This window comes from Tasmannia lanceolata, unplaced genomic scaffold, assembly GCF_043159265.1.
Source record: "Tasmannia lanceolata isolate RefF3 unplaced genomic scaffold, GAP_Taslan_0.1 ptg000026l, whole genome shotgun sequence".
Lineage (NCBI taxonomy): Eukaryota > Viridiplantae > Streptophyta > Magnoliopsida > Canellales > Winteraceae > Tasmannia > Tasmannia lanceolata.
The window spans coordinates 8349253-8406448 of NW_027518703.1; the positions used below are offsets into that span (position 1 = coordinate 8349253).

A 57196-nucleotide genomic window follows, 5' to 3' on the forward strand; every position below is an offset into this window, starting at 1 on the left:
GCTGATATGTTGACAAAACCTGTTAGCCGAGAGAAGTTCAATTGGTGTAGGACTTCTCTTGGGCTTGAACTTGCTTGATGAGTAGCTTGTCGCAGTGATCTCTTGGTTGATTCTGTCTTGATGATGGAACATGTCTTCAAGTGGGAAAATGTTGAAACGTTGAAGCCATGCCAAATAATACAACTTCTTTTATCAGGTTGCTTGTAGGTCAAGCAAGGTAATAACGAAAAGAAAGTTACTTTGTTTGGTTTCCCAAATATTGGAAACTCCTCCAAAACGTGGATATCTATTCCTTTTTGGGTTTTTGACAGTTGTGAGTTGTTGCTCGTATGTGAAACCCCAAAAACAAAGAAAAACAACTTTGTGGAGATTTTTAGGGTTTGTATTCTCTTGTACTTTGCTGCCATTATTAAATAAAGAAAGAAGAAGAGATTGTCGCCCGTGGACGTAGGCTTTGCCGAACCACGTAAATCCGGTGTGTTTGTTCTGGTTTCTCTTTGCTCCCCACTTCCTTTTTTCTCTATTTTTCTGCTTGCTTGCCAATTTTCTTTATTGTTTTTACACGGTTAGCCTCTCTACGCCGCAATTTTCTTAACAACTCCAACATGAGCATGGACCCAATGAAGTTTGAAATTCTTGCAATTTACATGAATCATATATTTGGTATATAAACCCATGGTGGCCATTCTACATATTCTTCCTCCATGATATTCGTATATGTCCCTTGTGTGCTTGTAGATGTGGAGAGGTATTGGTGAGCTTTCAAGGTCATATTTAGCACTCATCAACGAGCAATTAAGGGCGTCAAAGTTAATACATGAGATGTACAGTGTACCTCTGAAGTTTCAAAAAGTTGCATCTGATCTGACCCTGTGCCTGTGCTTCACTCATGCATTTAACTTTTAATTTTGGCAAATGACGAAAAAGAAGAAAAAAAAAATAAAGACAGAAATAAAAAATGCTAGCAAAGATTGCACGAGAAGATGACAATTCAAACAACTTTTTGAGCATATATTTATTGAAAATTCTAACTTCAAGATAAAACAATGACAACAGCTCAAACCCCATAAGCAATCAAACAACTGCTTACCCAGAAGGGTTGGCTAAGAAAGAAAACCAATTCCTTGCAAGTCAAGAGCTTGCCCTATGAACCTAAAAATTTGCACGTGGACATAAAATCTGTAGTCTTATCTGCTCCAATCAAATACCCTTCCATCTTTGTATTACTTACAAGCTGTATTTAACAAACAGCTAACTTATGTATATACAAATGCTTCCTCTCGCTAATTAATCAATATATGGGCTTTGTAGTGTGTGTTGTAGTTACCACAACTTCACCTGTGTGCCAAAACCAATGACAATGATCTTGCGTGTGCAGGATAAACATGAACCACAAATATGTACTTGCAGTGTATATAAATGCCAAAGGAGCATCGGCATCATCTTCTTTATTTAATTTATTGGCTTTAACACATTACTGGCAGATGGCCTCGACAGAGAGCTTCTTCATGGTATTAGGACATGGGTCTCCTCCAAAAACCTCAGCGGCTACGGTAACCGAGCACCATTCTTGCCCGATGCAATTCTGCAACAGATTCTCCTGTGTTAAATTCTCGAAGACATTAGAAGAAAAAGAAAAAAACTACATTTCACATCAGCATGCCAAAGTTGATGGCATGCTTACTGCTATATTTGGGTTGATCCATTATTATCCTCCAAGACATGTGATGGACTAATAATTGGAAGAATGTCACATACCTTTTCGAAAGCATCATATGATTTGTGGGCATGACAGCTTCCTTCCCAAAAGTTTCCGCATACTCCTTGTGGAGTCCCAAAACTAGCAAATTTTATGGATGAGATTTTCTGTCCAGGGGCACATGATAGATGGGCTTTGGGCCTTAGGGGTCTCTCGGGTCTCCCATAGGCTTTGATATGCCAATTCTTCAGTGTCGGTTGCCATTCAGAAACATCGGCACAGACGCTTCCTACTGTTCTTCTTACCAAAGAAATTCCAGTTGGATCACCACCCCATTCTTCAAACACAACCAACAAATTCCCTGTTGGTTTTAGCCAAGATCGAGGGACATGATACCTGCCATATGTATTTATCTATCAGTTCATTGATTTTCAAATATATTATAATCTTCACTCCCTAGGATTGTTACTAAAAGAAATCAGCCCTCTTACCATCTTTGGGAGGCCTCCCCACAATTACTTTGGCATTTTTTCTCACTGTATTCTCCACTATAACTACAATCGCCGCAACTACCACTTGCTTTGTAAGCAGGCCAGTAGCGTCCTATGCTCTGATCGTTTATCCATATTTGTCCCTTTCCCATGGTACCCATATCTAAAGCCAAGGCATCCTCCCCGGACGGTGCATTGAAGATAGTCTGAAACCATTACATGATGAAAAGGATGTCATGTACTGATTTAATAATAAGAGAGCTATTTAAGAATTCATACTAAAGGTCTATGATGTTTGAGGCCCACACCTTGTACCATGTTAGGAGCTGTTTTTGAGCCACTAATGGTCCTTCTACCCACTCAACTGATGAACTTCCACTGAGTGAATGAAGTTGTAAAGCTTCACCTTTCAAACCAATCTGCAGAGGAACATCTAATTTGCTATTTGCAGAGTTTTTGCAGAAATGAAAGGAAACAGAGTAGATAAGAAGAAGACAAACCTTGTATGACCATTTCTGCCATGACAAATCTCTTCTTCCCTCATTGAGACCATTCAACATAACTGGACCAAGAACTCCGGCATTCCAAGTCTCAAAATGCGTCCCCACGTTCTAGACCCATCAAATGAAAGGAGGAGAGTCAAATTGGCTACCAATACATTGTTTCGTAGAACATGAAACATAACCGATAAGGAAATTGAACTAACCGGGAGGCCAACAGCTATGCTTAGAAGTGAAATCTTGTTACTGCCCGCCATCAGTTTCACGTTGCCAGTAAATGTTAGTCTCGGGTTCTCTAAACTCCCATAAACAGACCCTGCCAAACAATAGACAAAGGTTTAGTAATTAATTCCTAATAAAAAAAGGCTAGTGGCAGGAGGCAGTCTCTGATGAATCATGGTTGGGTATTTCTATTAGCTAAGATACCTACCTGACAGTTCACCGTTGATAAAGACATGTAAAGCGTGGCCTGCTGATAACACGGAAAGGACAGGGTAGTTGCCATTCTTCAAAAATTCTTCATCTGGGCCTATTGTGACACTGAGAGAGACGGATAGAGAGCATGATATAAATAAGAGATAAACTTTGTTCATTAAGAACCCAGTGACCATGACAGGTTTGATACTCACGCGGTCATGTACCACAAATAGTCAGTCACATCTCTTGTAACATTTATCTGCTCCAACAACCCAACCGTTGTGATCGAATCATCTTCATAGGAAGCAGTCTCCTCGTTGTATGATACCCAAGAAAGCCCATCACTTTGTAGTGGCAGCATTGTCATCTGTGTGGTTTGGACGCCAACCTGAATAGAGATACGATGAGTGAGTTTATTTTAATGTGTTCAAGAACAAGTGAAGTTCAATTCAGCAAAGCCTTCCTCACCCTTGCAGTGTTGAAAACTGTGTTTTTGCAATCAGGAAGGATGCTGATAGACCATGGTGGTAGATCGTAGTGCATGCCATCAAATTCCACTTTTGCAAAAGAATTTGTATCATAGTTCGCAAGGAATGCCGCACAAGCTCCTGATTTTGACTTGTAGACATAGGACTGGGCAGCGAATGCAAAAAGTCTTAGTACTAAATTACTTAATGCTAACATGTTATCCAAAGACATGAAAATGTTCTCAGCGATCCAAACCTCTTGATTATTCCCAAGTGATGTCACTGTGGGATCTCCAGAAACTAAAGCCGGTTCACACATTTTGATGGCTTTGTGCAGATCTTTCAAATGGCCCCATTTAGGTTGCCTTACTAGTCCTAGAAAAGAAAAAGAAACCAGTCACCTAGACATGGCAGGTATTACTATACAAAAAAGAAGTGCGGTTTATTAACTATTATATACAAGTTTCCTACATGTATAATTTAAAAAAGAGCAGCTTTCATATTGAATACTAGTATCAGATGAATCTAGGATGAAAGGCAAGGCTGTCCTATGTCAGTTCCAGGTTTCCAGCACATTTATATGGAATGGGAAAATTGCTACATAAAAGATGTCAAGGGATAAACATTTGACACTAAATTTCGCATACCATATTCATCAAGTGGAGCATCATAGTCATAGCTTGTTGCAATGAAAGGACCACCAGCTGTTCGGCCAAAATTTGTTCCTCCATGGTACTTGAGTGCACAAGGAAGGATACAATTAGTTAGATACTTAGATGTCTGAATTAAGCTTCTAGGAAAATAACTTTCAATTGAATTTATGTACGATCAATATATAATATTTTGTGAATGTGAATTACTAGTCACCATGTAATAGTTAATGAATGCCCCGCCTTTCTGTATGAACCTTGCAACAGAAAATGCAAGGTCTTCAGCTGGTCGGTGAGGAACTGGACCACCAAATTCTGTATACCTGCAGGTACAATGAACATAGAAAAAAATGATAATTAGCTAGGAAAAACTCTAATGAGTTAATAAGTTTTGAACTATTAAGCGGTCGGAACGGAAAGTTAATTTACCAGCCAGTCCACGCTTCTGTCCACATCTTGGGTTTGTAGGGCTGGTTGGGAGTGAACCACTCACAGTAGAAACCATTGCAGGTGTTTATCTGTCGCAAGATCAACAAAATCAGGAAAAACAATATTTAGCAGTTGTCGATTGGCACAGTTACCATATCTTACAAACAGGATATGCATATGACTCTTGATCAATAATTTCAATAATTTAACTCTCTGGGATCAGAATCAATTTCCGCAGATTTTCGACAATGGAATGTTGTTAGACATGATTATGAGAAACACAACAATGATATGGCTAGACATCATTTCTATCAGGACAAAGTTAAAAAAGGCACCCCCATATTAACTACAGACAAAACATAACAGATAGAAAGGGATGGCTCAAGAAAGCCAAAAAAAAAATGAACCATGTGAGATGAGATATAACAACATTGGGCTCCATGATCACCCAAAGACATTCTCATACACATTGAGTGGGACCCAAATTAGTAAAATCACAAAGAAAGGAAACATCACTAAGAACTACCGAGACAGATGCAATGAAATTGCAATAAAGGGTAAAAGGCAAAGGCACATACAATGGGATCAGGGGCATCATCTTGTTTGCACATGACCCATGGGACTCCAGTGCCGAGGCCAACGGCCAAATTCGCTGCCCATTCTGTGTAAGCCTTTCCAGGAGCGCCGATCTCCCACTCCACGGGCCCATACTCATTCTCAATCTGTGACCATACAAAGAGAGAGGGGGGCCCATCAAATTTTGGATAGGTGCAACTCATTGGTTCATCAGTAAAATTGAGATAAAGAGCCTAAATTAGCATGAATTGTCGATTCATGCCTACTTCGGGATAAAACAACAAGAACCCATTTCTGAAGGATTGAAAGAGGTTGGATAATCAATCTATTAATCAATTCACCTGTGACAGAATGATTGGACCGCCTTGCGATTCAAACAAACTTTCTGCCTTCATCATCTCCACAATCTTGGTGGTAAATCCCGCCATAGCCGCCTTAATGATCATTCAAGCACAAGCAATCAATTACTTGAGCTAACAAGACAAAACTTCAAAACATTACCCAAAAAACTAATATTCAAGTATTGGATACAAACCTTGAAAGGCCCATTATCAGTTCTGAAACTTATACCAGGAATGTATTTCAACCAAACAGGGAAACCTCTGGGAAAGAAAAGATAGCTTAAATTTAGAACTCTTGCGCTTGAAATTCATCAGAAATAACAAAAATAAGAAATGGAAAAAGTAAATATTTTTATTTATTTTTTGTTCTTTTTCTCTTACTTACCCAAAATTCCATTCAGCACAAACATATGGGCCAATCCGGAGGTTAACATAGAGGCCTGCTTGTTGCACCAGCTTGATGAACCGAACCAAATCATACCTATTTTCAAAATAATACTACAAAAAAGAAGAACAAAAAACCCAAATATATCAGCCAATAAATGAAAAAAATAAAAGTCCTAATTTTTATAAGTTCAACATTTAATACCTTCCCAGGAGAAGGTTCATGTCCATTCCAAAAAACATATGTCTGAATTACATCCAAACCTCCATCTTTGGCCTTCTGAATAAGATCCGGCCACATCTGAAAAAGACCCAAATCCAAAAAAAGGGAAAAAAAATCAATAAGAGGGAAAAAATGCCAAAAACTCAAAAAGCAGAGATACCCATCACCAGCATTCTCAAAAAAATCATTTTTTTAATACCTCGGGAGTGCTTCTCGGATAATGGATAGAACCAGAGATGAGAATCCTCCTCTGCCCATTTACAATAATAGCCCTGTGGTCGTACGAAACAGAGCATGTGGCCAAAGGTAAAGAAGAAAAGAAGAAAACCAACAAAGTGGTGGTGGTGCTCAATAGCAGCAGAGATTTTCCTCTGTTGCACATGGCTGGTTCTAAACCCATAACCAGAAGCTCAAAGCAATGGGCTTTTTCTCCTTCTCTTTTTTTTCTAGAGAGAGAGAGAGATGCTGCTGCAGAGAACAGAGAATGGTTAGAGAGAGAAAGGGAGGAATATAACAGCTGTGGCTCTGTTTTTTCTTCTCTGCTATTTTATTTTCTCTTCTCCTCTTATTTTTGGGCATAGAGAAACCATAACATGTTTTGTGTTGTGTGTTTGTAACGAATGGAGATTTGCAACTGCTTTTAAAGCACAAAAAATGAGAGTTTGAAAGTGAAATTGGGACCCAATTTCAATGTCCAGCATTCATCTTACGTGGATCCTCATCCAATTACGTTACGTGTTTGATTTTATTTTCTTTTTGGGTATTTGATTCAGAGCATATTTCAAGATCACACAGATCAACGGCCGAAAACTTCGAAGAATATTTTCAGACGAAGATTATCAGGCGATCAAACTGACTCCTAGATCGACGGTCCTCGTTGATTCCTAACAAAGGTTTTCATTTTGTAAGTTTTTAATTTGGATAAGTTTCTGATTTAAAATGTCATTAGACTAGAAATTTTCATGTCCTATGATCTTTAGAAACTCTCTAAATTACTCAAACTTTAATTAGGAAAATACCAATATAGCCAGTTCTACTAACACCTTAGTCTTGCTTCTAATACCCCACTTTAATTTAAGGGTTTCACATTAGTGTATTCTCTTAATGGCAGGTGTTATTACGTAATTGCGCATATCTTAGTATTTTTAATAATGGAGATGATAACCAGAGTCAAATTAGGTGCTTTTTTTAATGGCAGGTGCTTGTTTTTATTTTCTTTTTGGGTTTTCTAATTGATGATCAAAAGAAAAAAAAATTAAAATATTAGATTAAATGTACCATTCTCTATTTGTTTGCTATTCTCAAATTGATAACTTTGCAGAAGAGATTCCAGGAGCAGAGCAAATAGAAAATGAGACTTTCTTTTTTTTGTTGGATTGGATTTAGCTATTAGAAGAGGGTGTGACAAATTTAACCGTTGAGTGAGTGTCACGGATTTACTGTAATAGTATAATGCTAAATTATTGAATTTTCAACAGACAAGGGGAATATATTTCTAGTTCTAGATGAGGCATTTCCTCTGTTTTCTACGCAGTTCATGTTTGGTGGCTATTGACAGACTATTGATTCGTCTTCTCTGAAAAAATAAAAAATAAAAGGTGATTTTTCTATTTATGAAAAATTGCCAATGAGGGGACATCAAAACACAAGAATTGCCGATGGGGGACACACCTTTGAAAAATTGTTAGGGAGGGACGAAAGGGGTTTATCAAGTCTCTAAAAGTGGGTTATCAACCCTCTTAAAACAATTTTTCAAAAGTGTGTCCTCCGTTGGCAATTCTCGTATTTTGATGTCCCCCATTGACAATTTTGCCTTTTATTTATTCATTCAAGACACTCCGTTGGCAATTCTCGTAAGCTGGAGTTTTGCGATGACCCCTACCGGTTTATTTGATATAGGCACGATAAGCTCTCTCTGACTCGGGACATATGAGAGGGAGATCCATAACTCGGAACAACATATGAACTACGGACACTAATCCTAAAAGATCAAAATGCTCAATACTCGTGGGTTACATAATTGGCTAATTTTATTGGGAATTAAGACGTGTTTGTCGTTGCTATAAACAAGAATTTAACTTTCTTGGAAAATTAAAAAACAGGTTAAAAACTTTTTACTTTCTCTATTATCTAGAAAAGTTTTTTCCAAGAAAAAAATACCAAAGATCCAAAACAGGCCCTCTGCACAAAATTTTCTTCTGGGGTAGGTAACAATGGGGTTAGGTGAATAAATGCATTTCAACCATTCCAAAGAAAATGATATATTCACCCCTCTGTTTTGATAATTGCACCCATCACTCTATTAAACACATTTTGAGCGGCTATCAGTATCAATAGCTTTTGAGTATTGTAACAGATTTTAACAGCTGAGTAGAAGTTTTGTAGACTGTAAAGAAAAGAAATGGTGTTATTATTAAAAGAAGGGAGTCAGAATATCATTTCCATTATGAAACCCAATTAGGGTAAATCTTTTGTACTTAAAATTAGTGTCAAGCTTTTGCTATTTATTAGGCCTACCAAAAAAATAAAGAGAGAGATTTTTTGCCACCTTTGTAATCTACAAACTATATAACAAAGACAGATCATTTAATGATCAGAGTCTACCCTTTCATAGTAAACAATAACTCATGGCAGACGGCAGTTCGGGAATCAATTATTGCAACCTAACACACAGGGGGCAGTTCAGGACCAATTCTTTAACAAGTGAAAGACCAGCTTGCCTTATAAGTCGTGGCTGAAACCATCAAAGAGGGTTAGGAATATCATATGGAGAAGATTTTTGGGGCATGGCCTATCTATGTGGGACCCAATGGTTCAGATCACCCCAAAAGATGGGCCCCACTGTATTTTGTTTTGTAACAGTCCTTCAACATGTAAAGACTCTTCTTAATTGGGTATGGAGATGTACATGGGTGGATTAAATTGTGTTTCGGGAAAAGAATCTGAGTGCCAATATCAATCCATTCAGCCAACTCAGCTCAACTCAACTAGGCCTTTGTCCCAATTCCCAACTAGTGCCGATATCAATGCCCCCCCCCCCCCCAGGTCTTATAAAGGAAGGAAAAAAAAAAAAAGAATATTTAATTTTTAGTTCTTGGTTTCTCAGTCACCTTTCATAACAGGTCTTAAAAATAATATTAACCGGTCTTAAAAATAATATTATTGTGAGAACCGTTGAGTGGTCGTCAAGGCCAAGGGGTACCTCACAAAAAATCAAAGAAAAAAAAATCCATAGAATGATGCTAAAGGACACTCAAGAAAATATTATTTTTATAACTCTTTCAAGCCACTTTACATTTTTTTTAATCAGAAATCCTTATTAAATTTTCATACATTTACAAATTAGCATTATATTAATTGGCTTAAATTTTGTATGGATTTGGTGATTATAAATTAAATATGCATGTTGAGAAGTGATTATAAATTAAATATGCATGCTGAGAATCACAAGGCAATTAAATTTAATTTTTGTCATGTTGAAAGAGATAAATTGAAATTCCAAGTTTCACGGATATTTTCTTAAGTGAAAAGCATTTGGAAAGCCCTTCCATGGATAGGGTGTGTACCAAAAATGAGCACTTTAGGATCACTCTAACTTTGCCATTTGTGGAGGGAAAAAATGGTTAAAAACAGTGTCTGTCCATCCCCCCCCTCCACCTTTGATTGTGTTAGGATGATCTTGTAGGACTGATTTTTGATACACACCCTATCCATGGAAGGACCTTTCATATAAATGCTTTGGATCACCCAAAAAATGTGGGCCAGATGAGTTTTTGAAGCAGCTGCTCAGATAAGCTGTCTGAGCAGGAACACTATATATTATCTTTTCTTAAAATATTTGTAATAAAATTTATTCTACAATTCGGGCCCCACCTGTGTCATTGCCTCATCGGTATGATCAAAACCATTCATATAGTGGCCCCACCATGGTGATAGAAAAAGCCAATAAATCACGCCCACGGGATACAAATGAACGGTTTATGAAAAAGTTGAACATAGATCAACATTGAAGCCCTCCAAACAGACGGTTAGGATTGTCAGATCGGATAATATTCGGCGCGGCCCAATCTTTTATAGTCATATCAAGTGGGTGGGCCCAGTCACATTGCTTGTCATTCACATATATTTTTACTACTCAAAATACAAATTATGAGAGAAATATCCAGATAATAATAAGATCAGCTACTCATTCTCTTTTTGGATTTCCTTTAAAGGAAAGGTATAAAAGAGAAAAGTAAGATTCAGTGAGCCGACTTCATGAATTACCGGACAAGTTTCTTCCTTTGTTCCGTATTTTTAAAAAAGATTTTTCATCTTTTCTCTCCTCTTATATGAAAATTCATAATAGCCGCTCTCTTTTTCTTTTAATTGTGTTTTTCCTTGCAATCTTCCCTTTCAAGGAAATCAAATTATGCCGAAAGTTATAGCATCTTCATTATCCTTCATCTTTCTCTCTCAGCTAAGCATGGTATCATCTAAAGATAATGAGAAAGAGGGTTTGAATTCAAATGGGTCCCACAAATCGTAGGCAACAATCTTCTTGGAATACACTGAGGCATGCTTACGAGTACATATATAGTGCGCCTCCCTTGGGTAATCCTAACCGCACATCTAATAGGCCTGATGGCCCAAAAACCATGGGGCCCACTATGTACTATTAGGCATGCCTCATTGTATTACAATGGGGTCGTCACACCCTAATATTAATTGTTCAAATTGCAGATCTTGCATGTTTGGATAGAAGATAATAATATTGTGAAGTCTCTATAGTTTGTTGGTGCAAATTAACTGGCCTGGCCCAGCTGTGTATGACGTGGAATGATTAACACCGTTGATTTGGGGCGAGCTGTTGATCTGTCATAATCCGATACCAACTTAAGTGGGATGAAATTGACAGTTAAGACAGAGGACTTCTGGCTAGTGAATATTAGACTAATGATCTTTATTATTTCCTACCCATCCATTTGTAGGACGTTGAATTAAAGGTTATGATTTTCTAATTACGAAAAAATTTAGGGATTTACAAATGGAAGGAAGGATTGAAATGGAGTGACGGACATGCTCCGATTCCTCGTTCTGATATTACAATATGTAGAAACAAAATAAAAAATGATAATTGAAATAGTAATGCATGTGAATAATGCCATCTAATCATATATAACTTGTGAAAAATGAGAGGCTTTCGCTTTCATTAAAATCTAAGATATTGAGGGTTAGTTGCCGTGGAAGAAAGTGAGTAAATAAAAAAGCAAAGAGTAATCTCTTTTGTGTGGTGACTTATGTCCAAGGAAAGAAGTGCATGCATGTATGAATCCGATCATGGACACCCGACTTGTCTTTTTCTTTTTTATTTACATGTCAGGTTCCCTTATTTTAATTGTGCGATATATTAGGTATTTTTGTTCAATAAAGTAAGGCTATTCTGGAAAATTTATTATTTATTCATTACAATCCAATAAGTGATCTAGATCATTAAACTTATGGGCCCGTCATATATGGGCTGATTAGATCGGACGGTCCTACCTCTCTGATCAGGGAAGTTTTGAGGAATTTATAAATTGCTGAAAAAAAGGTTATTGGTCCACATCTAAAATGGGTCCCAGTACGTAGACATGTGATTGAAGATATTCAACACATTACAAATCATCATAATATATTAAATAAAGGACGATGATATTTTCACTCCCCCTACATTACTTGCACGCTCCCCTTATAACTTGATTCGGCTTAAAAAAGGGTTAGAGTTGCCCACTTTCCACTTCAAATCAAGTTATAAGGGAAGCGTGCAAGTAATGAGAGGGGATAATGATAATATCTTGTTCTTATTTTTGAAATTGACATAATTGGCCCCACATTATAGCTCATACTCGCACGGCAACTCAAACACCAAATCATGCTGTTAGATCAAATTATTCATAATTTATTGATCATATTAATATATATTACTAGAGTTCGACTACCCGTGTCTGGCGATCGTATATTAAGATCAATAAATTATTCATAATTTATTGATCTTATTAATCAATGAATGGATGTTCTACTCCGGTACGGAGTTGATGAGAAACTTATAATGATTTTTGATCACATTCCTCAACAACAAGTTTTGTTTAGTTTTATTTTTTATTTTTTTCCTTTATTTAATTTTGGTGATGGTTGCCAATTTTTCATGTATTTGCTGTTTTGGACCCCTCAGTCTTCTGGTGCTTTTGCTTTGGTTTAATAATATTATCGTTAAAAAACAAAACAAATCAAACTACGGTCCCACATGGTCTTAGTCCCATCTCTAATGGACATCTCATCATAATAATCAAACCTTATAAGCATCAATGGTTGACATTCTTATGGAAAAACGCTAATAGATGATGAAGCAGCTCAATTGCCTGTCTACTAGCTCAATTGCGGCAAAATTAATGTAAGGCCACGTCTGGATACCTCATGCTTTTGTATTTGGATTTGGATTTGAGTCTTGGATACAAAATACATCAATCATCCTCATGCTCATGTTGAACGAGAGGAGAGAGGGACGTTATGCTGTTGCTGCAGCAAGGTCGAGAAGCAGCGTGGGTGAAGGTAATTGCCATAGATATAGACTTCCAAATAATGTCTTGCTGAAGAGATTCCTGAGCATTAGATTTTTTTTTCATTGTTGTAGCGGATTAGAAAATCGAAGTATCCGATCTAGTTCCAAATCTCAACTGCAAATGTGAGAAATCTAAAACTAAATCTTCTGGGTATCCAAACGCGGCCTAAAGGTATAAAGAAAACAACTAACCGTGGCAATCAATATAGGGATCGATGCTATAGACCAAATTTTGAGTCGCATATGGGACACAAAAATTAAAATTACAATTCTTAATGATAACGGTAATTTTACCTCTACGTCTGTCCGAATGGTCACTCGGATCGGACCGTTGAAAGGCTAGTCTCACTAGAAGTGGGCCGGACTTGTGTTCGCTAGTTGGATTAACGGATCTGATCAAGTCCAATGGTGCGCAGCACACACATTGATCTGACCTAGTCCACATGGGACACACATGGCACAAATGGCCCAAAAACATGGGTGCTAGGAAAGTGGGTTACAGCTACCTTTTAGCATTTTTTTACTTTCAAAGTAACCGTTATGGTTTAAAATTTGAATCGTCTGACGTTGGAAAGCGAGCCACCGAGTTGGAAAATAACGCTGGCTTTATTGGCAGCTGGCCATCTCTATGTAGTCCGACCTTTTTTCCGCGTTTCTCAGAAAAAGACAAACGAAGAGAGATCACCGGTCAAGATCCGAGGAGGTATAAAAACTCATGTATGGAAAATGTCAAAAAGGAAAACAGAAAAAGCAGACTTTGTTTGTCCTGTTTAATTCACTTTTGGAGTATGGACTATCGACTACGGAGTAAAGCACATGCCCAGTTCTAAGGATCTTAATCAACTACCGTGTTTTGATAATGAGACGAATTCACCTTGAGTTAATCTCAGGTGTGTTCGTCTCATTATTAAAATTTGGTAGTGCCATTATCAGTAGCCTTCCTTGATATGTCCAAGCGCCTTTTTATTATTTTTATGATGGCCCACTCTAGGTTATAATAACTATGTTTCTTCAAGAAAAATATTTTGGTCGATACAACTTTGTACGTCCTATTTATTGGCCTTTTTATCGGCCATATTCGCCCCATAAATTTGAAGGGGAGTGTCGAGGAGAGAGAAAGAGACATGGGGAGTCGATTTATCAATTTGGGGAGTAGATTTACAAATTTGAATTGCATAGATAAATAGAGTGTGTAAATGTTTGATACCATTGTAATGTGTGGGATCATTTATAGGACCTACTTGTACTTTTATAAAGTCTCCAAGTATAAGTCTCATTGGATATTTCACTTGGCCTGCCACAAGTAGGCCATACTTGTACTCTCATGTGATTCACAAGACTACAAGAGTAGCCTCACTAGACTCTCATGTGAGCAAACATATGCGCCACAGTACTTAATTTGGCCTCACAAGTATGACTCACATGTTCTTTCATCTCAAGTGGCCCCACAAATTGGGCCCACCTGAATTCTTTCGATGGCCTATACATATGTAGGCTCTATTTGTACTCTCATCTCGGGTCACATATAGGCCCCTCTTGTACTTTTATATGGCCCGTTTATTTCATTCCATGAATGTGATATGCCAAGGGTGGGCACACCGTTTATATTATTTCATTTCATGAATATGGCACACTGAGGGTGGGCCACTAATGTAACTTTTACAAGTAACTTACAATTTTCAATATGTGTGGGTAGGCCCATTGTAAATTAATTTTTATAATTATTTTATATTTTTCTCATTTAATTGTTATTTTATAATTTTCACAAACACTTCTAATTTTCTATATATCACAATTGTTTTTTGTTTTTTTGAAATGGTAATGATATATTAATGATAATATACTGCGGCTGTTTTAGTTTTTTTTTTATTTTTTTTCACTTGTGGTGGGCTATCATGCATTTTTTACAGCTTCTTTACATTTTTCTCATATATTTCTTATTATTCTTATTTTCTCAATGTTTATATATAGCAAGGTTTTAAATTTTGACCGAAATTGAAATTGCTTGAAATCGAAATGTTACAAAATTTCGATCTAAATTTTGATCGAAATTTCGTTTTCCCCGAAATTTAAGGCATATCTCCAAAAAAATCTAATTTTTATTTTTTATTTAATATTATCCCAAAATTTCAGCCGAAATTACCGAAATTTTGTACGGGATAAAATATTATCTAAATTGCTTTCGAACGAAATTTCAAAATTTTGGCTGAAATTTGGTTTCGAAACGCATTCCGAAACCGAAATTTAAAACCTTGATATATAGCTATTTGACATTTTTCTCTTCCTTTTGTTTTCAAATATCGGTTGATATTCAGCTTTGCTATTTTCCATATCTACAGAAGGAAAATGGTTCAGAAATTGTGTCAAATATTTGAAATTATTAGTGGATGGTAGTTGAATTTCAGTTCCTTAGCTTATGTGGCATGGTACGGTCCAAAAGACTTTGTTGCCGGCCCTGAAAAAATGAAAGGTGGCGGGGAAAAATGGAGGGCCAACCGAAGTTGAAATCTAGATAGACTTGTGGTGTTCGAGTTGGGCCCAGCTCCAGCCAAGTTGCACCCCTAATATTGTATAGGTAAAAGAGATGAGTGGTCCTCCCCCCAATGTCAAATGCAAATGTCTATAATAAACTAATGATCTAAACATAGATGATTATAACGTATGTGTGTCGTAAGTACGAAGGAATCCCTTGTCTTCACTCACTCAAAAGAGCAACATGGATTCGTAATTGAAACAGAGAGCGTCCGTCGTGTGGCCCCCACCACAATCGCCACCCACTAATATCATAAATAACCATCATCATCATCGTCCATAATCAAGATGATACCATACTTGTGGGAAAAAAGTTACGCACACGTTAATGGGTATCCACACTCCTTTACTCTGATAATGGCACTCTCTAATTTTCTTGGGTTGTTATAGGCATGGTTTTAAATTTCGGTTCGAAATTTCGGTTAATTGTAATTTTAAAAAAAAAAATATGTTACAAAATTTTGGCTGGAATTTTGGAATTTCGGTCCGAAATTTCGAAATGAATTAAATATAATTTTTTAATTAATACCAAATTTCGACCGAAATTTCAAAACTTCGGTCAAAATTTCAGTTTTCTGAAGGTCCGAAACAGTTACCGAAACCAAAATTTTAAACCATGGTTATAGGCTTTTACATTTGCCTAGCTAACTAGAAAAACTTTGGATAAAATGAGAGTGCCACTATCAAAGTAAGTGTGCGGATATCATCCTCCCTAAAAAAATCATTATTTTATACAAAATAAGGCTCATTATTATGCTAATAAGAATATATAATTAATGATTAATGGAAACCAACCCGATTTTTGGTTCTTTTGGTTGGTTGAGAAGCAAAATCATTTACAATGGAAAGATAGCAAACTGTACAACAAAGAAATTCTTCCCACTTCATTTGGTTTGGCATATGAGAGTTGCCGAAAAGCAAAGAACCTAATCTCTCGTATACTTTTTATTTATTAAGGTATTTTCACGATATGTTAATGCGAAACCAAAGATATTTCACTCCCCTTGTTTTTTCCCAACTTATGGTTTGTAAGGTGGGGTCTAGGCTTAATAGACAGGGTTCCTTTTTCGCCAGCTGTACTGGATTGAGATGGGTCCAGCACCCTTTAATTTCCACAAATGGGTGCCCAATTATCTGATGATCCTAACAGTCCACTTGTTGTGTTCTAGCGTTTGATGGTCCAGATCGTCCATCTGATGGGCTCTATCGTATATAGCTACATTTTGAAAATTACACCAAATAGATGATCCCAACCGTCCGATCGATAGACTTCAAACAAATGGTTAGGAAAATCAGCGATCAAAATGCCCATTGATCAGATGGTTCCGCTCATCCGAACACTTTGATTTTTGGTGATAGGGCCCACTAGTATAGATCACTACTGCACAAGCTGGCAATAATGATTGTCATTGGGTAAGCTTTTTATGAGAAATTATACCCCATATGATGCAAAATTACAGAACAAGGAAGCTATTTTTTATAAAAAAAACAAAAATCAAATTTAGAGTTTTAAGCTTAAATGTTAAAATTCTATTTAAATCTTTTAATTTTCTTACTACTACTATTATATATGAGAAAAGGGTTGCTGCGCAGCTGCGCTTGAGCACAGAAACAGGGGGAGGGGGGGTGGGTGGGGGGGTGGGGTGATCATAAGCATTCATTTGGAAGGCCCCATCATGGATGGGGGGCCTACAAAAAATTAGCTCCGTTGGATCACCAATGGGTGTCCATTTGTGGGGCCAAAAATGGACAGATACTGTCTGTCCACAAATATGTCCATTTTTAGCCCTACAAATGGACACCCTAAGGTGATCCAATGGAGCTGATTTTTGGTGGACACCCTACCCATGAAAGGGCCCATCAAATGAATGCTTTGGATCCCACCCAAAATGTGGCCCCACCCTGTTTCTGTGCTCGAGCGCAGCAAATGAATGCTCATTATATATTTAATTTCTATATAAATATTTTTCTTACTACTGTTATTATTCCAATCTTTAGTGATAACTTTAAAATTTCATGATAAAATTAGAGGATAACATCTAATCATGAGCGGATAAGAACCAATAAATCAAGATAGAGAGTGATATTATCACATAAAATAATTATTCTTTCTTAGCTTGACCCATTAATAATTTTGCCGAGTATTTAATTTCTCATTAGCTGATAATAAATTGACTCAAGTTTTGGGTGTGACTCTACTTCAACTTATCCAGTTAGACAACTTGGGCCGGGCCTCGGTTTCCTTGTGGGCCCAAATGTGATTATACTGCATGATGCATGAATCGAGGTACGTGGACAAGCTTATTTAAAAAATAAATTCCACCAAATTTTTTGGTTCTAGGGAAGATGACACAACCAAAACTTAACTAGGAAATTGTATGCGTATGGTATCGGATTTTTGTCCTTTCTCAGCTTCTCCTAACTGGAATCTTATCACATTTTCCTCGTTTTCTCACCCACCTTTAGTAGTTGTTTGGATTTTCATGGAAGAAGAATTCCAGTGTCTAATAGGAAAATTTAAGATTTTGACCAAAATTCATTTTCCATAGAAAAGATTTTCCATATTATCTAAACAACCCCTCAAATGAGGGTGTTCTCATGTGGGCTGGTCCACTTTTGCTTAAAGAGCTAGAATTTATTGTAGGATTGTCCCACCTAAATATGGTTCTTGAAAGGCAAAATGAACTTTTAGTTTGTGTGGGATTTAATTCGTTCAACGACTTTTAACTCCTAAATATTCAAAGCCACCGAAGAATTTGTCTTTGCATTTTGTCAAAATAACTACCACTCGAGACGCATTTCTTCATTGCACAACCACCAAACCCTCTTTCTATAGTGGTTCGGTTTGGACCTAACCCTTGACCTTCGATTGCTAATAAAGGACCACGGCTCATTGACCCATTCGTTTTCTTATTTTTTTTTTCATATCTGTTATCACTGTAATCTTTTGTTAGTTTGTTCTTGCTTAGGGAATGAAAAAAGATGGAATGGGGATTAACCCATTTTCGCCGGATCCGAATAGTCAAAGTGAGGGGTTCAACCCCATCAAACTTATAATAATTGCATAGATCAAAGGGAGTTCTACAAGGAAAGGATATGCATTCCTTTGTTGTACCCCATTGTGACTGATGACTGATACCAAACCTTAAAATCATTAAAATTAGGATATGGGTCAGGGATTACTTGTGCTGATCACTATTTTGGATTCTCATCTTTGCATGGAAATTGCGTGTAAAATTTGATCATGAGAGAGGATGAGGATGACATGTCGGCTAAGAGTAGGGAAACCCTGTGGGTCCCACATGACAAAATGGTATTCTTGTCACACTGAGGGAGACACTGCATGGAAAGGAGCTTTCATGGGAGTTCAGTGTAACCTAATCTGTAACGTCAGATGATAGAGAGAAAGATAAGGGAGTGTGTGAAGAGGTTGAGAAGGTTAGAAAACGTTTGTGGTGCTTATCATTTTGATCACGCAATTGGGGGTCTGGTTTCCGTCATCTACAAAATGGATGAGTTAGCCACATCTGCAACTTGGGGTTTTGATGGGCATCCATATCCAAAATTCTGTAATTCCTGTGCTTCGTGTAATCCTTTTCAACAGTGTCTTCACATATAAAATCTATGGAAAATGTGTGGGTCATATTGAGACCCATTTGTCCATCCATAACTCTCTGGTTCTATGGTGTGAGATCTCTCTCTACCAAGTATCTAAATGTGGGGTTCCGAGAAGAACAAGTATTCTATATCCAGATACCTCTAGAAATGCCTTCAAAAGGGGCCTTGAATAGTTATAATAATAGTATTGTTAATGGCTTCAAAAGAGGCCTTAATGTCCCATTTGCAAATTAAATAAAATTAAGTAGAATTAATTAGGGGCATCTAAATGGGCCCTCATGTTCCTATTCTGATGTATATGTACACCCAAATTGCAATTTTGGCCCATCTGATGATGTGTTTAGTGGACTATAGATAGCTACGGATTCAGCGTTTACACGGGAGCCAAGGAAGGCCGGAGCTAATAATAAAAAAAAAAACTAACTAAAATCTATGAATAATATGCCTTCCCATCTGATTAAGGCACCCTTAAGTAGTGTAATAAAACTATGCCCGAGTTTCCTCCGAAAATATTCTTAGAAAGTACCAAAATACAACTGAATCTCCAAAACTCCGCATGTCTTGGTGAATGTCCAAAATTGGTAGCCAATAGAAACGGTGCTTAACCGATTATCAGTCATGTTTGGTCCGTGTAAATGTCTGCTGTTTAGCCCATATAATCTTGCAACTTTACATTGAATTTTGCTTCAATGGATGAAATTATAACCTCATTGTCATCACAAACTGTTGTAGCTAGTTCAAATGTGTCTTAATCTGTTAATGAAAGACTTTTTTTGCTATTCCACAATACTCTAGTAAGACTACTACACACAGGAAGTGCAGTTGTAAACCACTTTCTCATAACGTAATCAAGGCAGGACTTGAGATTCTAGTTTCTTGCCATATTTCATTGTAATTTTGCTAAAATTTTTATAAGAAAATTAGTGTAATTTAAACAACAGATCTACAAGCAACGAGTCTTCCAAGGAACTGCAAACAAATTCCTTAACATTGGTATCAAAGCGAAGATTACATTCCAACATTGGTATCAGAGCAGCCATTTTCCATGGATGGAGATTGCCAACCTCAACAACTGGTTAGAAGAGTACCTCAGAGCTCAAATCACAACCAAAACAGTTACTTTAGAGTTTAGACTGAGGCAGCTAGAGAGGATTTAACAGATTACACATTTCTTTGATGAATCAGATGGCAATTTCTTACACCATGTAAGTCAGACTAGGCAGATAGAGGCAGTCAGTATCAATCCTAACCATCCATTATTGGGTTTCACAAGGACACATGTATGTGCAATCTAGACCATTGATTTTGTGGACCATTGGAAGGGCACACACACAGTCTGGCCTGAGGGACATCCAATCTGTAAGATAAAAGTACAACAAAAAAACAACAGTTTATCCTTGTTTAGCATAAACTTAAAACAACGTAGTAGGTTCATTCGATCAAGATGGGTTCAACAGTAATGGGCCAAACTTGAATGGCAAATTTTGGTGCAACAAATTGCGACTTAGATCACTTCTTTACACATATCCTGATCTTGAAAGCAGTGATAATTTTCTTATTCAAGATAGCTGACATGATACGAAGATGAGGAGCCTTAAACTGTTTAGAGTCTCAAAACATTGGCGATTTGGCCCTCTCTATTGGAGGCCTAGAGATACGTGCATGAAAATTTCACGTTTTCATAAATATCAATCAATGCAATCCAGAAAACCATACGCAACATATCATATAAGAGAGGATGAAGAGGCTGACAGCCCAACACTCCCCACGTTTATGAGAAGGCTAAGCTCCTATTATATAAGTTACAATGATTTACGTCACATTGTATTGAGTTTCAATCAAGCGTAAAATAAACAAATATGAGAAAACAGTTAGAATTATATATGCATATGGGAGTCTATGTTTGTCGAAAATAGTGCACTCATCAAGGTGCACCTCTTAACATGTGCCATGGTAAAATGCCGCTACAAAAGGCTCAACTAGACTTACTATTAGACAGTAAAACAAAGAAAGAAAAACCAGTGGACTGTTCTAACTATAATATTAACAAGTAGTACATTCCAACATTGGTATCAGAGCAGTGGACTGTTCTAACTATAATACAAAGACCCTAACTTACTACAAGAAAAGAGCCAAGCTTGCTTGGGATAAAGTAGTACTAGGATGGGTGATCCACTCGGAAGTTCCCGTGCTGCACCCTTCTCTTTTCTTCTCAAAAAAAAAAAAAAAATTGACAATGGGATGGACTCACCTGGTTTTACACGTTTTAACCCGCTGGCAAATGCTTACTACAATTGCCAAGAACTCTCAATAAGTAAATAGAGAAGTGTATAACAAAGTCATTGCACATGATCGCGCTGAGATCAATAGCATATGACAATATAAAATAAGGGGATATAATGTTATAAAATAAAATTGGGGTGAAATATGAAAAAAATTACCTAGTTCGAATCTGGCATGCATCATTCACAATTGTCAAATACGAAACTGGGAACTGCTGATAGAACTGCCAACCTCTTTTATTGAAAATGTTTGAAATGTTTGAATCTGTTTCGATCATCAGAATACCATGGGTTCAAAAGAAATATGAAGATTTCCAAGACTTCATAAAGTGAGTTTGTGTCTGGGATTAAGATTAGACTAGGAAATGGGATGGGGATCAGATTTTTGTTAGACTTGTGGCTAGGAGACTGATGTAGTTTATCCTCCCGTAAAAATTGAAAAAAAATGAAGAGGAATATGAACAAAAAATCGAACACCCATAGATTATCAAGAACTATACTAGAAGAGGAAGAGGAATTGAAGAACCAATAGAAGAGCCAAGGCATGAGAGCTTGAGGAACAACCTTTCTTGTAGACTATCACCAGGCTGCTACCAAACCCTTCACAATTGGTACACCTGTACACGCTTTCCCCAAGGTTTTGGTACCAAACCCTTGCAAACTAGTACACTTTTACCATCACGATCAATTCTAATGACCAGTTTATGGATCCTCACAGGGACATGTATATGCAATTGAAACCGTGATCTTGTAGACTATCACCGAGCTGAACAAGTATCAGGAAGGAGAAGGACCGATGAAGGTGGTTGAGTGCAGGGAGAAATGCGGCAAGGATTGCATAGTGTGTTGGTTTTGAAATGATACAGATGAGCAAGAGTGAAGAGAGGGTGATGGGAGAAGAGGAAGGAGGTCTGGACTAAGGAACTAGAGGAACAACATTTGATCTCAACGTCATTTCTTCTAAGAAGATGAACCTGGATGCGATTAATGATGATATAGGTTGTAGTGATAGAGGATGTAGATGTGGAAGAAAAGTAGAGAGCTATCAGGAGGTATTCTGATATATGATTAAGGCAGTCTACTCCCCAAACACTGCTTTGAACACCTCGAACCTGGACGCAAAATGCTGTTGCCAAAGAGTAGCGTAGGGAAGAGCACCGATGATGGTGCCGAGAAAGAAAAACTACCTGCCCAGATCAAGCTATTTGTTTAATTGTTTACACACGAGATGTCTCGTTGCTGTCAGAAGGCTTGCTTCCACTGGCTGGGTTGGTGGTACCAAAAAGTACGGGAACACGAGTATTGAAAGAAAAGAACAAAACAAAAGCTCAAAGCCACTGAAATCAGTATTCAAGTGCTACCAACCAGGAGACTGGTTTTGCAACTAGTGTGGTTATCATAATTTTAAAAGGAATATGGAATGTAGGTGGTGCTACTAGAGGCGTATGTGGGAAAAAGAAGCCAGGAGGACCGAGAAAGATACAGAGAAGAGGAGTGAGAAGCTGTGGCCTGAGGGGCGTATGGCAAAAGTGGAAGAGGGCGATTACTATGCAATGATAATCTCATGTAATGGAGTTGAAGACAGAATCCAAATCTTGAGGTCTTGTGATGAAATCCAGAAATGAGCAGGGTGGTTTTGGGACATTCCCAACATGCAAAGACCGATAAAAGTAAACAAGGAAGAAATATTGTTTATCTTCGAATCAGAGCAGTAAGCATCAACAGTCTACAAAAGAGTGGGGAGGGTGCTTTGGGACCGGTTATTATGATTGGAATCCAACCTTTAGAATAGGAGCAAAGACGATATGGGTGCATTTTTCAGCATCCCCCCCCTAGCATTTAACTAAGAAGAAAAGGCATAGTCTAAGAGCCAATCTTCTGAACAACAATCCATGTTGGAGTTAGCCAAGGAGATTGGAATCTCTTTTGAGGAAAACGAAGAGCAATCACATAAAACGATGCAATCTCGTAGAACGAGATAGAATTGGAGGCTAGGGAACAAGGAGAAGCCACGTCAAAGAAGGGCAAGACGAAGGGGCTAAGGTGATTGGCCAAGGCAGAGAAAATGGATTAGAATCAGAAAGAAGGATGACGATAATTTTTTGGAATATCCGGGGGCTTGGGTCTGAAGAGAAGCAAACAATTAAGGAAGTTATTTGGAGCAGAGGAGCAGATATAATGGTTGTTGTGGAATCGAAGATAGAGGGGGTGACAGAAACTCTAATTAAGAACCTATGGGGCAGGAGGAACAGAAAATGGGTATTGCTTGATGCGAGGGGTACGACAGGAGGTATTATCACAATTTAGAAGGAAGCAAAATCTAATATCTCAGAGATTGTGGTGAAAGAGTTTTCTCTATCATTACTCGTAACCAGCGGGGATCTATCGATTCTAACCACCCCTTGGAGGATGACAACGGTCTGTGGACTACTAAGGGTGAGGGAACAGAGTGGCTTTTGGGTGGAGCTTAAGGAGATTTACGAGAATTGGAGAGGGGTTGTAGGTTGTGGGCAGTGACTTTAATACAGTCAGAAAAGTAGCGTCGGAAGAATAACAAGAAGTACGGAGAATTATTTGTGTTTCCTCAAGATAGTGGGCTGGTGGATCTCCCACTAGAAGGGAAAGATTTACATGGATCAATAATCAGGGAAACATCACTATGTGTAGGCTAGATCAAGTTTTGGTATCTAAAGAATGGGGAAGAATATCCAATCATACTGCAAAGAGTGCGGCCACGACCTACATCGGACCATAACCCTCTGCTGTTGGAAATTAATTGACAGGGCATACGTCAGTTAAAGTTTGCCACTTAAAAGATGGGGCCCGCTTCGCTATTTTGCTCTATTCACTCACATTGTTCATGCCTACTGTTCACTTGTATTGCTCATTAGGATTACAGTTACATTGAAGGCTTATAAATATGATCATAATCCTCACTTTTGAGCAGTTTTTGAATGAATACTCAACTCAACTCAACTAAGCCAGTTTTTGAATGGAATAAAAAAAAAATGAAAAGGTCCTACGTGCGTTTGATTATTGCAGGTTGTGCATATGGATTGGAGGAAGAAGCTTCAAGAGAATATGTTTCCACTTCATACTGTTACAAGATCATGAAGATTATTCCACATCTATAATCAACCTGAAATCTGTCTTCTTTTGACTGCAATTTCAGTTAACAGCAAGGTTACAAGTGTAGGCATTTATTGTTCAACCGTCTAACACAATGGAGAAATGTTTTTAAACAAAAGGAACATGAAAATGTGATGGGGCTCATGAAGAGGATTGTGAGGACGAAGAGGATGTTAATTTAGATGGTAAAAGTGAAAAGTAGAGTGTGATCCCATCTCATCTAAGCAAGAGTCAGACAAGGATTAGCATTGAAAGAACATATTTCAAAAGGGATGCTTTATGGAGAAAAATATGCACCATGACCATTTATAAATGTTTATGTGAGAGTGTGGTGGCCACGAACATAGTATTAGTACAAGATGCTTAGGTAATTTCCCACTTGGCAAAGATTATAAGGAATAAGTGTGGTATGATGTGATGCCCATGGATGCATGTTATATGCTCTTAGGTAGATGTTTTATCAAAAAATCATCCATCACGAAAAAATGAATACTCACACTTAAAGGATGGGGAAAAAAAGAAAAATTCTTGAATCCATTGAAAGTAGCTCGACATAAACGTAAGAGGGCAGATGTGTCTAATCTTCCACTTCACATCAACTAGTAGAGGAAAGTCAAGAGACTGGACAAATCTATGTTCTAATTGGGAAAGTGGTGATTGAAGGGAAATTGTTGAAAGAACAGCTTCCAAAAGAGACTAAAGGACTGCTATATCAATTTGAAGATCTTGCTCCAAAGAAATTGCCAAATGTATCGATTTACTACCAGGCACAAAACTCCCTAATCAAGCAGCCTACCATATGTGCCCCACGAAACATGAAGGAGAAAGAAACATGTTGCTTTTGTTGAGATAGGAGGCAGCAGAGGCCCAAGAAATCATTTTTTTAATTCTGAAGTACAACACAAAATGGGCTCAATCCCTTGACCTCGCTCACTAGAGGTGTGTCAAGAGATTGAGCCCTGAACCCTCATAAATTGTTTACTTTTTTTTAAATTTTGACTTTTGTTTTGCAAGGGTAGAATATACTCAGAGAGTATCAACTAGATTTGGTTACAGAGAAAGCTCACTGTATAATACAAGTTTTCTTGAAATGTATTAGTAATGTCAAAGATTATAATGTTCTTCAAACATGTAAATAGACTACACCAATTATCTCTGACTATTCGGGAATCTCCTGTGAGGTTACGAAATTTTCAAATCATGTTAACAGATCACAGTAACTATCTCTAATATACTGATCAAACTTATCAGATGAAACAAAACTTCAAAAACAAACAAACAAATTAACAATCGAATGATTTAAAATAGAAGATCTCTCTCTCTCTCTCTCTCTCTCTCTCTCTCTCTCTCTTCTTTGTAGTCTCTTTTCAAACGTTCCTCAATTTATGGATTTCAGCACAACTATGTTTTCATATTTGCACCAAACCATCTTGTCGTTTATTGTGAAAAGAGCTATCAAGGGTTATCACTGTTCCCAAAAAGCTCTTAACAACCAATTAAAACGGAAATGACAAGAGACATTTGTGCAATTATTAACGAATGGTTGCGTTGATATCATTACCCTTTATTTAAGGCAAATGATAAAGATACAGCCAAGTTTTGATAATAGGCACCAGTTCAACTCGTCTCATATTCTTTAACAGTAGTCAATGACTGCTTGCCTAGTGATTGGGCATGGACGTTTAAACGGTACAAAGGACGTACCACCCTTGATAACAAGGGCCTCTTAAAAACTGTGCTGTCGTTGGATCAAATATCAAGGGCCGTGCCTCCTCCACAAGCATACCCACTCGGGCACCATATAATCTCTCTCATATGTATGTGTGTGTGTTAGGAAGAGATTGTCTAGGCAATTTCGCACACTGCCACTTCAGGGCCCTTCTTTTTCAAGAGAGGAGAGGCATCTAATAGCCGAACCTGTCCTCTACATATCATTCATATGAGGTGATACTTCTAGCCTGAAAAAGAGGGGCTGCAAAGATCCACCAGAATTTACGGAAGAGCAAGAGAGCTAGTAAGTTGAGTGAGGATCATAGGCCCCCTTAGTTATTAGGAGTTCTTGAGATTCTTTGTGCTTCCTCTTTTCCTTAGATACTGCTTCTAAGGATAGGTCTTGTCGTTGTTCTCTTAGTATGAATCCCTATTCATGTGATAGGGTTAGGGTTTGTATGCTGATTGTATCATCTTTTTCATTCTAATAAACCAGTAGGATCCTCTGCCAAACCCCAGCTTACCTGTCAAAAAAAAAAGAAAAGAAAAAAAAGAGGGGCTGCAAAATTAGTTTTGTGAAATTGACAATGAACACACTATGCATAGGGAGCTGATAAATTTGCCCCTAATGGCCCACTACTACCTGTTAAATCATCAACATTCCATTGCCTACTCAAAATAGGTGAGTTCATGCATCAATCTTTCATTTCAAACTCAATGGCCGATTCTCATACAATGGCAGAGTTTAGTTACTTCCTTTGCCAAGGCATGAAAGTGAAGATCTTTTGGCCGGGAGATAAGAGTCCCTTTGGATCAAAGCTCTCTTTCCTGTCTACAATCTTGTTCCATTTTGGTCCAAAATGATCCTTCCACTCTTTGTTGGTTGTGTAATGAGGTAAATACTGCTTAAACTTGATCCCAGCTTCAACACAAAAACTTAATATTTTTTTATTTTGATCCTCGAGGTACTCCCAATCGTTCTTAGCTGCCCGCAAGAAATATACCTTGTAGAAAACATCTTCTTCGGGAATGACAGCTGACATCCTCTCATCCCACCTGCAACACATATTTGTTAAAATTTATGGCCCCTAATTATATAGAATACCACCAAAATTGCTCCTTACTTGTAAATAATTTTTTTTAGGGAAATGATATCAACACAACCATGTTTTGATATTTTCGTATTTAAAGAGCTGTCGAAAGTTTATTACAGTTACCAAAAAGCTCTCACAAGCCAATTAAAAAAGAAAAGACAAGATCAGTCTGTGCACTAATTAAAACATTGTTGTGCTGATATCATTTCCGTTTTTTTTTTTTTAAAAAAAAAAAATTTAAGCTTATTTTCAAGTAGGGCATTAAGACCTCTTAAGCCATTAACTATACAATTTCTTTTAAGTATTAGCATGCAAATAATCATATTTAACTACAAAAACAGTTGCATTTAAATTTTTTTTTTTTTGAAACAGCGAGTTGTATAAAAATAAAAATAAAACTTGGGACTCACATTAGATGGAGGTTGTGAGAACAACCAATTACTTCAGAAGCTTTTGCTATTCAATCATTTATATTTCATCACTCTGTCATGTGTGGGTTTGAGCCTATATGTGGATTTTTTTAATATCAAGGAGTTGTTGATTTTTGAACACAGGACCTGCCGCAGGTCAATAACTCTGATACTATGTGAAACAACCAATTACTCCAAAAGCTTAAGCTGTTGGAGCTGGTGTTATTTATACTTCAACAGGAGGGATGGAAATTTATACCTGTTATGACATCCAGTTCGTAAACATTGCTAATCTGCGGACCATGGAGAAAGGTTTGGCCACTAAATATTCCAGCACTAGAGAGTGTACCACCAACGGATAGGTACAAGTAGTCGGTCCAAGATGGGCGTGAAAGCCCATGTCTAAGGGTGGCCATCAATAGATCAATCCAAAGCTGCTCGCTGCCCACATTGGCATAAAAATCCGGCGGGCTAGATGAAACATTGATTCTGATTTCACGGGTCTGATTTAAGGATCCCATCGGTAAAACAGCGCCGTTGTGGGCCATTGCCTGGCCGTTAAGGGAGTGAGCATGACCCCTAGCAGCAATGGAGAATGGAAGATTAGAAGAGAGAGGATTTTACGAGGGCGGTGATGTCTTGCACCGATGATGGGTATAGGACGGCTGCTGGGAGGACTTGGATGAGATGACAGCCGTCAGTCGAGGCCATGGTTGTGGCATTTTTATCGAATCGGAGCCTTGCGGCTAGGTCAAGCTCTAGTAACTCTTGTGGCAACCATGGCCTTTGCTGCCCTACTACTGAGATCAAAGGGCTTATGACAAAGGTGGCAATGAAGAAGAATGACAAGGAACATCTCCTAGGCATTGTGGAAAGAGAGAGAGTAAAATTTAAGTGGGCCACACATGCAGGGGAGTGTTAAAGTATAAAAGATAGCATGTTATCATGTAACATTTAGAGAAGATTTTCACTAAACTTGGGTCCTTTACAACAATCTCAAGGTGTGCTTACATAGAGCATTTACATGATAAACATGGAATGAAATTAAGATAATTATAGAAGGAAATAATCCTAATCAAATCTATTTTCCTAATCTCTCTTGCTTGCCTCTTCTAATCCACTTGGCTAATTTATCTAGTTGCTTCATTTAGCCAACTTACCCAATCTACCTCCAAGATGATCAAACGGTGAGATCTTAACCCAATCCAACTGTTGGATCCCACATATTCTTCTAACATGCCCCCTCAAATGTATATGGATTGAAAATCGATATACATTTGATAAACATGGAATGGAATTAAGATAATTATAGAAGGAAAAATCCTAATCAAATCTACCTAATCTCCCTTGCTTGCCTCTTCTAATCCACTTGGCTAATTTATCTAGTTGCTTCATTTAGCCAACTTACCCAATCTGTCTCCAAGATGATCCAACAGTGAGATCTTAACCCAATCCAGTTGTTGGATCCCACATATTCTAACATGCCCCCTCAAACGTATATGGATTGAAAATCAATATACTTTTGACAATAATAAAAACAATTCCCGATACAATAGAATTCCCCAAATTACAAATGTAATCAAAATCAACTGATTTGATGCACACTTCCAAAAGTCGATGACGATGATCCTTTGATGAAGATGGATGTTGCTGCCAATGATCATTGATGATGGTTGCCGAAGAAGATGCCGCTTGTTGGTGTGTCACGAAGAGGGCTTAAAAGCCAATAGATCATAGCCTCGATGGGACTAGATGATACTCAAGCCTTGATGGGCGAGTAGAAATGAGTCACTATGGACCAATGCCGGAATGGGCAAGAATTGGGTCACTATGGACCAATGCTAGAATGGCCAAGAAATAAGTCAAAATAGACCAATGCCGGAATGGGCAAGAAATGGGTCACAATGGACCAATGCCGGAATGGGCAAGAAACGCCCTCGATGGACAAGACATTACCGATCCTCATGAAATTAAAATTCCTTTACAGGCACGCGCTTCAAAATAAATGAAGCACCACAACTAAAAAGAGGAATAATTTAGAGAAATAAAAATAAAGAAGAAAGCGACTACAAAGGCTAGCTTCAAATCTCAACAATTATGAATGGTAGGATTTTCTTAGGAGTGTTGGTATCAAATTTGGGTTCATCCACAAAGAGATGGAGGAGATATTTTCAGGAAAATTAGGCACTTTAAAATTTTTAATGGAAAATTGGAAACATTTGAAATGGAAAGGGGTGTCATTACCAATGTTCTGGGCAATAGATTGGATTAGACAGAGGAAAGAGGTGTGGAGACAAAAGATTTGAAATCTTTTTGTGATTTTTAAGGGATTTTATCTGATTAGTCCCTTCATGGTTAAATAAATGCTTATTATCCCTGAAAATCCCGTAATATTCAAATAGTCCTGCCTTTTATTTTAAGGGGAAGAATGGATATCCTATTTCTAATGTGGAAATGATATATCGGCCCTTTTTCTTACATGAGCCACCTGCTTGTAGTGTTTGTTAGAATATGTGAGATCTCCCTGTTGGATTAGGATGAGATATCATCGTCAGATCATTGTGCTGGATTAGGCAAGTAGATTAGAAGAGGAAATCTTAGAGATTAGGAAAGTAGATGTGATTAGTATTGTTGCCTTTTCTATATAATTGTCAAGATTTCATTCTATGTTTATCCCCATAAGTACTCTATATATGGACACTATGGGATTGATTGTATTTATTCAAGATTTGGGATTCTATGTTTATGCCACCCATCCAGGGCCAGTTCTAGTGCTTTACAGGGCAAACTAGGTGCTTTTTCTGAAAATCATCACTGACCCACACAATCTTTTTTTATTAAATCTTCAAGGGTCGTGGACCTCTTCTGCCGAATTTTCATCCGCCAAAAATTCTGCAGCAACTATGATTGGAAAGATCCTAGCTTTCACAGTGTAAGTCATCCCTCCTTTCGAATGTTGGGGGTGCTCTATATTAAGGGGCTTTTAAAGTGCCCGAAAAGACACATGTCTGTGCTGCCTTAATATCTTGATACGTAGGGGATAAGAAGAAGGAAAGGAGTGAAATCAGCACCTCAATTTCGATTCACCACACCACTTATCTTTGTTCTTTGAAAAATAACTACCCAAAATTGATCTGTGCGCCTCGTCCATTCTAATTTCTCATCCTTTTCCTTGCATTTTAGTTGCTCCCTTGATTTTTTCTACAACCAATCTTGTCTATTACAAAATACAACCCCTAAAATTTTATGTGTAGACCCCCAAAATTTCTTTGCACTGTCCAAATGTCTAAGGATCACAAGTTGACGCTCGTCTCTCTTTTTTTTTTTTTGTTCTCTCAATTTCATTCTCCTATTTCAGTCTAGGTACCTTTTTAAAAATGTTCTTCAAACAAGGTAAGTTCATGCATCAATCCTTTTTTCACATATTGTAAAGAAATTTATTAAATTTCAATTAAAACTCAATGGCCGATTCTCATACAATGGTAGAGTTCAGTTACTTCCTTTGCGAAGGCATGAAAGTAAAAATCTTTTGGCCGGGAGACAAGAGTCCCTTTGGATCAAAGCTCTTTTTCCTCTCTACAAACTTGTTCCATTTATGTCCAAAATGATCCACCCACTCGTTGTTGGTTGTGTAATGAGGTAAATACTGCTTAAACTTGATCCCTGCTTTAACACAAAAACTTAATATCTTTTTATTTTGATCCTCGAGGTACTCCCAATCGTTCTTAGCTGCCCGCAAGAAAAATACGTTGTAGAAAACATCTTCTTCGGGAATAACAGCTGACATCCTCTCATCCCACCTGCAATACATATTTGTTAACCTTGAGGTTGTAGTTTCAATCCCAGTTTACCTACCAAAAAAAATATATGAGAAAATAGGCATAATAGGATGACTGTTCTGATACTGCTCAATTCTGGCATTTCGTTAAAAAGATGAACAAAATAATTAAGGACAAAATTTACATCATGGAAGAATTAAAATGGTAAATGTCGGAATTAGTTTCTGGCACCAACAAGTGGTATTCTAATTCCGTAGGGGTGCAACTTGGGTCGTGTTGGTTTGAGCTTTTGATAATATATATATATATATATAGAGAATAGAGTTCCTAAGGTGTCACCTCATATAGCTTATATGAGGTGGCGCTTAAAAACATAAGGGGCCCACATTGTTTGGATGATCCAAGCCATCCATTTGATAGGCCCTCACATAGATAGGGTGTCTACAAAAAATCAGATCCATAGGATCATCCCAACCCTACGATTTGTGGAGGTAAAATGGATGTCTTTAAACCTTCACAAATTAGTCCAATTTTTGCCTCCACAGTTCGAATGGTTAGGATGATCCTATGGATCTGATTTTTTGTGGACACTCTATCTATGTGAAGGCCTTAAAATTGAATGGTTTGGATCACCCAAATAATGTGGCCCCCACTGTATTTTAAGCTAGTGTGTAGATAACTTATCTACACATGTGTGTAGGAACCGTTTTCTCATATATATATATATATATATATATATATATATAAGGAAAGTGTTTCTAGTCCGGCCGACTAGAGATCATTCTTTAGTCCGCCACCCAAAAACACATGGGTCCCACATATTTGGGTGATCTAAAGCATTCATTTGATAGGCCTCATCATAGATAGGATGTCCACAAAAATTCAGCTTCATAGGATCTTCTTAACCCTTCGATTTGTGGAGTTAAAAAATGGACAGATTTGTGGCAGTTTATAGCCGTCCATTTTAAGCTCCACAAATCATAGGGTTGGAATGATCCTATGAAGCTAATTTCTTGTAGACACCGTCTCTATGTCAGGGCCCATCAAATGAATGCTTTGCATCACCCAAATATGTGGGACCCATGTGTTTTTGGGCGGCGGACTAGAGAATGATCTCTAGTCGGCCGGACTAGAAACACTTTCCTCTATATATATATATATATATATATATATATATATATATATATATATATATATATATATATAGACACACACACACACATTGGAATCAACACGAACCCAACCAATTTTATGGTAAGAGCTCAACCCAAATTCAAAAATGTGACCGGATTGAGTTGGAATTTTTATTAGATTTTTCATGAATTGTTTTCTATTTTAATTTTCTCTAGGATAATCGAAATAGGAGAGTCTTCTGTTAACTCCATTTCTTTGGTATATTAATTCACATAAACTTACTTGTTTCGGCTCATGGGGTAGATGAAAACTAGTCCTGTCGTCGGCTTTCTCTCGAAATTCTTGAAAACCTCTTCATTAAAGTCTGAAATTCTAGATTTGGCTACCAAGATATTCAACCATGGATGGTGAACTTCCCAAAGGCCCATGCGGCGAAGTTTTAGCTCTGCATCGTGTACTCGATTGAGGAAACCTACATACGAGGTGTCGCTCTTCAAGGATAAACCAGGAATGAAGCTTAATCCTTCAAGCAGCGAATCAACTTCCTGTAAAAATGCTCAAATTATACTCAAACGACTTTTCAATACCTTCTAATTTTATTGGGGGATTTGTAGGGTCTATCGCAAAAGGGATTTCGCTGCTGATCTGTCGCATGTCTGACCAGCCACCTCCTAAATGAAGACAACAACTTTTGTCTCCATTCATGAGGTGGCTGGTCTTACATGCGACAAACCAGCCGCGAAATGCCTTTTGCGATGGATGCTAGCGATTCCCATTTATTGGATATAGTCAAAATTAGAAAGGGAAAAGATAAACTACTAGGCAGGCTATTGCAAATTACCCTGAAAAAATTAAGGCATTACAACTAAATAATATCAAATACCTTATCAACAATAGGTGCTGTGACATTGTCATAGTACTTTGCGGCTTCTATATGATAAATCAAGTGATTTTTGTCTAAAAGAGAACGGATTTTCTCTCTGTCCTTCTCTGAGAAAGAAGAGCTCCATTCATCTAAGTCACTCTCATCTCTAATAAGAGACCCTTCCACATAATCGAATCCCTTCCCATTATTCAAGGATATAAGATATTCTTGATCTCTAGTAAAAGCCGAAAAGTCTTCGTACAGCAGTTGGGTCCACTTCACCTGCCATTCGATTCCATGCATTTATTCAACATCAATATGTAGATGATCAATTTAATTGAATAGGGTTGGTTCATGTTACCTTTCAACCACCTTTTACCTTCTAAAAAAAAAAAAATGTAGCTGAATTTATTCATAGCTATATGGCTAATTATGAATTTATAAAATATGAGATGAACGTAAGACTCTAATTAGACCCGTGACCCATCATGATCTGGACCGGTTATCTGGTGGGCCCTACTCTGGAGTTGTTAGAGGAATCGTTCATCCCATGTGCCTACCTTTTTGGAGAATGATTCATTTGATGGAAGATAAGAGAATCTGAATAAATGGGCCCACTGGATGAATGATGCAGATCGTGTTGTGTCTCTTGGGGCCTTGTTTTGATTGCAGGAATTTTTTGGAAAAAGTTTGGAAAGGAAAAATATTTCTAAAATTTCCTTTTATAAAAGGAAATTGCTAGGTACTATTGCATATGGCATCTCACGGGCCGGTTGTTGTGCATGAGAGCAGCCACCTCAAATGAATTAAATGAATAAGATAAAATCTGTTGAAAAGTGAGCCTATGTGTCCACTTTCTCATGCAACAGTTGGCCTGTGAAATGCCTTATGCGTGTTAATTTTTAATGATATTTCTCTAAATTAACGTTAGATAGGATAGAATGGAAGAAAATGATCCATGTAGATGAACCCAACTAGTGTCATAATTAGACTTAGTCAATTTGAGCTGAGTAGATCCTCTTACCTTCTTCATGAAATTTTTCTAAAGGATTCATTAGCCAACCCAAGCTAGTTCGGGACAAAGGCTTAGTTGAGTTAACTTGAGTTGTATTCCTCTAAATTAACTATAATCATATAATTCCCCTCTTTAAAGTGTGCATCTCACATTGCAATTCTAATCTATGTCAATTTTTGCTTGCATGTTTGGCAAAGGGACATGATATTTTGGTAAAAAGTAATGACACTACACTTTACCAACAGCTATTTTATCTTATTTTACAGTTCATTACCTTTTGTGGCGCTGGATGGAGTGCAATTCTAGCTCTAGTGATAATCCCGAACTGGCCAAGACCACCAAGAACAGCATAGAACAGCTCTGAGTTGAGTTGTTTGGAGCATGTCACAATCTCTCCTTTTCCTGTTGCAGTACATTCACGAATTCGCAGTCACTAAAACACAAAGTCCATTGATAGCTTATGGGAACTTCAAAAATAAAAAATAAAACTTGGGACTCGCATTAGATGGAGGTTGTGAAAACAACCAATTACTTCAGAAGCTTTAGCTATTCAATCGTTTATATTTCATCTCTCCGTCATGTGTGGGTTTGGCATACATGTGGATTTTTTTTAATATCAATGCGTAGTTGAGTTTTGTACACAAGACCTACCGCAAGGAAACTCTGATACCATGAAAAACAGCCAATTACTCCAAAAGCTTAAGCTGTTGGAGTTGGTGTTATACCTCAACAGGAGGGATGGAAATATGGAGATTTATACCTGTTACGACATCGAGTTCGTAGACGTTGCTTATCTGTGGTCCATGGAGAAAGGTTTGGCCACTAATTCCAGCATTAGAGAGTGTACCACCAACGGATAGGTACAAGTAGTCGGTCCAAGATGGGGGTGAAAGCCCATGTCTAAGGGTGGCCATCAATACATCAATCCAAAGCTGCTCGCCACCCACATCGGCATAAAAATCCGGCGGGCTAGATGAAACATTGATTCTGATTTCATGGGTCTGATTTAAGGATCCCATCTGTATAACAACGCCATTGTGGGCCATTGCCTGGCCTTTAAGGGAGTGAGCTTGACCCCTAGCGGCAATGGAGAATGGAAGATGAGAAGAGAAAGAGGATTTTACGAGATCGGTGATGTCTTGCACTGATGATGGGTAGAGGACGGCTGTTGGGAGGACTTGGATGAGATGACCGTAGTCAGTCGAGGCCATGGTTGTGGCATTTTTATCTAATCGGAGCCTTTCGGCTAGGTCAAGCTCTTGTAACTCTTGTGGCAACCATGGCCTTTGCTGCCCTACTACTGAGATAAAAGGGCTTATGACAAAGGTGGCAATGAAGAAGAATGACAAGGAAAATCTCCTAGGCATTGTGGAAAGAGAGAGTGTAAGGCAGTAGAAGATGAAAGATTCGACAATTCGGTCTCAAAGTCTACGGTTTGAAAAAAAAACTGAGACAACAAGAGAAGATGCTTCAAGCAAGTTTTCAAGAACTGTAAATTTTCTTATTCCATAATAATCAACTCATTCACTAGTCATCCGTTTCTTAATAACCAATACAAGAATCCTAAAAAACATTCTAATAATACCCAACAAAGAAATGTAAAGATACCTCTCTGACTTTTAATAAAAAACATAAGTTTCTAAACTTTAAAACTCTCTAAATAGCAGTAACGTGCATGCAAAGGATAGAAAGAAAATTAGGGAATAAAATCACTGAAAGTCATCCTCCACGTTAACAGCTGCATCAGAGTGAGAGAGAGGGTTGAAGAGGAGATAGTGAGATTGGGGTATTTATAGAGAAGGTGGTGGAAGGAAAGATATGAATGAGATTTGCACAGGGTAAATCCTTTTAATTTGGAAATGATTTGAAATCTTTTTAATTTAGAAACGATTTGAAATCTTTTTGTGATTTTTAAGGGATTTTATCTGATTAGTCCCTTCATGGTTAAATAAATGCTTATTATCCCTGAAAATCCCGTAATATTCAAATAGTCCTGCCTTTTATTTTAAGGGGAAGAATGGATATCCTATTTCTAATGTGGAATGATATATCGGCCCTTTTTCTTACACGGGCCACCTGCTTGTAGTGTTTGTTAGAATATGTGAGATCTCACCGTTGGATTAGGATGAGATATCATCGTCAGATCATTGTGTTGGTCGATTAAGCAAGTAGATTAGAAGAGGATATCTTAGAGATTAGGAAAGTAGATTTGTTTCTATAGAATAGGAAAGTAGATGTGATTAGTATTGTTGCCTTTTATACATAATTGTCAAGATTTCATTCTATGTTTATCCCCATAAGTACTCTATCTATGGACACTTTGGGATTGATTGTATTTATTCAAGATTTGGGATTCTATGTTTATGCCACCCATCCAGGGCTGACAAGAAGCCTAGCTTTTCCTTTTCTCCATGGCCGATCCGGCCGTCCGCCATAGTTGGGTTACTGTTGTGCCCTCCCATTAAGAACAATTTTGCTCTTGTTTTCCATCTCAGTTCTAGTGCTTTAGAGGGCAAACTAGGTTTTTCTTTGAAAATCATCACTGACCCACACAATCTTTTTTTTATTAAATCTTCAAGGGTCGTGACCTCTTCTGCCGAATTTTCAACCCCAAAAATTCTGCAGCAGCTATGATTGGAAAGATCCTAGCTTTCACAGTGAAAGTCATCCCCCCTTTCGAATGTTGGGGGTGCTGTATATTGAGAGGCTTTGAAGGAGTGAAATCAGCACCCTCAATTTCTATTCACCACACTACTCATCTTTGTCCTTTGAAAAACAACTACGCAAAATTGATCTGTGCGCCTCCTCCATTCTAATTTCTCATCCTTTTCCTTGCATTTTAGTTGCTCCCTTGATTTTTTCTACAACCAATCTTGTCTATTACAAAATACAACCCCTAAAATTTGATGTGTACACCCCAAAATTTCTTTACACTGTCCAAATGTCTAAGGATCACAAGCCGACCCTCATCTCTCTATTTTTTTTTCTTCTCTCAATTGCTTTCTTATTTGATTCTCCTATTTTAGTTGAGGTACCTTTCTTAAGGTGCTTGCCTGACTCCTTTTCATTTCGTTTGAAGTGCGTGCTTGAAAGAGAATTCCCAATTCCATGAGGATCGGTAACAAAAAACAATCCATGATGTCTTGCCCATCTGATAGGAGTTCTATCAGAAAGGAAAATAGGGAAGAAGAAGATAGAAAAAAGGGAAAGAATGAGTTAAATTGAGGAAAACTCAAGCCTCCAATGAGTTAATTCGAGGAAACTCGGCCTCCAAGATGAAAACTGTACTAAATTTGATTATTCATTGCTAAATAGCCATACGGCATCTACATTATATAGAAATTAAGGGAAGCAAAATAAGGAAACATAGATCAGCAGAATAGGAAATAAGAAAATAGAAATCTAGTGCAATATGTTAATCTATCTTAATTAAAATCTTCTAAAAAAGGAAAGTGATCCTAGCACCATCGAGGCCCATTTTTGCCTATTTCGGCATTGGTCCATTGTGACCTATTTCTTGCCCATTTTTGTCCATTCCGGCATTGGTCTAGAGCGACCTAGTCCTACTCGGGAATTTCATGTAAGGATACAAAATTTTCAAATCATGTTAACACATCACAGTAACTATTTCTAGAGTTTTTATATGGTGGCCGACCGTCAAACAACAAGGGCAGAGAGAGAAAAAACCCTCCCCCTTGATTTTTGATCCAGGTCAAACAACCTTTTTTTGACTTTTACCTTCATTAAAAATCAATGTGGCACATTGATTTTTTCTCTCTCCGCCCTTTATATGTAAATGGCGTCCACCATATAATTTCTCCTATTTCTAATCTACTGATCAAACTTATCAAATGAAATAAAACTTAAAAAAATAAAAATCAATCGAATGATTTAAAATAGAAGAGAAGAAAGAGAAACCCTAATCAGATCCCTCTTGAAAGCACTTCTTCATGCATCCGTGTGCTCTCTCTTCTTTGTAGTCTCTTCTCAAACGTTTCTCAATTTTGGGATATCAGCACAACCATGTTTTTATAATTGCACCAAACCATCTGGTCTTTTATTGTGAAAAGAGCTATCAAGGTTATTACCTTTCCCAAAAAGCTCTTACCAACCAATTAAAAAAGAAATGACAAGTGATGTTTGTGTAATTATTAACGAATGGTTGAGTTGATATCATTACCCTTTATTTAAGGCAACTGATAGAGGTACAGCCAAGTTTTGATAATAGGCACCAGTTCTCTCGTATTCATTAACAATAGTCAATGCCTGCTTTGGCATGCACGTTTAAGTGGAACAAAGGAAGAGGCCCTTGATAACGTGCCTCCTCCACAAGCATACCCTCTTGGGGACCATATGATCTCTCTCTCTCGTGTGTGTGTGTGTGTGTGTGTGGGGGGGGGGGGGGGGGGGGGGGGGGGATCACACTGGCACTTCAGGGAGAGGAGAGCCACCTAATAGCCGAACTTGCCCTATTCATTTCATTCATATGGGGTGACACTTCTAGCCTGGAAAAGAGGGGCAACAAAGAACCACCAGAATTTGCGAAAGAGACAGAGAGCTAGGAAGTTGAGTCAGATGATGATAGACTCCTTTGATTATTAGGAGTTCTTGAGATTCTTTGTGCTTCCTCTTTCCCTTAAATACCGCTTCTAAGGATAGGTCTTGTTGTTGTTCTCTTGGTATGAATCCCTATTCATGTGATAGGGTTAGTGTTTGTATGCTGATTGTATCATCTTTCTCATTCTAATAAACCCGTAGGGGGTCTCCGCCAAACCCCAACTTACCTATCGAAAAAAAGAGGGGCTGTAAAATTAGTTTTCCGAAATTGACAAGGAACAGTATGCATTGGGAGCTGATACCCTGTTAAATCATCAACATTCCATTGCCAGCTACTCAAAATAGGTAAGTTCATGCATCAATCATTCATATCAAACTCATATTTCTTTGCCACTCCTTTTTTCACATATTGTAACGATATTTATTAAATTTCAACTAAAACTCAATGGCCGCTTCTCATACAATGGTAGAGTTTAGTTACTTCCTTTGCCAAGGCATGGATGTGAAAATCTTTTGGCCGGGAGACAAGAGTCCCTTTGGATCAAAGCTCCTTTTCTTCTCTACAAACTTGCTCCATTTTGGTCCAAAATGATCCTTCCACCCTTTCTTGGTTGTGTAATGAGGTAAATACTCCTTAGCCTTGATCCCTGCCTTAACACAAAAACTTAATATCTTTTTATTTTGATCCTCGAGGTACTCCCAATCGTTCTTGGCTGCCCGCAAGAATAATACATTGTAGAAAACATCTTCTTCGGGAATAACCGCTGACATCCTCTCATCCCACCTGCAATACATATTTGTTAAAATTTATGGCCCCTAATTATATAGAATACCACCAGAATTGGTCCTTACTTATTTTTTAGGGAAATGATATCAACACAACCATGTTTTGATATTTTACTATTTAAAGAGCTATTGAAAGGTTATTACAGTTACCAAAAAGCTCTCACAAGCCAATTAAAAAAAGAAAAGATAAGCTCAGTCCTACAATTATTAAAACATTGTTGTGCTAATATCATTTCCTTTAAAAAAATAAAATATTTAAGCTTATTTTCAAGTAGGGCATTAAGACCTCTTAAGCCATTAACGATACCATTTCTTTAAGTATTAGCACGTAAATAATCATATTTAACTACAAAAAAAGTTGCATTTAAAATTATATGCAAATAGTTTTTACAGGTAATCCTATAAACCCTTAGGGTGCGTTTGGATCGCTGGAATCGGTAATCGATACCACCGATACCGGTTTGGACGATTCAGTCGTTTGGTTGCATTTACTAAATGGAATGGGAAAGAATATTTGACTCCCACCAGAATTAACGTGGGAATATAAGGTGCGTTTTGATACCCGCCTCAAGGGGTGGTATTCTGATTCCCGGAAATGAGAGAAAAATTAGGTGTTTAATCTCCACACGATTTAGGCTCGAAAAAATAGGCGTTAAATCTCATCTCTTCTCCTCTATTTCTTCGTCTCTGCAAATCAACCCGGATCTCTCCACGCCGGCTTGCTATGCAAATCCAAGTTACCAGGTATGAAGCTCTCTCTCTCTCTCTCTCTCTCTCTCTCTCTCTCTCTCTCTCTCTCTCTCACCCTGTAAAATCCACCTCCAGAACCCAGCTCGAGCCCTGATTTTTCAATCCTATGAAACTCCCCTCCGATTCCAAAACGCAAGAGAGAGTGGTTTTTCGATCCTATGAAACCCAGATATGGGTATTGATGGAGTGTAAAAACTCAAGCTTATCACTGGCCGACACCTGTTCTAGAGTAGGTGAACTTAAGCCTATCACTGGCCGACACCTGTCCTGGAGTAGGTGAACTTAAGCCTATCACTGGCCTACACTTGTCCTGGAGTAGGTAAACTCAAGCCTATCGCAGGCCTACACCTGTCCTGGCGTAGGTCATCTTACGTCATCGAGTTTCCCCCTATAAAAGGGGGTTCAAAGTTCAAACCAGAGGTAATATCCTTCCTCTCCTCCAAAAACTCTTAAACTAGCTCTGCACTCCTGCTCATATACTAACTTGAGTGTCGAAGGGCCTGTCCGGAGTAACACCCAGGTTGGTCTTCTGACCTCGTTTGTTCCTGTGCAGAACACAGCCACTTCATTTCAATCCCGCCGAACTCGACTCCTTCACTTCGGTTCCTCTAGTCATCCAGCTCAGCCCTTATGTCACTGCCGTACCTATTACCGATTTTAGGCCTAACAGGTACAACTCCCCCCCCCCCCCCCCGCGTTTCTGGACAAAAAACAGAGTGAGCTGCTTTTATTGCTATTATGAGCAGGGATGTGCTGTGATCTATTTATGGATCAACGGGTGGATCTTGATCAGGTAGTTATCATGTACAAAAATTGCACACGACAAATTTCCTAGGAAGATCAGATAATGCTTTATAACGCCAAAACAGAAAACACCATGTAATTAAATCTTTTTAGATTGCACTCCTCGTTTTGATATTGGCAGCCTCCCTTTTGTTTCAAGAGTAAAAGCACGGAGCACTATCTGTAGCATCTAATTTATTCTATCCATAACATGGAAGATTAGAGGAATGAAAGAGAGATATAAAAAGAAGGCTCTAAACCACACAAGAGAGAAATTGGATGCCCAACCTAAACCACCCACCAATAGCTGACTTGTTTATTTTAAGTTCAGAATAGAAATACATACAACATGTAGTCAATTACAATAGTTTCACAAGAATCTCATCAGTAAAGAATGGATAAAAGAAGTATCCCTTTTTCAAAGTGACTTGTAGCATGAAAAAAATGAAGCTTCCCTTTTAAAAGTTGCTCTTTAAAAGTAGTATCTCTTTTACAAAGAGACAGGCGGCAAGTCCCTTTTAAAATTTGTAGTTTTATAAGTTTCATTTTGTTGAGTTGAAATAAGTTATTTTTTTAAGATTGTTTCCTACATTATTTGAAATAATTGTTGAAAATTTGATTCCATTCCAACATTGCTCTAGACGGTACCAAACACTAGAATGGGAATCACGATTGATTCCCAATATAAATTCCAAGGCTTACACAAACACTAGAATTGGAATCATTATCCGTTTACCGGGGGAATTGGAATTGGATTGGCATGTGATACCGATACCGATTCCTGATCCCGGCGATCCAAACAGACCCTCAGGGTGCATTGGAATTGCTGGAATCAAGTATCAGAATAAGCCTGTATCTCAATAGTTGACGCTTTGTATCTCAACCTTGAGGTTGTAGTTTCAATCCCAGTTTACCTACCAAAAAAATATATCAGAAAATAGGCATAATAGGATGCCTATTCTGATACTGCTCAATTCTGGCATTTCATTAAAAAATTGGACAAAATAATTAAAGACAAAATTGGCATCAGAATTAAAATGGTAAATGTCGGAATTAGTTTTTGGCACCAAGAAGTGGTATTCTAATTCCGTTAGGGGTGCAACTTGGGTCATGTTGGTTTGAGCTTTTGATAATAAATAAATAAATTGGAATCAACACGAGACCAACCAATTTTATGGTAAAAGCTCAACCCGAATTCCCAAAATTTGACCAGATCGAGTTGCACCCCTAAATCCATTGCCCCCCTCTCCCCGGAATGGAATTTTTATGAATTAATTTTTATTCTAATTTTCTCTAGGATGATCGAAATAGGATGCCAATTCCGATTCGCGATTCCAACAATCCAGACGCAGCCTTAGAGTCTTCTGCTAACCCCAGTTTTTTGGTATATTAATTCACATAACTTACTTGTTTCGGCTCATGGGGTAGACGAAAACTGGTCGTCGAGTTTCTCTCGATTTTTTCGAAAACCCCTTCATTAAAGTCTGAAATTCTAGATTTGGGTACAAAGATATTCATCCATGGATGGTGAACCTCCCAAAGGCCCTTGCGGCGAAGCTTTAGCTCTCCATTGTGTACTCGATTGAGGAAACCTACATATGAGGAGTCGTTCTTCAAGGCAAACCCAGGAATGAAGCTTAATCCTTTAAGCAGCGAATCAACTTTCTGTAAAAATGCTCAAATTATACTCAAACGACTTTTCAATACCTTCTAATTTTATTGGATATGGTCAAAATTAGAAAGGGAAAAGATAAACAATTAGGCAGTCTATTGCAAATCACCTTGAAAAATTGAAGGCATTACAACTAAATAATATCAAATACCTTATCAACAGTAGGTGCTGTGACATTGTCATAATACTTTGTGGCTTCTATATGATAAATCAAGTGATTTGTGGCTAAAAGAGAACGTATTTTCTCTTTGTCCTTCTCTGAGAAAAAAGACCTCCAATCATCTAAGTCACTCTCATCTCTAATAAGAGACCCTTCTACATAATCGAATCCCTCCCCATTATTCGAGGATATAAGATGTTCTTGATCTCTAGTAAAAGCCGAAAAGTCTTTGTACAGCAAATGGGCCCACTTCACCTGCCATTCGATTCCATGCATTTATTCAACATCAATATGTAGCTGAATTTATTCATAGCTATATTACTATATAGATCTTTAAAATATGAGATGAACTTATGTAAGACTCTAATTAGACCCGTGACCCATCATGATCTGGACCGATTATCTGGTGGGCCCTACTTTGGAGTTGCTAGAGTAATCGTTCATCCCATGTGCCTACCTTTTTGGAGAATGATTCATCCGATGAAAGCCCCTTCTTAGATAAGGAGATCTGAATAACTGGGCCCACTGGATGAATGATCCAGATCATGTTGTGTCTCTTCGGGCCTTGTTTGGATTGCAGGATTTTTTAGAAAAGTTTGGAAAGGAAAAATATTTCTAAAATTTCCTTTTTTTTAAAAGAAAATTGCTAGGTACCATAACAGAAGGCATCTCGCGGGTGGATGTTGCGGATGAGAGCAGCCACGTCAAATGAATTAAATGAATAAAACAAAATCTGTTGAATAGTGAGCCTATGTGACTGCTCTCTCATGCAACAGCCGGCCTGTGAAATGCCTTCAATTTTTTATGATAATCCTCTAAATTAAGCATAATCATATGATTCCCCTCTTAGGTATGGAAAGAAAAAAACTTAATCCGAATAAACAAATTTCTGTCCGAAATTAGTAATGACACTAACACGTTATCAACAGCTATATTTTATCTTATTTTAGAGGTCATTACCTTTTGTGGCGCTGGATGGAGTGCAATTCTAGCTCTAGTGATAATCCCGAACTGGCCAAGACCACCAAGAACAGCATAGAACAGCTTTGAGTTGTGTTGTTTGGAGCATGTCACAATCTTTCCTTTTCCTGTTGCAGTACATGCATGAATTCACAGTCACTAAAACACAAAGTCCATTGATAGCTTATGGGAACTTCAAAAAAAAAAAAAAAAAACTTGGAACTCGCATTTGATGGAGGTTGTGAAAACAACCAATTTACTTCAGAAGCTTAAGCTATTGGAGTTGGTCTTATTCAATCGTTTATATTTCATCACTCCCTCCAAAGTGAATTTGGCCCTACATATGGATTTATTTATTTTTAAATAACAAGGAGGAGTTGAGTTTTGAACACAGGACCTGCCGTAAGGAAATGACTTTGATACAAGCGAAACAACAGGAGGGATGGAGTTGGTATTACTTATACTTCAACAGGAGGGATGGAAATATGGAAATTTATACCTGTTACGACATCGAGTTCGTAGACGTTGCTTATCTGCGGTCCATGGAGAAAGGTTTGGCCACTAATTCCAGCATTAGAGAGTGTACCACCAACGGATAGGTACAAGTAGTCGGTCCAAGATGGGGTTGAAAGCCCATGTCTAAGGGTGGCCATCAATACATCAATCCAAAGCTGCTCGCCACCCACATCGGCATAAAAATCCGGCGGGCTAGATGAAACATTGATTCTGATTTCATTGGTCTGATTTAAGGATCCCATCTGTATAACAACGCCGTTGTGGGCCATTGCCTGGCCTTTAAGGGAGTGAGCTTGACCCCTAGCGGCAATGGAGAATGGAAGATAAGAAGAGAAAGAGGATTTTACGAGAGTGGAGATGTCTTGCACCGATGATGGGTAGAGGACGGCTGCTGGGAGGACTTGGGTGAGATGACCGAAGTCCGTCGAGGCCATGGTTGTGGCATTTTTATCGAATCGGAGCCTTGCGGCTAGGTCAAGCTCTACTAACTCTTGTGGCAACATAGTGGACCATGGCCTTTGCTGCCCTACTACTGAGGTCAAAGGGCTTATGACAAAGGTGGCAAGGAAGAAGAATGTCAAGGAACATCTCCTAGGCATTGTGGAAAGAGAGAGTGAGAGAGAGGGTTGAGGAGGAGAAGGTGAGATTGGGGTATTTATACTGAAGCTGGCGGATGGAAAGATGTGAATGAATCCTTGTTTTTTTACGGGATTTTAACTTTTTAGTACCTACATGGTCAATGGTCATCCCTGAAAATCCGGTAATATCCAAATGGGCCTGCGTTTTATTTTAAGGGTAAGAATTGATATCCAATTACTCCACCTGGAAATGATATATTCGGCCCTTTTCTTACACGGGCCACCTACTTGCAGTGTAAAAGGGTAGGTCAAATCTATCACTTCCTTTCTACACGTTCGGGAAGAAGACGAGGACGTCCCCTAAGTCTGCATTGACTAAGATGGCGCTCGTGCAAGTATCAAACGTTTGAACTGAATCTGGGCTGTCTATATTAGCCAACGGCCAAGATATGAAAGAGCTCTAGGTCAATATCCTGTCCTTACTAACCTATGAATCCAATTGGAGAGATGGAATTTCATCAATGTCTCAATTAATGTCATTTGATATATTGGAGTTGGGCTGCACTAAAAACCTGCCAAACCGATAAAACGAATCGGGCCTTTTGGTTTGGTTTGGTTCGGTTCAGTTCGGGTTTTTTAGGCATTGGTTCAGTCACAGTTAAGACTTTTACCCCATCGATTCGGTTGACGGTTTTTGAGTTTTGATCTGAAAATAAATTGAATTGAAATGATGGGAAACTGTAGACACCCCATTTTGGTCACTCCCTTGTAGATGCTAGACCTGGCAAAAAGTCACCCGGACCCGCAAGTCCACCCGGCCCGCCAATAAATTCCGGGTCCGAGTCACCAATCTGTGACCTGTTTAAAATTGACCAGCGGGTCCACCAGGCCCGTCAAAACTGGGCCGGGCTGGGTGGACCCGCAGGTGCTCGTAGAGAATTACAAAAGTTTTATTTTGGACTTTTTTTTCCCATAATTGTCATATTTTTCTAATTTTCTTTGTAGTTTTTTTTTTTGTAATTGTCATATTTTAACACATTCTTTTGGTATTTTTTCTACTTCGCTTCCCTTTTTCCGTAATTTTTCATTTAAAACTTACCAACCCTATGATTATTATAAATTGCTATTATTTTATTGCTAGCCACCTTTGCGCAACTCGTACTTCTTTCAGATCTTTGCAGCGAAGGATGTGAACAAGCCGAAAAGTAGACTCAGAGAAGGTGGCTAGCGAATCTCTATTAAAAAAAATCTTAAAAATAATATGTCAAAAATCCGAGTGGCCCGTACGGGCCGGGTCCGGGTCCAAGCATAGTGACCCGTTTTTTCCGGGTCATTTTTACCCGGCCCGTTTGACCCGGACCCATACGGGCCGGGTCAAAGCCGGCCTAGCCCGCCCGTTTGCCGGGTCTAGTAGACGCCCATTTTTTTGCCACCCACCTTAACTCAAAATTGCACCTCCTTTCTTTTGTCTTCTTATTAGAGGGCATTTTTGCCATTTTGGTCTAGGGGTAATTCTGTCATTGTAGTCACCCTAAGGGTATCAACCCTCGACATAAATGCAACATCAAAGCCTCATTTGAGGGAGGATTTTTTTTTTTTTTGGAGCGAGGGTTAGAGGTGGAAAGCTACAAAATTGCAGAGAGAGGAGAGAGTTGGAGATTGAGAGAGAACGAGCAGAAGAAAGAGCTAAGAGTTGAGGGAGATAGTGAAACAGAGAGAAGAGAAGGGAAGGAGGGGAGTGAAGAGAGGGTTGGAGTGTCAATCCTGGATTTGTATTAAAGCTGAACAAAAAACCAGATAAACCGTGAACCGAACCAAACCGAACCGGTCAAAATCGATTCGGTTATACCCCCATCGGTTCAGTTACGGTTTAGATTTTCTCCAAACCGATGGGATCGTTTCGGTTTAAAAAACCTCCCCAAACCGAACCGGAGAGAGAGAGAGAGAGAGAGAGAGAGAGAGAGAGAGAGAGAGAGAGAGAGAGAGAGAGAGAAGAGAGTTCCTGCGCTCGAGTGCAGCTAGGCTTAGCTGCGCTCGAGCACGAAATCAGGGGGTGGGGCCATTGTGGGGGTGATCCTAACCATTCATTTGGAAGGCCCCATCATGGATGGGGGCCTACCAAAAATCAGCTCCATTGGATCACCAATGAGTGTCCATTTGTGGGGCAAAAAATGGACAGATACTATGGACAAACAGTATCTGTCCATTTTTGGCCCCACAAATGGACACCCTAAGGTGATCCAATGGAGCTGATTCTTGGTGGACACGCTACCCATGAAAGGGCCCATCAAATGAATCCTTTGGATCCCACCCAAAATGTGGCCCCACCCTGTTTCTGTGCTCGAACGCAGCTAACCTTAGCTGCGCTCTAGCGCAGGAATGGAGACAACAACTTTTGTCCTCATCCACGACGTGGTTGGTCGGACGTGCGACAGGCCAGCCGCAAAAAGCCTTTTGCGATGGACACTAGGAATTCCCTATAGGTTCATGCATAATTATTCATTTCAAACTCATATTTCTATGCCACCTCTTTTTTCACGCATTGTAAAGAGAACGGTTTATTAATTTTCAATTAAAACTTAATGGCCAGTTCTCATGTTGGATAGTTTGTTCTTCAATTTCCAGTCATCTCCTGTCAAGTTCCAAACTCTTACATGTTAGATTTTGATTTTCAAAATCTTATTTTTTGGTCAAAAGAAACTATTTGGAAAATATTTTCTAATTGTGTTTTGGAAAAGGAAAAACTTTTCTTTGGAAAGATTTGCTTTTTGCAAGAGATAGAGAAGAGTGCAAAAGTAATGTAGAAAGATAGTCCCGTACTGACTCATAAGAAAAGAAAAATTGGGCTTATAAAGCTTTACTCTTTTCTCTTCTTTAGTATGGTGCACAACGGGTGTTAGCCATAGGTTGAACCGCGGGACGGTGCAACGCACCGTTCGCACATGCACGCGTTCGCGGCGTGAGCAATGGGCTATAGGGCGCTTTATTGGGCGCATCGTAGCGAGGAGCGATTGTAGCCTTTCATTTTTCCCGATATGATCCGGACCATTGGATCAAGATCGACTTGGATCGGTCAAGTGGATAGACCAAATGGTTCGGTCAAGTTGGGCCCGAGTTCGGGCCCAACGGTTGGCCCAGCAGGCCTAGGGGCTCCAATGGATAGTGCGTGAGCGGGTGCGATCCGAACCGTCGGATCGTGGTGTAACAGCTAGTGGATGATGACCATTGGATTGTGTTTCTTCTACACAACGGTCAAGTTCCTAAAGGGTGCAATCTGCACCGTGGATGGAAGATCTAGCGGTTACGGAGTTGGAAGGATTTTATATACGCCAATGGTCACTCCAGGATTGATCTGAACAGTAGAGTCGCGATTAGACGCGATCTAACGGTCATAATTCAAACCCGCTGAAAGGATGCGCAGAAAGGGTATTTTCCAAACGAAAAAGCCACCACAAGCTCTATAAAAACAGTAGAAATTGTCCATTCTAAATTATTCGGATTTCTACTTTGGTATACCCAAAATTGCTATTTCCAGCACAATACTCTCTATCTAATTCCCTACAAAGTTTCTGTTTTACTGTTTTAAAAGTTTTGTTCAAGTGTTCTGTTTTCTGCGGAAACAAACACTTGTGTCTCAAATACTTGCAAAATTCAAAGGTGATTAAGGGCTTGATTCTGTTCGGTGCAGAACGTCGTCAAGCAATCGGTTTGGAACCGGGCTTCATTGTATCTTGGAGGCGAGTTCGTGGTCCCCTTTGCACACTACTGGTGGGGGCCAATATCGTCTTAAGGAGAGCGTTTACGCGTCTTGAAGCATCTTCCTATCTTCTTATCTTTTCTTAGATTGAACCAGTACACAAGTTTATCCAACAATACAATAGTAAGTTTCTCTATAAATAGTCATTTCCAAACTCTTACAATAGTTTGTTCTTCAATTTCCAGTCATCTCCTGTCAAGTTACAATAGTAAGTTTCTCTACAATAGTAAGTTACTCATCTCATTGTATGGTAGAGTTTAGTTACTTCCATTGCCAAGGCATGGAAGTGAAAATCTTCTGCCCAGGAGACAAGAGTCCTTTTGGATCAAAGCTCTTTTTCCTCTCAATAAACTTGTTCCATTTTGGTCCAAAATGATTTTTCCACTCTGTATTGGTTGTGTAATGAGGAAAATATTGCTTAGTCTTGATCCCATTGTCAACGCAAAAACTTAATATCTCTTTATTTTGATCCTCAAGGTATTCCCAATCGTGCATAGCTGACCTCAAGAATCCAACATGGTAGAAAACATCTTCGTCCGGAGTAACGGCTGACATCCTCTCATCCCACCTGCAATACATATTTCTTAAAATTTATGGCCCCTAATTATAATTGGCTAATTTCTAATTTATTGCCTAATCTACACCAAGATAATCCAATGGTCTGATCTGACAAATCTTAACAATTTAAGCTAATTTTCAAGTTGGGCATTAAGACCTCTCATTCCCTAACTATATCATTTCTCTAAATACTAGCTTGCAAATAATCATATTTAAGTACAAAACCACTTTCATTTAAAATTAGATGCAAATAGTTTTTAGAGGTAATCCCTATAGGCCCCCAGGGTGTGTTAGGATTGCTGGAATCAAGTATCAGAATAGGCCTGTGGCTCAATGGTTGAGGCTTTCAATCTCAACTTACCTACCCAAAATTAAATATCAGAATAGGCATCATATTCTGCTTCTGCATGATTTTTGCATCTGGTTAAAAAAACAAAATAAGGACAGAAATGACATCGGGCAGAATTAAAAGGGTAATGTCAGAATTAATTTTTGGCCCCAAGAAGTGGTATTCTAATTCCTTTAGGTGTGCAATTTGGTTGTGTTCGGTTGAGCTTTTGCTAAAAATTGAATTGGAATCAGCCCGAATCCGACCAATTTTATGGTAAAAGCTCAATCGAAATTCTCAAAATTTGACCCGAGTTGCACCCCTAAATTCCACCCCTATGGAATGAAATTTTTATTGGAATTTATCTAGATTTAATTTTTTATTTTTTCCATCCCATTTATACAATAATCAAAATAGGATGCCAATTCCGATTCCTGATTCCAGCAATCCAGACGCAGCCTCAGCCTCTTAGAGTCCTCTTTTAGCTCCTCCATTCTTTGGTATATTAATTCACATAAACTTACTTGTTTCGGTTCATGGGGTAGACGAGAACTGGTCCCATCGTCGAGTTTCTCTTGAGGATTTTCTTGAAAACTCCTTCATTAAAGTCTGAAATTCTAGATTTAGGTACAAAGATAATCAACCATGGATGGGGAACATCCCAAAGGCCTTTGTGACGAAGCTCTAGCTCTCCATCGTATACTCTATTGAGGAAACCTACATACAAGAGGTCGTTCTTGAAAGCAAACCCAGGAATGAAGGTTAACCCATTGAGCAGCAAATCAACTTCCTGTTACAATGCTCAAATTATACTCAAATGACTCTTCAATTCCTTCTAATTTTATTGGAATAGTCAAAATTAGAAACAAAAAAGATGAAGTACTAGGCCGTCTATTGCAAATTATCCTTAATTAAAAAAATTAAGCCATTACAACTAAAGAATATACTGAAAATTACACTAATATTCTTATATATACTCCTTTCTTTTGATATTGGCACCCATTTATTTTGAATCTCTCTAATTGATTGTTATTACCAATAAGGAAAGGATTGAAATAGAGAGAGCGATAATTTCTCCAATATCGAAACAAGTGTTCTGACTATCAACTCTGTTTTTGTAAAATAAAAATACAACACTAGATGAATTTTTGGGCACCCTATCTATGTTAGGGCCCATCAGATGAATGGTTTGGATCACCCAAACAATGTGGACCCACCCAATTCCTGTTGACGGACCAGATAACTTATCCGATCCAAGAAAATGTGAGCACCTATGGGATTTGCTAGCCACTTTCGTGGAAAGCCATTATTTTGCCCCCGGCTTTTGCATGTGATGAGAATTAAAAGAGTACGAAAAAAATCTGCCAAAAAGTCAACATGTGCATATGTCATCACATGCAAAAGCCGGAAGCGAAATGGCTTTCTGCGGAAGTGGCTATCTATTAGATTAAAGAAGAGCCTTGTTAAACTATAAAACAAAAAAAAACGCTTTCTCCAACAGCTTAAGCTTTTGGAGTGACTGATTGTTTTCACATGGTATCAGAGCAAAGGTCCTGAGTTCAAACATCCTTGATGTCAAAAATTCGCATGCAGTGGTCAACCCAAAAGTGGGGCCACATGTTCCTTTTGTAGGTAGGGGTGCAACTTGGGTAGTTGGGTTGGGTCGGGTTGAGATTTTTTTAAAAAAATGAATAGGAATCAACCTGAATCCGACCTGATTTTAAGGTAAATGTTCAACCCGAATTCCTAAAACTCAACCCGAGTTGCACCCCTACTTGTAGGCCAGCCCAAAGAAAGAAGGGCCACACGCGAGGGGAAGTGTTAATGTATAAAAGAATAACTAACGCCTTCTCCAGAAGCTTTAAGCTTTTGCAGTAACCGGTTGTTTTCACAAGTCTAGTTATTTCACAACCTACAATTTCATGCGGCACATTTAATTATCATAAGGACTACCTTGTTTGGTTGAAATAAGACACTAACTATTGTCATGTGCAAAAGCATGTGCAAAAGCAACTCCTAGAAACAGCGAGGTGTGTAAGTAGCAAGGTCAACATTTAAATTAATAGGTACTAATTTACACCTAGGAAATGAAAATAATAAAAATAATAGTAGTAATAAAATTAACAATAATAATGATATTTCCACCCCTTATCTAGCATTGCCACCCCTTCTTGTTTTTTTATATATTGAAAATAGCTGCACTTCCACCCTCGTTTGTTTGAATTTTCCTTAAATTAAAGACATTCTCATAGGAAGAGACAAACAAAAAAGTGTGAGAATGCGGGAAAATGGAGGGTGTAAATACTGGAAAAGAGGGTGAAAATAACATTTTCTTAACAATAATAATAATAATAATAATAGGAAGGGATTTGCTAGGAACTATCGCAAAAGGCAATTCGCTGGCCGGCTGTTGCAAGAGAGAGCAACCACATAGGTTCATATTTCAACAGATTGTGCCTTATTCATTTAATTCATGTGATGTGGCTGTTCTCTCATGCAACAGCTAGTCCGCGAAATGCCTTTTGTGATGGTCCCTAGCAAATCGCTAAATGGTAATATTAGGAAGCAAATATTCACTCCCCCTTTTTCTTTTTTTTTTCTTTTTTTTTCTTTTTTTTTTTTTTTTTGATAGGCAAGCTGGGGTTAAGGCGGACCCTCTTATTTTAGTAAATAAGCCCTCTACTTATTGTATTACTTTTAATTAGTCATTACAATTCCTAATGAGCTACACATGTTTTAAATAAGAGAAGGTGTATCTACTACCAAAAGGAAGGCATAGGTCTTACATATGAATACCTATTGAAGAAAAATCAAATACCTGATCAGCAGTAGGTGCGGAGACAGTGTCATAGTACTTTGTGCCTTCTAAAAGATAAATCAAGTGATGTTTGGCTAAAAGAGAACGTATTTTCTCTTTGTCCTTCTTTGAGAAAGAAGATCTCCAAGTATCTATCTCTGTCTCATCTCTAATAAGAGACCCTTCCACATAATCAAATCCTTCCCCGATATTCAAGGATATAAGATATTCCTGATCTCTCGTGAAAGCCGAAAAGTCTGTGTACAGCAAACGGGTCCTCTTCACCTGCCATTCGATTCCATGCATTTATTCAAAAATCTAGTTATATGTTGCATGATTTATTCATAGCTATATTTATATATCAATCTTTAGAGAAATGATAGAATGAAGGGTGCCCTTGCAAAAATCAGCTTCAAGGGTGGCCCGAAAAAAGTGGAATGCGCCTATAAAAGTGAAAACCGTGTTGACATTGCAGAAATCAAGCAATAAGGGCGCCCTTGAAGCTGATTTTTGCAAGGGCGCCATGCCTCCAATCTTTAATATAATAGATGAGATGAACTTATGGAAGACTCTAATTAGACCCGTGACCTATCTACTCACGTGTCAGCATACAGGTCACCTGGTGGGCCCTACTGTGGAGACATTTATGAAATCGTTCATCCCATGTGCCTACTACTTTTTGGGAGAATGATCCATCGGATGAAAGCACCTTCTTATATAAGGACCTCTGAATGATGGGGGCCCACCGGATGAATGATCCAGATCATGTTGCGTCTCCTAAAGGTGCAATTCTTATGTTTGTCAATTTTTGGTTGCATGTTTGGCAAAAGAGAAATGATATTTTGGTAATGACACTCTATACTTAATTAATCAGCGACTCTTTTTATCTTATTTAATTTACAGCTCATTACCATTTGTGGCGCTGGATGGAGTGCAATTCTAGCTCTAGTGATAACCCCAAACTGGCCAAGACCACCAAGAACAGCATAGAACAGCTCTGACCTGTGATGTTTGGAGCATGTCACCATCTTTCCTTTTCCTGTAGTAATCATGCATGAATTCAGTCACTAAAACCTAAAATCCATTGGCAGCTTATGGGAACAAAAAAAAAAAAAAATAAAATAAAATTGGGACTTGCATTAGATGGAGGTGTGAAACAACCAATTACGTACTCTAAAAGCGTAGGCCCTGTTTATTTAAAATTATGCCAACCGATTGTGAGGGCCAAAGAGATTACTGGACCCAAATTTACACTTAAATTTGAGGTCCAATAATCAGTTTGGCCCTCACATTCATAATCTTAAACGAACAGGGCCTTAAGTTGTATGTTATTTAATCATTTATACTTCAACACTACGCCTCACGGTGGCATCGTCCCTCTTTTGGGTTTGGCCTACATGTGGATTTTTTTTTAATACCAAGGAGTTGTTGATATATTTTTTTAATACCAAGGTGTTGTTGAGTTTTGGACCCAAGAACTGCCTTGAGGCAATAGCTATGATACCATGTGAAACAACCAATCAGTCCAAAAGATTAAACTGTTAGAGTTGTGTTATTTAATCATTATACTTCAACCGGAGGGATGGAAATTTATACCTGTTACGACATCCAGTTCGTAGACGTTGCTTATCTGAGGGCCATGGAGAAAGGTTTGGCCACTAACTCCAGCATTAGAGAGTGTACCACCAACGGATAGGTACAAGTAGTCAGTGAAAGATGGGGGTGCAAGCCCATGTCGTAAGGTAGCCCTCAATACATCAATCCAAAGCTGCTCTCCACCCACATCGGCATAAAAATCCGACGAGCTAGATGAAACATTGATTCTGATTTCATGGGTATGATTTAAGGATCCCATCTGTATAACAACGCCATTGTGGGCCATTGCCTGGCCATGAATGGAGTGACCATGACCCCTAGCGGCAATGGAGAATGGGAGATAAGAAGAGAAAGAGGATTTTACGAGGGTGGTGATGTCTTGCACCGATGATGGATAGAGAACGGCTGCTGGGAGGACTTGGGTGAGCCGACCAAAGTCGGTTGAGGCCATGGTCGTGGCATTTTTATCGAACCGAAGGTCAAGCCCTAGTAACTCTTGTGGCAACATGGTGGTCCATGGCCTTTGCTGCCCTAGTATTGAGATCAAAGTGCTTATGACAACGGTGGCAATGAAGAAGTGTGACATGGAACATCTCCTAAGCATTGTAGAGAGAAAGATAAAGATAGAGACAGAGAGAAGGTGAAGAGGAGAGAGTGAGAATGGGGTTACTTATAGAGAAGGTGGTGTCCGGGTAGAAAGATTGATGAAATCTTGAGTTGCAGAAGGGAAAACTTTCTGATTTGGAAACGATTTTGGGGCCTGTCTTTATTTGCTTTTTTCAAAGATTCGTAGAGTGCGAGTCCCTATCCTATTTCTAAACGTGGAGATGCCCTTTTTTTCTTACACGGGCCATGTGTTTGTAATGTAACAGCGTAGTCATAAATACACTAGGGGGGGCTGGCCAGGGAACATAAAGGGGGCAAATATATCACATGTTTTCTAAACGTTAGGCAAGAAGACGACGACGTAGCCTAAGTCTGTATTGACTAGCCAACGGTCAAGATATGAAGAGCACTAGGTCTATATCCTGTTCCCATTATCCTATGAAGCCAACCGGAGTGATGGAATTTCGTCAATGTTTCAATTAGTGTTATTTGAAATATTAAAGAAATGCTTCCAACGTCTCCTCAATCTTTCACACCTCCAAACCTTAACATGGAATATGATTGGGCATACTACTGTAAAGGAAAATGATATCTGCGTTTACTAATTTCAAAAAAGGGATTCCACTTGTTTTGGAATTTTCTCAAACATCTAGGGTGCAACATGTGCTGTGTTGGGTCGGGTTGAGGCCAACACTACCTCAATCCGAGTATCTAAAACCGTAACCCTAATTTGAACCAACTTGAATGTCAAGGTGTTGTGGGTCAACTCTAATAAATCCAGCCCATCTTTAAATCTATTAATCCTAACCCAACTTGCAAAACCTGATTTCTCAAATTGGATAGGGTTGAGTCGGGTTGGATCGGGTCGCGACTAAATGCATTGCCCGAAATGAGCCCATTCACTAGAGAGTGCGTATCATTTTTCTTTGACTAGTAGATGTGGGTTGTCACCGATGTCCTTTTTCGCAGTCTATGTCCTAGCTCTTGGCTGTTGATCAGCTGGTTAGGCTTCTCCAAAAGTAGAGAAACTTTGGGACTTTTGACAATTATCCAATCAAAGTGGGCCCCTTGCTGTCCGGTGTAACTTAAATGATACACAACAAGAATGCCCAATTTGCCTGGATTACTAATTACTATTTGAGAAATGATATGGTCAGACTCAACTCAACTCAACAAAGCCTTTGTCCCAAACTAGTTGGGGTTAGCTAAATGAATTCTTTAGAAAATTTAATGTACCCGGCTCTAATCTTGGCTCTAGTTGGGTTCTTCCATGTGAATCATTTTTTCCCATTCTATTATATCCAAGGTCATGTTCTTCGTTATGTTCCTAGCTATCATGTCATTCCTTACTGTTTCTACCCAAGTTGTTTTCGGTCTGCCCCTACCTCTTTTTACTCCATCAATTTGGCATGAGTCGCCTCTTTTCACCAGAGCATCCAAAGGCCTACATTGTATATGTCCAAACCATCTTAAGCGGTGTTCTCTCATCTTCTCCTCAATTGGTCCAACCCCCACTTTTTTCCGTATGTCTTCACTTTTAATTCTATCTATCCTTGTGTGGCCGCACATCCATCTAAGTATTCGCATCTCCGCTACACTCATCTTATGCACATGCTACTTCTTGGTGGCCCAACATTTTGAGCCGTACAGCAAGGCAGGCCTCAAAGCTATCTTATAAAACTTTTCCTTCAACTTGGTAGGGATTTGACGGTCGCATAAAACTCCTGAGGCAAGCTTCCACTTCAACCAAACTGCTCGTATTCCATGGTTAAGATCCTCTTTAATCTCTCATTCCTTATGTAGAATTGAACCAAGATAGCGAAAGATATCCCTCTTAGGTACCTCTTGTCCAGTTATATTTACTACATCCTCGTCCCGCCTCCTTACATTACTAAAGTTGCATTCCATATGTTCTGTCTTAGTCCAACTTAGTCTAAAACCTTTGGATTCCAAAGTAGTTCTCTATAACTCTAACTTAGCATTTACTCTTGCTTTGGGTTCGTTGATTAATACTATGTCGTCTACAAATAACATACACCACGGCACCTCATCCTCGATACGCTCTATAAGCTCATCCATAACTAGCGTAAAAAGAAAAAGACTTAGAGCTGATCCTTGGTGCAGTCCTATTGTAATTGGAAACTCACTGGACGTGCCATCCATGGTTCAGACACTAGTTACTGCTCCATCGTACATATCTCAATGGCAATGGTCAAACTCCTATTCAAATATTAAAAAGTAGACTCTAAGTCGTGCCAACTAGGCCATTGCCATTGTGGTCAGACTCCCATCAGACTCCCATTGCCGTTTAGAAATGATATGGTTAGACTCCCATCTGTATAACAACGCCATTGTGGGCCATTGCCTGGCCATGAATGGAGTGACCATGACCCTTGCGGCAATGGAGAATGGAAGATAAGAAGAGAGAGGATTTAACAAGGGCAGTGATGTCTTGCACCGATGATGG

At 38.5% G+C, this 57196-nt stretch overlaps 3 protein-coding genes and 2 pseudogenes across 5 annotated transcripts; all 5 read right to left on the reverse strand.

Moving 5' to 3' along the window:
- Window positions 1-990: 990 nt before the first annotated feature.
- Window positions 991-6801, reverse strand: LOC143858798 (beta-galactosidase-like). Of its 2 annotated transcripts, none has more exons than XM_077369516.1 (19): window positions 6377-6801; window positions 6160-6255; window positions 5956-6068; window positions 5765-5831; window positions 5571-5663; window positions 5232-5375; window positions 4654-4742; window positions 4442-4547; window positions 4222-4309; window positions 3831-3949; window positions 3576-3740; window positions 3320-3495; window positions 3121-3230; window positions 2897-3006; window positions 2691-2801; window positions 2499-2609; window positions 2191-2396; window positions 1759-2095; window positions 991-1585 (listed from the first exon to the last, which is right to left on the reverse strand). In XM_077369516.1, exons 1-19 carry the CDS (start codon window positions 6575-6577, stop codon window positions 1475-1477), a joined length of 2553 nt encoding a protein of 850 aa, XP_077225631.1. In that variant the 5' UTR covers window positions 6578-6801; the 3' UTR covers window positions 991-1474. The 2 variants fall into 2 exon arrangements, with proteins under 2 accessions (XP_077225631.1, XP_077225630.1); XM_077369515.1 differs by having other exon boundaries at window positions 991-1600.
- A 19976-nt stretch (window positions 6802-26777) lies between these two features.
- On the reverse strand, window positions 26778-28399 carry LOC143858472 (cytokinin dehydrogenase 3-like; annotated as a pseudogene).
- A 2626-nt stretch (window positions 28400-31025) lies between these two features.
- Window positions 31026-35692, reverse strand: LOC143858473 (cytokinin dehydrogenase 5-like). Its single transcript, XM_077369122.1, has 5 exons — window positions 35086-35692; window positions 34600-34727; window positions 33329-33592; window positions 32728-32990; window positions 31026-31332 (listed from the first exon to the last, which is right to left on the reverse strand). Exons 1-5 carry the CDS (start codon window positions 35690-35692, stop codon window positions 31026-31028), a joined length of 1569 nt encoding a protein of 522 aa, XP_077225237.1.
- Window positions 35693-39279: 3587 nt separating this feature from the next.
- On the reverse strand, window positions 39280-45122 carry LOC143858632 (cytokinin dehydrogenase 3-like; annotated as a pseudogene). Its single transcript, XR_013238987.1, has 5 exons — window positions 44493-45122; window positions 43994-44121; window positions 43025-43288; window positions 42609-42866; window positions 39280-39666 (listed from the first exon to the last, which is right to left on the reverse strand). The product of XR_013238987.1 is annotated as a cytokinin dehydrogenase 3-like (transcript).
- A 3850-nt stretch (window positions 45123-48972) lies between these two features.
- Window positions 48973-54918, reverse strand: LOC143858594 (cytokinin dehydrogenase 3-like). The gene is made up of 5 exons (XM_077369277.1): window positions 54124-54918; window positions 53439-53566; window positions 52549-52812; window positions 50255-50520; window positions 48973-49412 (listed from the first exon to the last, which is right to left on the reverse strand). The coding sequence occupies exons 1-5, from the start codon at window positions 54725-54727 to the stop codon at window positions 49106-49108; spliced, it is 1569 nt and encodes a 522-aa protein (XP_077225392.1). The 5' UTR covers window positions 54728-54918; the 3' UTR covers window positions 48973-49105.
- Between the last annotated feature and the right edge of the window lie 2278 nt (window positions 54919-57196).

What these genes read in the sequence shown, in the direction of transcription:
- LOC143858594 (XM_077369277.1), bottom strand. Translation starts at nt 54,727, where the DNA reads ATGCTTAGGAGATGTTCCATGTCACACTTCTTCATTGCCACCGTTGTC. An exon ending in TCCATCCAGCGCCACAAATG is followed by an intron (nt 52,813 to 53,438) that starts GTAATGAGCTGT and finishes ATCGAATGGCAG; the next exon opens with GTGAAGAGGACCCGTTTGCT. An exon ending in CCGCACCTACTGCTGATCAG is followed by an intron (nt 50,521 to 52,548) that starts GTATTTGATTTT and finishes GCATTGTAACAG; the next exon opens with GAAGTTGATTTGCTGCTCAA.
- LOC143858798 (XM_077369515.1), bottom strand. Translation starts at nt 6,577, where the DNA reads ATGGGTTTAGAACCAGCCATGTGCAACAGAGGAAAATCTCTGCTGCTA. An exon ending in CACTTGGGAATAATCAAGAG is followed by an intron (nt 3,741 to 3,830) that starts GTTTGGATCGCT and finishes TTCGCTGCCCAG; the next exon opens with TCCTATGTCTACAAGTCAAA. An exon ending in GCATAGCTGTTGGCCTCCCG is followed by an intron (nt 2,802 to 2,896) that starts GTTAGTTCAATT and finishes TGATGGGTCTAG; the next exon opens with AACGTGGGGACGCATTTTGA.
- LOC143858473 (XM_077369122.1), bottom strand. Translation starts at nt 35,692, where the DNA reads ATGCCTAGGAGATTTTCCTTGTCATTCTTCTTCATTGCCACCTTTGTC. An exon ending in CGAACTCGATGTCGTAACAG is followed by an intron (nt 34,728 to 35,085) that starts GTATAAATCTCC and finishes GTACTGCAACAG; the next exon opens with GAAAAGGAGAGATTGTGACA. An exon ending in TACCCCATGAGCCGAAACAA is followed by an intron (nt 31,333 to 32,727) that starts GTAAGTTTATGT and finishes TATGTATTGCAG; the next exon opens with GTGGGATGAGAGGATGTCAG.